Source organism: Aegilops tauschii, chromosome 5 (assembly GCF_002575655.3).
Source record: "Aegilops tauschii subsp. strangulata cultivar AL8/78 chromosome 5, Aet v6.0, whole genome shotgun sequence".
In the NCBI taxonomy this organism is placed as follows: Eukaryota; Viridiplantae; Streptophyta; class Magnoliopsida; order Poales; family Poaceae; genus Aegilops; species Aegilops tauschii.
The window spans coordinates 312,136,661-312,208,749 of NC_053039.3; the positions used below are offsets into that span (position 1 = coordinate 312,136,661).

Below are 72,089 nucleotides of genomic sequence, written 5' to 3' on the forward strand. Positions count from 1 at the left end.
TGAGTTCATTACAGTAACTTGAAGTGGTTTTTTGTTTTCTTTCGCTAACGGAGCTCACGAGATTTTCTGTTAAGTTTTGTGTTGTGAAGTTTTCAAGTTTTGGGTAAAGATTCGATGGACTACGGAATAAGGAGTGGCAAGAGCCTAATCTTGGGGATGCCCAAGGCACCCCAAGGTAATATTCAAGGACAACCAAGAGCCTAAGCTTGGGGATGCCCCGGATGGCATCCCCTCTTTCGTCTTCATTCATCGGTAACTTTACTTGGAGCTATATTTTTATTCACCACATGATATGTGTTTTGCTTGGAGCGTCATTTTATTTTCTTTAGCTTTTCTTGCTGTTTGAATAAAATACCAAGATCTGAAATTCTTAAATGAGAGAGAGAGTCTTCACTTAGCTACATAATTATTTAACTACTCATTGATCTTCACTTATATCTTTTTGGAGTAGTTTGTCATTTACTCGTGTGCTTCACTTATATCCTATGAGTAAATGGTTGAATGATTTGAATGTCATAAATCTGAAATTATATATGTTTCATATGCTTATCCCATGGGGAGTAATGCCTTCACATATAAGAAGTACAGGTGGTAAATTTATTGAAGGTTAGCAAACATTGTATTGGTCACTTGAACAATTCATGAAAGAATATTGAAGGAAGAGAGATTTCACATATAAATATACTATCTTGGACATCTTCTATGATTGTGAGCCCCATAAATTATTTTCAAACCTGAGCAAATTAGTTGAAGTTGGACAAGGAAGACAACATAATGAGTTATGCTTCGGTATATTTGTATAGAAGTTATATTGTTATGGATCCTCTAACATGTGGTGCTTGCTATTTAGAATCCTTTGCTAGCCAAAATATCTATACTAAGCGGGAATACTGCTTGTGCATCCAAAATCCTTGAACCAAGTTCCTTCCATGAGTGTGCACCATATCTACCTATATGCGGTATTTACCTGCCATTCCAAGTAAATTTGCATGTGCCAAACTCTAAACTTTCAAATAATAATCTGTTTTGTATGCCTGAATCGCTCATGTAGTGACTAGGGGTTAGCAGTATCTTCCATGCTAGGTGGGTTATTCTCACGATGAGTGGACTCCGCTCATCATTCACGAGAAAATGGCTGGTAACTGGGATGCCCAGTCCTATGATCAAAAGATCAAAAACAAATTCGCAAATAATTTAAACAAAACTCCCCTAGGATTGTTGGAAGTTGGACGGCACCCGTTGTTTCGGACAAGCGTGGAGTGTGATTGTTGGTGGAGGGGGGGGGGTTAAAATCTTTACCTTTCTGCGTGGGAACCTCCTATGATGTGTCTAGTATGGAAGATATTGGAAACTCTTGGTTGTTATGTTGACAATGAAAGCATACCTCTCAAAATTATTTTCATGTCTGTTTTTGCTCGAGCTCTGGCACCTCTGCAAATCCCTGCTTCCCTCTGCGAAGGGCATATCCTTTACTTTTATGCAAGAGTCAGTAGTATTCCTCCTCATTCCAACCTACTCTTTAGTTGGCAAGCATCATGTGATGGAAAGATCTGAGCATATATGGCCATTCAAATATATTTGATCATGAATTATTATTGTTGACAATTATCTATATGATAAATAAGTTGGGAGGCGAAACATTAAGCCCCTATCTTTCTCTGTGTTCGATGGATGCTATTTGTTCTAAAAATATGCTTTGAGTGGTAGCAATCATGGAAGACTATATGATAGTTGAGTATGTGAAGTTTGCTGAATCAAAGCTCTGACATAGACTCTTCCTGAAAATAAGATGAATTGTAATTGTTTAATGACTAGTAACACGGTTTGTTAGTTTCCAAGAAAGTTATTGATCTATACTTTAACATGTGAATAACTTGTTACTTGATCATGAAAAGCTTTATGATTTGAGCTACTGTTATGACATATAATGCTGCTAGAAAAGGTGATTGAAATTATCATTGATCAAACTTGTGCACCTGCTAGCATTCACACTTCATAAATTATTTCTTTTATCATTTACCTACTCGAGGATGAGCAGGAATTAAGCTTGGGGATGCTGATACGTCTCCCAGGTATCTATAATTTATGAAGTATTCATGCTATTATATATCCATCTTGGATGTTTAATGGGCTTTACTATGCAATTTTATATTACTTTTGGGACTAACCTATTGACCCAGAGCCCAGTGCCAGTTTCTGTTTTTTCCTTGTTTCAGTGTTTCGCAAAAAAGGAATACCAAACGGAGTCCAATTGACGTGCCAAGTTTTGACGATTTTTTATGGACCAAAAGAAGCCCCCGGAGTAAAAGAGTTGGGCCAGAAGAGTCCCAAGCCATCCACGAGGGTGGGGGCACGCCCACCCCCCTGGGCGTGGGCCCCTACCTCGTGGACGGCTCGGAGACCCCCCTGACGTGAAACCTACGCCAAAAATTCCTATAAATACATAAACCTCCAGAAAATAACCTAGATCGGGAGTTCCGCCGCCGCAAGCCTCTGTAGCCACCAAAAACCAATCGGGACCCTTTTCCGGCACCTTGCCGGAGGGGGATCCCTCACCGGTGGCCATCTTCATCATCCCGGCGCTCTCCATGACGAGGAGGGAGTAGTTCACCCTCGGGGCTGAGGGTATGTACCAGTAGCTATGTGTTTGATCTCTCTCTCTCTCTCTCTCTCTCTCTCTCTCTCTCTCTCTCTCGTGTTCTTGATTTGGCACGATCTTGATATATCGCGAGCTTTGCTATTATAGTTGGATCTTATGATGTTTCTCCCCCCTCTACTCTCTTGTAATGGATTGAGTTTTCCCTTTGAAGTTATCTTATCGGATTGAGTCTTTAAGGATTTGAGAACACTTGATGTATGTCTTGCGTGGGATACGCATGGTGACAATGGGGTATTCTATTGATTCACTTGATGTATGTTTTGGTGATCAACTTGTGGGTTCCGTGACCTTGGCAATCTATGCATAGGGGTTGGCACACGTTTTCGTCTTGACTCTCCGGTAGAAACTTTGGGGCACTCTTTGAAGTTCTTTGTGTTGGTTGAATAGATGAATCTGAGATTGTGTGATGCATATCATATAATCATACCCACGGATACTTGAGGTGACATTGGAGTATCTAGGTGACATTAGGGTTTTGGTTGATTTGTGTCTTAAGGTGTTATTCTAGTATGAACTCTTGAATAGATCGATCCGAAATAATAACTTTGAGGTGGTTTCGTACCCTACAATAATCTCTTCATTTTTTCTCCGCTATTATTGACTTTGGAGTGACTCTTTGTTGCATGTTGAGGGATAGTTATATGATCCAATTATGTTATTATTGTTGAGAGAACTTGCGCTAGTGAAAGTATGATCCCTAGGCCTTGTTTCCTAGCATTGCAATACCGTTTACGCTCACTTTTATCATTAGTTACCTTGCTGTTTTTATATTTTCAGATTACAAAAACCTATATCTACCATCCATATTGCACTTGTATCACCATATCTTCGCCGAACTAGTGCGCCTATACAATTTACCATTGTATTGGGTGTGTTGGGGACAAAAGAGACTCTTTGTTATTTGGTTGCAGGGTTGTTTGAGAGAGACCATCTTCATCCTACACCTCCCACGGATTGATAAACCTTAGGTCATCCACTTGAGGGAAATTTGCTACTGTCCTACAAACCTCTGCACTTGGAGGCCCAACACCGTCTACAAGAAGAAGGTTGTGTAGTAGACATCAAACAGCGACGAGTGCTCTTGCGCCGCGAATTGCGACCAGAATAGCTTCTCCGTTGTGTGCCCCTCCTGGGCCCGGAAGAACTGCGAGGCGTCAGCAGCACTCTTCAGAAGATCCGCGAATGCATCTGGAGAACTCCATAGTTGAGTGAGCAGGGCATACTTCTGGCTGCCGAATTTACTCTGTAAAAGAAAGTGCTTACCAGCCGCTATTTGCTTGGCCTGTGTGATCTCCTCGCATGCCGCACGGGACTCGTTCCGCGCCTCCCCGGCTCCCTCGAGAGCCTTGGCTAGTTCGGCCGCTTGGGCTTCATTTTTCTTTTCCAAGGACTCGCACTTACTGGCGGCGTCCTTGATTGCTTGCTCTACTTTGGTCACCCGCTCCTCGTATCGACGGCGGGCAGCCTGTTCGGCCTTCAAATCCGCGCCGCTTTGTCAGAGCTGCTTGGCTTATCCGCGCCTGCTCTTTAGCCCGGGCAAGGTCACCCTTCAGGGTTTCGACTGCGGCCGCGCTTCCTGCAAACGAACAACGGACTTATCATTTCGGGTGTGTAATTTTTTTTCATTTTTTCGCAAACATACCCTGTGCCTCGTCAAACCTCTTGTTGATGTGGACGAGATCCTCATCAGCCATCCCTAGCTTCCGCTTGAGCTCGGATACTTCGGCGGCCTGGGTGGCTGCCACTAACAGCGATGCCTACTTTTTCAAAATAGACAAGTATATTATGTCCTGCGAATACTATTGATCCTCTGTTCGGCCGCTTTTCCACGAACCGAACAGAGTCTCAGGGGCTACTATCTATACACAGGCATATTTTTTTTCATATGAACAGTGGCTAAAAGTTCTTACATCGCATACCTCGAAACCCGTTAACAGGTTAGTGAAAGCTTCATTCAGCCCACTCTTAGCGGCTTGAACCTTTTCAACCACCGCACCCATTAGGGTATGGTGCTCCTCCACGATGGAAGCGCGTTGAAGCATCTCCATGTGTTCGGCGCCTCCGGATTCTCGGAGGTCGCTGCTGGAGTTGACGCAACCCCCTCCTTCGAAGGGGGTCGCTTATTCGGCTCCGGAGCCACTTGGGTGTCCAAAGCGGTGTCCGGCTAGGGGCCCGACTGGTCAGGTCCCCGACCGTAAGTATCCAGGGGGATTGCATCCCTCATGTTCTCGGCAACCGAGGCATTACCCTCCGATACCGTCTTGGTGTTCCCCCGCGCCTCTCCACAGACCGAGGAGGTCCTTTGAGATAATACCTCGGCGTAGTCCGTAGTAGGTGGCGGGGAGGTTCGCGGAGGCGATTCACCCTCCATCATCTCCGACACCACAGAATTCCCCGACGATGAAGATAGTGGGGGAAGATCGCGGGTCGGACTACAACACATGATTTAATATGATTCCCACGATTCGAAAAAGACTGGATGTGTGTAGAGCATCTTTAGATACTTACGATTCGGCTAGCGGCTTGACCCTAGGGAGATGCTTGGGGACGGCTTCAGTGTCTGAATCCAAGTCATCGGACAGGGATATTTTCCCCTCTTGGGCGTGATTGCTCTCTGACTATAGCGCCAGAAAAGCTCCTGACTGCTAGGACTACGTCGGTATTTCCCCAAAGAGGAAGGGATGATGCAGCACAACGATGGTAGGTATTTCCCTCAGTGAAGAAACCAAGGTTATCGAACCAGTAGGAGAACCAAGCAACACAACGTAAACATCACCTGCACAGAAATAACAACACCTCGCAACCTCACGTGTTAAAGGGGTTGTCAATCCCTTTCGGGTAACGATGCCAGAAATTTGTAGTAGATTGAAATAATAGACCGCAAATAAAATAAAGTGCAGCAAAGTATTTTTGTATTTTTGGTTTAATAGATTTGAATAAAAATGCAAAGGAAAAGTAGATCGCAAGCAAATAGATGAGAAAGAAGACCCCGGGGCCGTAGGTCTCACTAGTGGCTTCTCTCGAGAAAAATAGCAAACGGTGGGTAAACAAATTACTGTTGGGCAATTGATAGAACTTCAAATAATTATGATGATATCCGGGCAATGATCATTACATAGGCATCACGTCCAAGATTAGTAGACCGACTCCTGCCTGCATCTACTACTATTACTCCACACATCGACCGCTATCCAGCATGCATCTAGTGTATTAAGTTCATGGAAAAACTAAGTAATGCAATAAGAACGATGACATGATGTAGACAAGATCCGTTTATCTATGCGTAGATATAGATCCCATCTTTTTATCCTTAGTAGCAACGATACATACGTGTCGTTTCCCTTTCTATCACTGGGATCAAGCACCATAAGATCAAACCCACTACCGGGCACCTCTTCCCATTGCAAGATAAATAGATCAAGTTGGCCAAACAAAACCAAAATATCGGAGAAGAAATACGAAGCTATAAGAGATCATGCATATAAGAGATCAAAGAAACTCAGATAACTTTCATGGATATAAAAAGATATAACTGATCATAAACTCGAAGTTCATCAGATCCCAACAAACACACCGCAAAAAGAGTTACATCATATGGATCTCCAAGAGGCCATTGTATTGAGAATTCAGCGAGAGAGAGAGAGAAAGCCATCTAGCTACTAACTACGGACCCGAAGGTCTACAAAGAACTACTCACACATCATCGGAGAGGCACCAATGGAGGTGGTGAACCCCATCCAAGATGGTGTCTAGATTGGATCTGGTGCTTCTAGACTCTCCGGCGGCTAGATGAATATTTCATCGACTCCCCTAGGGTTTCTGAATTTTTGGGGTATTTATGGAGCAAAGAGGCGGTCTGGGGGCACCCGAGGTGGGCACAACCCACCAGGGCGCCCCTGGGCCTCCTGGCACGCCCTGGTGGGTTGTCACCTCCTCGGAACTCCCCCCAGGTGCATCCAGGGCCCGTTGTGTTCCTTCTGGCCCATTAAAAATCATCGTGGAGTTTCGTGGCATTTGGACTCCGTCTGATATTGATTTCCTGCGATGTAAAAAACATGGAAAAAACATCAACTGGCACTTGGCACTATGTCAATAGGTTATTACCAAAATATGATATAAAATGACTATAAAATGATTATAAAACATCCAAGATTGATAATAAAACAACATGGAACAATCAAAAATTATAGATACGTTGGAGACGTATCAGCATCCCCAAGCTTAACTCCTGCTCGTCCTCGAGTAGGTAAGTGATAAAAAAACAGAATTTTTGATGTGGAGTGCTGTTTATCAAGTCATATCATATTCTTTTCTTTATAGCATGGACATTTGGACTTTTATGTGATTCAAAGCAGTAGTCTAGTTTTGACATAATAATTTAGATACTCAAGCATATCAACAAGCAACCATGTCTTTCAAAATATCAATGCTAAAATAAGTTATCCCTAGCCCATCATGCTCAAACATTGATCCATTCATGAAACACACTCGAAAATTAGCTACACTCAATACTTAAGTACGATCATATTGCCTGCTAGTTGGTGCTTTTTATGAGAGAAGATGGAGACTCAAATTCAAAATAAAAATTGCATAAAGTAAAAGAAAGGCCCTTCGTAGAGGGAAGTAGGGATTTGTAGAGGTGCCAGAGCTCAAAGCGAAAAAATAGAGATAAAAACATTTTGGGAGGTGTATCCATCCCACCAACGAAAACGACGTAGAGCTACGAACACTTTCCATGCTAGATATGCCATAGGCGGTTCCCAAACAGAAAATAAAGTTCATTCCTTTTCCACCATACTTTCACTTTCCATGGCTAGCCGTATCTACGGGTGCCTTCCATACCAGCACTTTCCAAGGAATTTATTATTTGACAACATAAAGTAAATTCATTTTTGCATTTCGGGACTGGGAATCCCTAAAACCTTTGCCTTACTCTCGTGCAATGACAAGTGAATAAACACTCATCGTGAGAATAACACATCCAGCATGGAAAATATTAGCCACTGTCGGTGTCAAAACCGGCGAATCTCGGGTAGGGGTGTAACGCCCACAATGTGGCTATATCTCCCACGTGTCGAGGCACGACTTAGAGGCATAACCGCATTGTGGTTTGTCGCAAGAAGGGTCATCTTCACACAATCCCATGTAATGAACAAGAATGGGATAAAGAGTTGGCTTACAATCGCCACTTCACACAATACATAAATAAAACATACATCATTCAGAGTACACACATAGACCGACTACGGTCAAAACCAAAAGAAAAGAAGATAACCCAACTGCTAGATTCCTGATCGTCCCAACTGGGCACCACTACTGATCAAAATGAAAAGAAACAACACAACGAACAAGATCTTCATCGAGCTCCCACTTGAGCTCGGTTGCGTCACCTGCACTGGTATCATCGGCACCTGCAACTGTTTTGGAAGTATCTGTGAGTCACGAGGACTCAGCAATCTCACACCCGCGAGATCAAGACTATTTAAGCTTAAAGGAAAGGATGGGGTAATGAGGTGGAGCTGCAGCAAGCACTAAGCTTATATGGTGGCTAACATACGCAAAAGAGAGCGAGAAGAGAAGCAACGGAACGGTCGTGAACTAGCAATGATCAAGAAGTGATCCTGAACTCCTACTTACGTCAAACATAACCCAGAAACCGTGTTCACTTCCCGGACTCCGCCGAGAAGAGACCATCACGGCTACACGCGCGGTTGATGCGTTTTAATTAGGGTCAAGTGTCAAGTTCTCTACAACCGGATATTAACAAATTCCCATCTGCCACATAACCGCGGGCACAGCTTTCGAAAGATAATACCCTGCAGGGGTGTCCCAACTTAGCCCATCATAAGCTCTCATGGTCAACGAAGGATAAACCTTCTCCCGGAAAGACCCGATCAGTCTCGAATCCCGGTTTACAAGACATTTCGACAATGGTAAAACAAGACCAGCAAAGCCGCCCGATGCGCCGACAAATCCCGATAGGAGCTGCACATATCTCGTTCTCAGGGCACACCGGATGAGACATCCTACGAGTAAAACCAGACCTCGAGTTTCCATGAGGGGGCCCCGCAGTCTACTCAGTTCGGACCAACACTCGAAGGAGCACTGGCCCGGGGGGGGGGGGTTAAAATAAGATGACCCTCGGGCTCGCGAAAACCCGGGGGAAAGGCTTACGTGGCAAATGGTAAAACAAGGTTGGGCCTTGCTGGAGGAGTTTTATTCAAGGCGAACTGTCTAGGGGGTCCCATAAATCACCCAACCGCATAAGGAACGCAAACTCAAGGAACATAATACCGGTATGACAAAAAACTAGGGCGGCAAGAGTGGAACAAAACACCAGGCATAAGGCCGAGCCTTCCACCCTTTACCGAATATATAGATGCATTAATTAAATAAGAGATATTGTGATATCCCAACATATCCATGTTCCAACATGGAACAAACTTCAACTTCACCTGCAACTAGCAACGCTATAAGAAGGGCTGAGCAAAAGCGGTAACTTAGCCAAACAACGGTTTGCTAGGAAAGGATGGTTAGAGGCTGACATGGCAATATGGGAGGCATGATATAGCAAGTGGTAGGTAGCGCAGCATGGCAATAGAGTGAACACTAGCAAAGCAAAGATAGAAGTGATTTCGAGGGGTGGTCATCTTGCCTGAGATCCCGCTAGGAGGAAGAGCGAGTCCATGAAGAAGACAAACGGATGTAGTCGAACGAATCCTCACAACTCCGGAATGAAACCGAAGCTAACGAGAGAAGCAACCCGGAAAGAAACAAACAACATAGTAAACAACCATCACATACACATGGCATGATGCAAAAACAAACATGATGCATGTCCGGTTTAAAAAGGCATGGCATGGCAAAGTGCACAAACGAAACTACAAGTTAAATGGAGCTCAATATGCAACGAGTTGCATATTGACGAAACACCACATTCCAAACATTTAGTTCGCTCTTGTTTATGCACCCAGCAATATTAAATGTTAATAAACATGGCAAGGGGCGAAGCATATGGAAACTACCTATTTAGGCAAGTTTACATGAGGCCGGAACAACAAACAACAATTCCGGAAAATCCTCATATGCATATTTCGAATTTGCTACTGTTCTGCCCTAAACACAATTTTAATGTTGTTAAACAGCAAAATAAAGTGCACCATGTTAAACTAGGCATTTTTCTACCCCATTTACATATAACGTTTATTAAAATCCGAGTTACGGTTATTTAGCTATGAAATAAATCATTTTAACATGGCATTCGAGCAAATTAAATAAACATCACTTTAAACATATTAAACATGGGTGCAAGCAGCATATTATTAAACTACACAAATTTCTGAGCATTTTACATATTTAGATTATTTTAATCCGATGCACGGTTGTGAAGTTATTAAATGCATGAAGTGCAAGGGTTTTCCTGTAAAACTGTAATTCCTGGAATAATCCTAAAATCGCAGATCTGGGGAAAAAAACTACTCGGGCCGAAACTGCACTTGGGCCAAAAGGAACAGGAGCTGGGGGGCAGCTCACCTTGTGGGCCTTGGCCCAGGTCGGTGAAGCAGCAGGCTAGCGGGAAGCTGGACTTGGCGCGGCGCTGGGCCTCGCGGGCAGATCAAAGCGAGGCAGGGCGTGGTCAACACGCAGCCGACGCGCGGTCGAGCAGAGGAGGCTTCGCGTGGCCGACGTGGCTGGCGACGTGGTCAACGCGCAGGCAGAGGAGGCGCATGGGGCAGCAGCGACGGGGTAGAGCGCTCGAACTCGAGCTCCCGAACGAAGACGAACGCGGCGGCGGGCGCATGCAAGATCCGGCGACGCGGATCCTGTCCAAGACAGGCGCGGGAGATGAGATCCGATGCGAGGAAGTGGATTCGGCCAGGGACGACACCTTGGCGAAGCAGGGGAGGTCCGGGACAAGCTGTACGCGGCCTCCGGCAGCGGGGATGGGGCCCTGCCGGGAACGGGCAAGGGCGACGAAGGTCGGCAGGGTCTGGTGGTGGAGATGAGGCCCCGACACTAGCGCGATGCAGCAGCGGGGTTCGGACGGCCATGGCAGGACTCCTGCTGCTGTTGGACCATGAGAGGGAAAACGAGGTCAGGAGGGGGAGAGAGAGCGGAGGTGCGGCAAGAAGGGAAGGAGGGCGACGTAGCTTAGCTGCTGCTGGTGGTGGTAGACGGTGGGGATGGCACGAGGAGGGGAACGGCGGGGAGCTTGATGCAGCGGCCATGGTGGTCTTCTGTGAGCGAAAACAGAGAGAGGGAGGGGGAGATCGTGAGAAAGAGAGGTAGAGAAGCAGGAGGGGAAAATAGCGGGGTTGTCGGGGCACTCATCTGCTGGTGGTACTCTTCAGCGGAGGGAGCTCCGGAGGTCGGCCGGCGACGGGTGAGACGAGGTGAGGAGGAGGCGCTCGGGACAGGAGCTGGCTGCGGGAGGAGCGGGAGAGGAGGAGCTCCTCTGGTTGGCCGGGTGGATCGAGGGGAGGCCTCGGGTGCCAGTTGGTTAGGAGAGAGGATCGGGAGGGATCCCGATGTGGAGTGGCGGCGGCCGAAAGGGAATGATGGGACAAGCCCCTAGGATCTAGGGTTAGACTGATATTTATATCAGATGAATTTAGGTTAGGGGATACCTCATCCCTACGATCATAATCGAACGGCTGAGAAAAATAGGTAGGGAGTCCAAATAACAAAACGGAGATATTTTATAGATGTTAGGGGATGATCCGGACCCAACGGTAACAACAAACCGGGTCGGGTACGGGACAACTTTCGGACGCGCGCGAGGGGGTGGGTGGTTGACGAGAGAGGTTAGTTGGTTTGACAAGAGGGAACCGAAAACACGGTTGGTCTCGGAACGGTCAACGAAGACAAGGGGGAACGCGGCAACTACGAACGAATGCAAATTTTTAAAACATGACGGCAACGAAGTGCCGATGCAATGCAAATGATGCGATGATGAATGCAACACACAAATAAAACTCAACTGACTCGCAAAAACAAGGAAGGCAATCGGAGCGTCGGTCTCGGGGCGTTACAACACTCCACCACTACAAGAGGATCTCATCCCGAGATCTAGGATGGCACCGGAGAAAAACGGAAGAGGAAGAGAAAAGGTAAAGCTAAGTTGCTTCTTTGACAAACGAGTGAAACCAAAGAACCTTGAGAGGTCGCAAAGCTTGAAGAAATGACACGACAGAGGTGAACAAAATTGAGAAGACTCCGGTAGAAAAGAGAGACAAGGAACACCATGAGAACCTTGAGGTTAAGTGACACAATAGATATTTAAACCACTCCGGTTAAAACAAGATAGAGAAGGAATAAGAATGATATAATTTGGGCAGCACTCCGACTGTAAATGGAAGGAATTGAACATGATCTTGACAAGATGAGAGGATACTCGATGAAATTACCAACACATTCCCTCCGGAACTAATGAAAGAATGACACAAGGGGTAAGAAAGATTTCAGACAGCACTCCGGTTGAGGAAGGAGACAAAACTTGATAAGATGAGAGAACTCGAATGAAAACACGACACTCCGGCTAAACGGATAAGAAAGGAAAAATTACATGATCTTGACAAAACAAGATGATTGGTCGAAGAGAGCAACATCACAATGCCTCCGGGACGAACGAATAGAAGATAGATCGTCGGAATAAGATAACGGAGAAGAAAATGACAACTTCTGCCACAAATGAGCTTGGAAAGCATCCTTCCAAGAAGGTTATAACGGAGTTGTTGGAAAAAACCAACAACAAAAGGATATGATCCTCGTGGGCTTATGGAGACATCTCAAAACATGAGGTGAAAATTTTGCCACTAACGAAAACAATTGCTTGCTTGAGATCAACGAAGAGATGAAATCTTCTCTCGCCGAGAGGATAGGAGAAAACTTGGATCATTGATAAGCACCATAATAGCAACATTCCTTAGGGAAGGCTTTAGGTGAAACATGACACAAGATAGATCCAACGAAGAGATTGGTGGATTTAAAATATCTCATTCTTGACAACATATGAATCATGAAACGCGAACTCAAATTGTCAAGAATGACATAACACCACCTCAAAAGATAAGAGAAAGAATTGCACTTCGGAATGCAAGATGAAGAATACTTGAACTCCTCAAAACAAGACATGTGTTGAACACCATGTTAATTTTTTGAGTATAGCCTGGCGGATCATAACTTCAAGAGAAATCTTGAAGAACAATCGAAAAATGAAAGGAATCCTTGACGAACCACCATGTAGAGCCTCCATGAAGAACTCCGGTAATAAAAGAATGATCAAACGAAATGGAAAGTTGAAAAGAACTCCGGGAGAAGCCTTGCAATGATTTAGATGGAGCTTTGAAATGATATAATTGAAATAACTTGGAGCTCCGGAAAGAAAGATGAACAATTAAATCAAGAATTTGATATCATGAACGAACTCCGGAAGAAGGAATTAATCACTTGGAGGAAACAAGAATAAGAATTACATTATGCTTAGCCTTCACCAATTTAGATTGATGACAAGCAACGGTTGCAGGTGCTGACGATGCCAGTGCAGATGATGGGATCGATCTCAAGTGGGAGTTCGATGAGGAACGTTGTCGATACTATGTGTCTTTTCCGGATGATCAGTAGTGGAGCCCAGTTGGGACGATCGGGGATCTAGCATTTGGGGTTATCTTATTTTCATTTGGATCTTGACCGTAGTCGGTCTATGTGTGTATTTTGGATGATGTATGGATTATATTTATGTATTGTGTGAAGTGGCGATTGTAAGCCAACTCTTTATCCCATTCTTGTTCATTACATGGGATTGTGTGAAGATGACCCTTCTTGCGACAAAACCACAATGCAGTTATGCCTCTAAGTCATGCCTCGACACGTGGGAGATATAGCCGCATCGTGGGCGTTACAAGGGGGTCCCGAACTATGCGTCTAGGGTCGATGGTTACAGGAGATAGGGGACACGATGTTTACCCAGGTTCGGACCCTCTCTATGGAGGTAATACCCTACTTCCTGCTTGATTGATCTTGATGAATATGAGTGTTACAAGAGTTGATCTACCACGAGATCGTAATGGCTAAACCCTAGAAGTCTAGCCTATATGACTATGGTAATGAGTATATGCTTTCCGGACTACACCCTCCGGTTTATATAGACACCGGGGGGATCTAGGGTTACATAGAGTCGGTTACATAAGAAGGAATCTTCATAGTTGATCGTCAAGCTTGCCTTCCACGCCAAGGAGAGTCCAATCCGAACACGGGTACAGTCTTCGGCCTTCATGTCTTCACAACCCATCAGTCCGGCCCATGGATAGCAGGCCGGATGCCCGAGGACCCCTTAGTCCAGGACTCCCTCAGTAGCCCCTGAACCTGGCTTCAATGACAAGGAGTCCGGCGCGCAGATTGTCTTCGGCATTGCAAGGCGGGTTCCCTTCTATCCGAACTCGAAGATAATCTTCGGATGTGATGATAGTATCCGGACCTGCCACATCATATACAAACGCAGAGATAATATAACTTTTTGTAGCACGACATTACGTCTGACCGGTCATAACTTCGAACCGTTTTCGCGTTCACCGCCCCACGTTCCAAGACGCGGTTGCCATTGGCACGTCTTGTCAAAGCAAAGATCGTGTCCCCTTATCGCGGGATTCTCATCAATGCGGGCATGGGTAACCCAACCGTGCCATTTACATAGGCCTTGGGAATAGGCGAGCTTTCAGGGCGAGTGGGGAGGCGCTTGATATTCGCGGCCTTTATAAGGGGATAAGGATTCCCTTCCTTCACCCACACCCTTTCTCTCCTTCTGTCCTTCCGTCCTTGAGCTCCAGCGCCCAAGCTTTAGCTTTTCCTCGCTCAAGAAAGCACTCCAAACATGTCCGGATCCGGAGCTGGAGGCAAGTGGATGGCCTCCTCTGTTAAGAAGAAGGACATCACGGAGCTCCAGGAGGCCGGATATCTGGCCAAGGAGATCGCTCACCGACTCCCAGCCAAAGGGCAAATAGTCCCCACTCCAGAGCCCCGTGAGAGGGTTGTGTTTTTCACACACTTCGTCCGCGGGCTGGGATTCCCTCTCCACCCGTTCGTCCGCGGACTGATGTTTTACTACGGGCTGGACTTTCACGACCTAGCCCCCAATTTCATTCTCAACATCACGTCATTCATTGTCGTGTGCGAGGCCTTCCTCCGCATCCCACCTCATTTCGGCCTATGGCTGAAAACCTTTAATGTGAAGCCGAAAGCGGTGAGTGGCCAACAAGCATAGTGCGGAGGCGCCATGGTGGGTAAGATGCCCAATGTTACCTGGCCCGAAGGCTCCTTTGCGGAAACGGGGAAGGGGTGGCAATCGGGGTGGTTCTACATCACCGAGCCTCGCGACACTGACTGGGCGGCGGCCCCTGAATTCCGATCCGGAATTCCGATGCGGCTCACCTCTTGGCAAGAGAGGGGCCTAACCTGGGGTCCCTCGAGCGAGCTGACTGGGCTCCAGACGTGCATCCAGAACATGATAGACAGGAAAATCAAGCTCGTCAACGTGATCCAGGTCATGCTCATTCGTCGGGTTCTTCCGTGCCAACGCCGGACTTGCTATCTGTGGGAGTATGATCCGGCCAAGCACCAGACGCTACTGGAGCTCTTCGGCACGAGGCACGAAGACATCTGGAAAGTGCTCTTCAAGGCCGGCGAGACACCACCGCCCACGACTGAGGATCGCGGGCTCAACTTAAAACGCCAGGCTAATTTGGTAAGTTGTTTCATGTCTTCAAGGCATACCTTTTACTAGCATATTTTGAGGAAAAAGCCTAAGCCTTCCTATCCATGTTTTCAGGCCTGGATCGAGGTAGCAGGGGGGATTAACTGCCCAACTCCGCTGCTCGAAGACCCCGAATTTCCATTACTGATGAAAAGCTGTTTCCAGCACCTTATGAGGTGCCGGAGAAGACAACCAAGAAAGCGGCCAAAGGGGACCCAAAGGGGCCCTCGCCGAAAAGGCGCTCCGAACATGATGTCCAAAGACGAGACTCGCTCTTTGTCGGCCGAGGACGATGACGAGGAGGAGGAAGAGGGAGACAACTCCCCACCCGAGGCGGGGAGGAAGAAGAGAACGGCCCCCACAAATCTGGAGGCGAAGGTGCCCAAGAGGGAGAAAGGCTTCCCCGCGGATAACTCCGCGTGGGATGTCGATAGCAGTCCGGAGCGGCCTTCCCGGGCCAAGCCTCGGGCCGCATCGTAAGTATCAAAAATCTTTATGCACGCCCGAACGTCCGTCCTTTCTGCCTTGCAATGTTTGAATCGTGTTATTGCAGTCTGGCTCGGGACAACTCTCCGCTATCTTCATCAGAAGGTTCACTGGACCCAAAGGAGAGGGCCAGCATGTCACCGCCGCCCGCTTACTCCCCTTCGGCCAAGGGTGATGACAAGGAGGCATCTCAAAGGGCCTCCTCGGACCGGGGGAAGGCTCCGGAGATCATCAGGGTGGTGCCCTAGGATGACTCCCGGGCCGCCGGATACATGGGGGAAAAAGCCCCTACGGAGACGGACGGTGCGGGCCGAGTTCTACTCGACCCTCAGCCGGATTCTATTCTGGAGACCTATACGGCTCCGGAGTCCGGCAAATGGCCCTTCCCAAAAGGAGGGGGTGTGCTACCTATGTCCTCTGTCCAACCGGAGGCGCCAGATCATCTACTGGAAGCGCTGCAAGGCGCCTCCATTGTGGATGAGCACCGTGCCCATATGGGTATGGTGATTAAAAGGGTTCAGTCCGCCAAAAACGGACTGACCGAAGCCTGCGCTAGCCTTCTAGCAAGCTTTGAGGTGAGTAATGTAATTGTAAGAAGAATATCACAGTGTAGACAGTAGCCCCTGATGCTCTGTTCGGTGTCCGGAAAGAAAAGCCGAACAGAGGATCAAAATTAATTTTCGCAGGAGTCTAACATAAGGTGTCTATGTGAATAAGCAGGCCTCGTTGCGGGCTGCTACCGCTCAAACCGCGGAGGTCTCCGAACTAAAGCAGAAACTGGAGCGGGCCGAGGAAGAGCTCGGCCTCGTGAAGAAGCAGCTGGAAGATAGCCAAGGTATGCAGTAACCTGCGTGTATTATTGAAGAATAAATGGTTCAAGCTAACTAAAGTGTCATGAACTTTACTAGGGGCCACGACCGAGGTGGCGGCCCTCAAAAAGGCGTTAGCCGAGGCCGAAGAAAAAGCGGCCAAGGAACATGCCGCACGCGAGAAGCACGAGGCTAGGGTCAGCAAGATTCAGCACGAGCTCCAGGACGCCGTCAAGAAGTACGAGTCCTTGGAGCGTGCTTCTAAGACACAAGAATCCGAACTTGCTAAGTCCCACAAGAGCGCGCAAGATGCCCGAGCCGAAGCCCAGAGCACCCTCTGGGAAATCTAGGCGGCCAAGAAGATTGCGGCGGGTAAGGCTGTCACTATGCAAGGCAAGTATGCAAAGGGAACGGTCCTTATACTTACCCGAACTTTGTGTTTTCTAGGGGCATTTACAGATCTGCCGCGCAGCGTATCGGATGTTGTCGAGTTCTATCGGGCCGAAGAAGGGATGTCTACGGAGAAGTTGTTCTGGTCCCAATACCTTGGACCAGAACATCCGGTGCCCTTTAGCGACCAATTGAAACAGATGGTCGAGCTGCACAAGTTAGCTGAGCTAGCCATGAAGGACCTGATAGTCCGGCTGTGGCATGTCGAGCCCGTGCCCGACAGCTACTTTGGACTTGTGCGTCGGCTTGTGAGTGCCTGTCCACGGCTTGAAGTCGTGAAGCGGTCGGCCTACATTGAGGGTGCACGGATGGCATTCGCGCGCGTCAAGACGCACTGGGCGAAGATGGATGCCAAGAAGTTGATGACCGAAGGACCACCTGAGGGCAAGGAGCATCGGCGACCCGAGCTGTATTTTGACGGTGTCCTGGAGGGATCCCACCTTGTGGCGGAGCAATGTGCGAAGGACGTGATATTCCCATGAAAACATTCGGGTTGTCCTGTAATATGAAACAAGATTGGCATGTAATATGATGCTTGTGATTAAATTTCACCTCCTATGCGGCCGTTTATTAAAATCTGAGGGTTGACCAATCGTCGGCTTCTGACCCACGTAGATAGTACGGGGGTGTTCGGGATAAATCTAAACACTCTTTACTCCACCTTCTGGTCCTTAAAGGAGGTGTTTAGCGCAACGAACAAGGCAATCAGACTATAGGGCCTTTATTACCCTCACTTAGCCATAGGAGTTTGACCATGAAAATTTCGGCGAAGCCCCTGGTGTTCGAAAGGCCGAACTAGGGGCGTTATATACGCCTAATCGGAGAAAACTGATTCCTCGCATAAAGCGGAAAAAATCTCTAGGGATTTGAGACCTCTCGAACAGCTGACCGGCTCTCGCCACATCATGACAGTCAGTTTTCAGCTTTCTCTACTGAGGTGCTCGTCCGGACGAACCGGGACACAATCGCAGTAGTTCTCCCTTTACTACCTTAGCCGATATAGTGGAACATAAGGTAGCAAACACAGGAGCCGGGTAACCCAACTATTGACCAAAGACATGATTCAGAGCCGATGCATATAACGCTATAAGTTCGGGGTGTCGAACAGTACTGTAAAAGTGTTCGGACTTTTGTCACAGTAATGCGGGGCGTGATGAAGCCCCTGGCGCAGTAATACGTACCAGAATGTACGCGTGCAACGAGTGATAAATAAAAAGGAAAAAGGGGGGAGAGTAAGTAATAAACTAACGCTGCCCTTTATAATGTGATTAATACGTGGAGGCGTATTTGTGCATGTAATATGGTAAGCAAAAGAGGCTTTTTAACATGCGAAAACCAAGTGCGAGCTGCGTGCGGGTATGTAAAACAGGTATAGCAATCGTTAACGAGGGCCACCTGAGGGTTCCCTTGTGCGCCAAAGCTCCTTGCCTCCTTGGTGTGCCCAACAAACGGGTTGTTAGAAGAAACCTCGAAAACAGAGAAGGGATCTGAAAGGGAAAAGAAAAGGTACGCGAATCCTGGGGTCGGTCGAGCCGCACTGTGGATCGCGAGCTAGCTATGCCTCCGTCCATGTCCATGGGTTTTTAGGCGCGTAGTTATGTACGCGTGGTACGAGTGCCACTCCTTTATCGGGGCTGGGACGGAGGCCGAATTGCCAATCAAGCTCTTGATGAGCCGAGCTGTCCTGTTGCAGTGTAGTCCGGACCCTCTTAACGATGTCCAGGGGCTCGACAGCCGGATTATAGTTCTACTTGAGAAGGCCATTCTGTACCTCTACTGCTAGGGCGGCTGTGTGCTCCTCAGTACGGAGGGAGCGTTCCGTGTTTCCATTAACTGTTATGACGCCGTGCGGACCGGGCATCTTGAGCTTGAGATAAGCATAGTGTGACACCACGTTGAATATTGCAAACGCGGTTCGTCCGAGCAGTGCGTGGTAGCCACTGCAGAAGGGGACGATATCGAAGATTAGCTCTTCGCTTCGGAAGTTATCCGGGGAACCGAATACCACCACCGGCGTAATTGAGCCCGTACAACGGGCCTCTACACCTGGTATGACTCCTTTAAAGGTAGTCTTTGTGGGATTAATGCCCATTTTGCGCACTGTATCCTGATAGAGCAGGTTGAGGCTGCTACCACCGTCCATTAGGACTCCTGTTAGGTGAAATCCGTCTATGATTGGGTCAAGGAATAGTGCGGCCGAACCGCCATGACGGACACTAGTTGGATGATCTCGACGATCAAAGGTGATCGGAAATGACGACCACGGATTGAATTTTGGGGCGACTGGCCCACCCGCATAGACGTCTCTGAGTGCGCGCTTGTGCTCTCTTTTGGGTATGTGTGTAGCATATATCATGTTCACCGTTTTGACTGGAGGGGGAAATTTCTTCTGTTGTCCAGTGTTCGGCTGCCGGGGCTCTTCGTCGTCGTCCTCGCTTTGCGATCCCATTTCCTTGCTCTCGGTGTTTGACTTGCTGGCTTGCTTAAAAACCCAGCAATCTCTGTTGGTATGATTGGCTTGTTTGTCTGGGGTGCCATGTATCTGCCACGGACGATCGAGTATGCGGTCCAAGCTGGATTGTCCCTCGCTGTTCCTTTTATAAGGCTTCTTCCGCTGGCCGGACTTGGAGCCACGGAATCCGGCGTGAACTGCAGTGTCGTCGGTGTTATCGCCATTACTTGCCGGTGTTGTTCCTGGCCTCGAAGGGGCCTGCCTCGCTGGCTGTGTTTTTGCTATGAGCCAGCCAGCTGTCCTCTCCCGCGCAAAAGCGGGTCATGAGTGCTGTGAGGGCTGCCATGGATTTCGGCTTTTCTTGGCCGAGGTGGCGGGCGAGCCATTCGTCACGGCTGCTGTGTTTGAAGGCTGCTAGGGCTTTGGCATCCGGACAGTCAAGGATCTGGTTCTTTTTGGTTAGGAACCTAGTCCAGAATTTTCTGGCTGATTCTCCAGGTTGTTGGACTATATGACTTAAGTCATCGGCATCTGGTGGCCGGACATAAGTACCTTGGAAGTTGTCAAGGAAAGCTTCTTCCAAGTCCTCTTAGCTGCCGATGGAATTTTCAGGCAGGCTATTTAGCCAGTGTCTAGCCGGCCCTTTTAAATTTAGTGGGAGGTACTTGATGGCGTGGAGGTCGTCTCCTCGGGCCATATGGATGTGGAGAATAAAATCCTCGATCCATACTGCGGGATCGGTTGTTCCGTCGTATGATTCAATATTGACGGGCTTGAACCCCTCGGGGAATTCATGATCCAGTACTTCGTCTGTGAAGCAGAGAGGGTGTGCGGCGCCTCTATATCGGGCCGCGTTGCGACGCACCTCCAATGAAGTCCGTCTGCGTTTATCGGTCCGGGCGTCCGAATAGGTAGCCGTCATCCCGAGTCGGGAAGCGTCCTCACGATCCGTAGATTGATCTGGTGTGTCCTGCTCTACTGTCCAGGTCCTGCCGAAGGTCGTATGTATGGTCCCGAGCTGTTTTGTCTCTGTTTTTACGAGGCGGTGGGGCGGGCTGTTGTTCGGCCTGAGTTGCCGTTTTATCCCGACCGCGAGGTGGTCGGTCCGCTGCACTATCCCGACCACGTGGTGGTCGTTCCGCATTGCGCGAGGGAGGTATTGTCTCTGGTACCTTATCGTCGAACTGAGGTAGCAGTCTGCGCTTCGGGTAACTCTTGGCTGGGTGCTTGAGGCCATATTCTTCGGCTGCCAGGACATCAGTCCAGCAGTCAATGAGTAGGTCTTGATCGGCTTGAAGCTACTGCTGCTTTTTCTTCAGGCTTCTTGCAGTAGCTATTAGCTGGCGCTTGAAGCGCTCCTGCTCGAGGGGTGCCTCAGGCATGATGCAATCCTCGCTGCAAAGGTTCTCCTCATCCTCGGAGAGTGGACGACAACTATCGTCATCCGGGTCATTGGGCATGGCCTGTTTATCAGGGTTAACTTGCCCGTTGTCTTGTTCCTCATGTTCGGATGTTGCTCCAATAGGGTCTTCATTGTTTTCGGCGTCCCCGGAGTACTATTTTCTCCGGTGCCAGTGTTGCCATTTTTTGAGCGACATGGCTTAGAACGGTGTTTAGGGCGCCGGCGCTTGGACTGTGTCTCAGAAGGTTTATTCGCAACTGAATCTTCTTTGTCACCGTCGCTAGTGTTTTTAGGTGTGTCAACCATGTACACATCGTATGAAGAGGTGGCCGTCCAACGTCTAGTGAATAGTGGGTCTTGGCCTTGCTCCTTGTCGGCATCGTCATCCATACTGTCGATGTCTTCGGAGCCATAATCAAGCAGGTCGGTTAAGTCCTCGATAGTGGCTATGAAGTGGGTGGCGAGTGGGAAGCGAAATTCCCCCTCATCAGCTTCTAGTTCGAACCGGACATAGTTCAGCTGTGAGTCCCCCGCCAAGGACAGGTTTTTAATGAATTTAGCACATCGCCCAAGGGCGAGTGTTGGAGGACGTCTGCGGCGCTGAACCCGAAGATCGATGACCGATCCAGCTCGGTGTCTGCAGGCGTACGTGGTTCGGAATTCATAGCCGGAAACGAGTCCGGAATTCCGTTGACGCAGATATTCCCAGGTGTTGAGTCTGTGTGCAGCTCCGACGCCACGGACTCTGTGGCTTCAGATGGTGCAATCAGCTCCAGATCTAAGGCCGTAGCAGTTACAGGAACCATCTCCTGAATCTGGTCCGATGACAGATTTAAGTCATGTTCATCGGAGCGAGGGGGAGCGATCGCCGCGGTCTCAAATCCATTGAAGATCAAGTCTCCACGGATATCCGCAACGTAGTTCAAGCTTCCAAATCTGACCTGGTGGCCAGGGGCGTAACCATCGATCTGCTCCAGATGGCCAAGCGAGTTGGCCCGCAGTACGAAACCACCGAATACAAAAATCTGTCCGGGGAGGAAGGTTTCTCCCTGGGCAGCGTCACTATGGACGATCGAAGGGGCCATCGAACCTTTCGTCGACGGCACAGTGGAACTCTCAATAAAAGCATCAATGTCGGTGTCAAAATCGGCGGATCTCGGGTAGGGGGTCCCGAACTGTGCGTCTAGGGTCGATGGCTACATGAGACAGGGGACACGATGTTTACCTTGGTTCGGGCCCTCTCTATGGAGGTAATACCCTACTTCCTGCTTGATTGATCTTGATGAATATGAGTGTTACAAGAGTTGATCTACCACGAGATCGTAATGGCTAAACCCTAGAAGTCTAGCCTATATGACTATGGTAATGAGTTTATGCTTTCCGGACTACACCCTCCGGTTTATATAGACACCGGGGGGATCTAGGGTTACATAGAGTCGGTTACATAAGAAGGAATCTTCATAGTTGATCGCCAAGCTTGCCTTCCACGCCAAGGAGAGTCCAATCCGGACACGGGTACAGTCTTCGGCCTTCATGTCTTCACAGCCCATCAGTTCGACCCATGGATAACAGACCGGACGCCCGAGGACCCCTTAGTCCAGGACTCCCTCAGCCACCCGTTACCGTTCTGCGAGCGAAACAAACACACAAAAGAGAAGTTTATTTTGAAAATTAGAGATGGCACATGCAAATTTTCTTAGAACGGCAAAAGAATACCGCATATAGGTAGATATAGTGGACTCATGTGGCAAAACTGGCTTAAAGGATTTTTGGATGCACAAGTAGAAGTCATACTTAGTGCAAAATGAAGGCTAGCAAAAAGATTGAGAAGCGACCAACAAGAAACGAATAATCTCATAAGCAAGCATTAGCATAATTAACACCGAATAATGCACCACAAGTAGGATATAATTTTCATTGCATGATTATTGACTTTCGTGCATGCATAGGGAATCACAAACCTTAACACCAATATTCTTACTAGAGCACAATTACTTATCAACATAACTCACATATCACATCATCATATCTCAAAACTATTACTAAGAATCAAGTTTATTTTGTCCAATGATCTTCATGACATTTTTTCCTTTTTCTTTATCCTTCTTGGATATCTATCACTTTGGGACTAATTTTCATGTGTTGCTTTTCATAAGCTCAAACAAGTATAAGTGAAGATCATGAGCATAACAAATTTTCTTTCTCTCAAAATAATTTAAGTGAAGCAAGAGAATTTCTTCAAAATTTTACTAACTCTCAAATAAATCTAAGTGAAGAAAGAGAGCATTTCTTCAAAAATACTAAGCACACCGTGCTCAAAAAGATATAAGTGAAGCACTAGAGCAAGTCCTAGCTCATAAAAGATTTAAGTGAAGCACGGAGAGCAATTCTAACAAGTCATGAAATAATTTTGGCTCTCTCAAATAGGTGTGTCCAGCAAGGATTGATGACCTAAAACACAAAATAAAACAAGCAAAGACATATATCATACAAGACGCTCCAAGCAAAACACATATCATGTGACGAATAAAAATATAGTCTCGAGTAAAATACCGATAGTTGTTAGAAGAAAGAGGGGATGCCACTCGGGGGCATCCCCAAGATTAGTTGGTGCCCATTATTGGATAATATCTTGGGATGCCGGGGCATCCCCAAGCTTAGGCTCTTCTATCCGTCTTTCATCCATCGTAAGATAACCCAAAACTTGAAAACTTCAATCACACAAAACTCAACAAAACCTTTGTGAGATCCGTTAGTAAAAGAAAGCAAACCACTACTATAAGTGTTGTATCAAACCAATTCATATTTTGTTTTTGTATTATATCTACTGTATTCCAAATTTTCTATGGCAAAAACTCATCAAAGAAAACCATAGATCTGTCAAAATAAGCACACAACACAAAGAAAACAGAATCTGTCAAAACAGAACAGTCTGTAGTAATCTGACTTTTGCGAATATTTCTGGAACTCCAAAAATTCTACCAAATTAGGTAACCAGGGTAATTTGTATATTAATCTTCTTCAAAAAGAATCAGGGCAAAATATCTTTTCTGTGATTTATGAAAATTATTTTCGTAAGCACAAAGTTTCTGTCTTTTTCAGCAAGATCAAACAACTATCACCCAAGAAGATCCTAAAGGCTTTAGTTGGCACAAACACTGATTAAAACACAAAAAACACAATCATACCAGTAGAATAATTGTGCAAACACACAAAAACCAAAAGTAAAAAAGAAAAAATAAATTTTATTCATTGGGTTGCCTCCCAACAAGCGCTATAGTTTTACGCCCTTAGCTAGGCGTAAGGCAAGGATCTAAGTTTTGTCATCTTTGATTCGAGATCCATAAGATACCCTCATGATTGATTCATAAGGTGGCCTAATTTTTGTTCTAGGAAAGTGTTCCATACCCTTCCTCAAAGGAAATTGGAACTTGATATTGCCTTCTTTCATATCAATTACGGCACTGATAGTGCGTAAAAACGGTCTACCAAGAAAAATTGGACAAGACGGATTGCAATCAATATCAAGAACAATAAAATCTATGGGCACATAGTTCCTATTTGCAAGAATAAGAACATCATTAATTCTTCCCATAGGCTTTTTAATAGTAGAATCCTCCAAGTGCAAATTCAAGGAACATTCTTCAAGATTGGTAAGACCAAGCACATCACATAAAGATTTCGGAATTGTAGAAACACTAGCACCCAAGTCACACAAAGCAAAACACTCATAATTTTTAATCTTGACTTTGATAGTAGGTTCCCATTCATCATGCAATTTTCTAGGAACTGAAACTTCTAATTCCAATTTTTCTTCCAAAGCTTTCATCATAGCATCAACAATATGTTTAGTAAAAGCTTTGTTTTGTTCATAAGCATGGGGTGAATTTAGCATGGATTGCAACAAAGAAATACAATCAATCAAAGATCAACTATCATAATTAAAGTATTTGTAATCCAAATGAGTGGGTGCATCACTAACTAAAGTTTTGACCTCTCCAAACCCACTTTTATCAATTTTCTCAACAAGATTTTCACCCTCCGAAATATTGGGACGCCTTCTACCTAAAGTTGACTCTTCTCCAGTCCCTTTTTCATCAATCTTATCTTTACTAAACAGAGAATAAATAGAGGAAACACCAATCATTTTAAGATCTTCATAATTTTTGCAAGAATAATCACTAGAAAAAGCTTTCTCTAAAAATTCTCTTTTAGCTCTAAGCATAGCAGTTCTTTTCTTACTTTCATCCATAGAAACATAAAGAGCTTTAATGTATTCATCAACTTTAGGCACAAAAATTTTCATTTTGAGATTTTCCACATCATGAGCAATTCTATCAACACTTCTAGACAAATCATTAATCTTATTCAACTTTTCTTCTATGGAAGTGTTGAAAACTTTTTGCGTGTTGATAAATTATTTAATATTATTCTCAAGATCAGAGGTATTCCTATTATTATTGTAAGATTGATTTCCATAGGAATTACCATAATTATTAGAGGAATTACTAGGAAAATGCCTAGGATTAAAATTTCCTCTATAAGCATTGTTGTTGAAATTATTGCAAGAAATAAAATTCACATCAATGGCATCACTATTTTGCTCAATCAAAGTAGACGAAGGCATATCATTAAAATAAATAGGAGCACTTTTACTAGCAACCAATTTCATAAGAGCATCAACTTTATCACTCAAAGAAGAAATTTCTTCAGCCGAGTTAACCTTTTTTACTAGTAGGAGCTCTTTCGGTATGCCATTGTGAATATTTTGCCATGATATTATCAAGCAATTTGGTGGCTTCACCCAAAGTAATTTCCATAAAAGTACCACCCGCGGCGGAATCTAAAAGATTATGAGAAACGAAATTCAACCCCGCATAAAAATTTTGTTTGATCATCCAAAGATATAACCCATGAGTTGGGCAATTCCTTAGCATCATTTTCATCCTTTCCCAAGATTGTGCAACATCAAGTTGATTGAAATTCATGATCTGGGTTCTAAGGGAAATAATTTTTGCGGGAGAAATACTTAGTGATAAAAGCATCTTTGCACTTATTCCAAGAATCGATACTATTACGAGGCAAAGAAGAGAACCGAACTTTTGCAGAATCACGCAAAGAAAATAGAAATAATTTCATCTTGACCACATCATGGTCCACATATTTTTTCTTTTGCATATTGCATAATTCCACGAAGGTATTAAGATGGGATGCGGATCCTCATTAGGAGTACCGGAAAATTGGTCTTTCATAACAAGATTCAGCAAAGCAGTATTAATATCACAAGTCTCCGCACTAGTAGCGGGAGAAGCAAGCGGAGTGCCAATAAAATCATTGTTGTTGGTATTTGAGAAATCACATAACTTGGTGTTCTCTTGAGTCATGATGACTACACAACAAGATTGCACTCAAAAACAGATCCTGCAAGAAAACGGCGAACGGAAAAAGAGAGGCGAATAAAACAGCAAATTTTTGTGAAGTGGGGGAGAGGAAAATGGAAAATAATGTAAATTGCGAGGAGATGATATTTGTGATTAGGAACCTGGTTATGTTGAAGATCCTCCCCGGCAACGGCGCCAGAAATTCCTTTTGATTGCTCTCTGACTATAGCGCCAGAAAAGCTCCTGTCTGCTAGGAATACGTCGGTATTTCCCCAAAGAGGAAGGGATGATGCAGCACAACGATGGTAGGTATTTCCCTCAGTGAAGAAACCAAGGTTATCGAACCAGTAGGAGAACCAAGCAACACAACGTAAACATCACCTGCACAGAAATAACAACACCTCGCAACCTCACGTGTTAAAGGGGTTGTCAATCCCTTTCGGGTAACGATGCCAGAAATTTGTAGTAGATTGAAATAATAGACCGCAAATAAAATAAAGTGCAGCAAAGTATTTTTGTATTTTTGGTTTAATAGATTTGAATAAAAATGCAAAGGAAAAGTAGATCGCAAGCAAATAGATGAGAAAGAAGACCCCGGGGCCGTAGGTCTCACTAGTGGCTTCTCTCGAGAAAAATAGCAAACGGTGGGTAAACAAATTACTGTTGGGAAATTGATAGAACTTCAAATAATTATGATGATATCCGGGCAATGATCATTACATAGGCATCACATCCAAGATTAGTAGACCGACTCCTGCCTGCATCTACTACTATTACTCCACACATCGACCGCTATCCAGCATGCATCTAGTGTATTAAGTTCATGGAAAAACGAAGTGATGCAATAAGAACGATGACATGATGTAGACAAGATCCGTTTATCTATGCATAGATATAGATCCCATCTTTTTATCCTTAGTAGCAACGATACATACGTGTCGTTTCCCTTTCTATCACTGGGATCAAGCACCGTAACATCAAACCCACTACCGGGCACCTCTTCCCATTGCAAGATAAATAGATCAAGTTGGCCAAACAAAACCAAAATATCGGAGAAGAAATACGAAGCTATAAGAGATCATGCATATAAGAGATCAAAGAAACTCAAATAACTTTCATGGATATAAAAAGATATAACTGATCATAAACTCGAAGTTCATCAGATCCCAACAAACACACCGCAAAAAGAGTTACATCATATGGATCTCCAAGAGGCCATTGTATTGAGAATTCAGCGAGAGAGAGAGAGAGAAAGCCATCTAGCTACTAACTACGGACCCGAAGGTCTACAAAGAACTACTCACGCATCATCAGAGAGGCACCAATGGAGGTGGTGAACCCCATCCAAGATGGTGTCTAGATTGGATCTGGTGCTTCTGGACTCTGCGGCGGCTGGATGTATATTTCGTCGACTCCCCTAGGGTTTCTGGATTTTTGGGGTATTTATAGAGCAAAGAGGCGGTCCGGGGGGCACCTGAGGTGGGCACAACCCACCAGGGCGCGCCTGGGCCTCCTGGCGCGCCCTGGGGGGTTGTCCCCTCCTCGGGACTCCCCCCAGGTGCAACCAGGGCCCGTTGTGTTCCTTCTGGCCCGTAAAAAATCATCGTGGAGTTTCATGGCATTTGGACTCCATCTGATATTGATTTCCTGCGATGTAAAAAACATGGAAAAAACAACAACTGGCACTTGGCACTATGTCAATAGGTTAGTACCAAAAAATGATATAAAATGATTATAAAGCATCCAAGATTGATAATAAAACAATATGGAACAATCAAAATTTATAGATACGTTGGAGACGTATCAGGGCGCCTCCGCCTCCGGGTCTGCGGAGGCCGCCCTGTTCTTCCCCTTGGGAGGAGGGTTATCTTCTTCCTCCTCGTCTTCGTCCCCCTCATGGGAGGAGAGAGCCTCTGTCCCTCCGGACACTGCATCTGAAGTACCTTTATTGCGAGGGCCACTTTCGGCCCCCTTGCCTTTCTTCTTCTCGTCCTTCTTCGCCGGCGCCTGGTATGGCGTCGGAACCAGCATCTTCATTAGCAGAGGATTGGCTGGGTCCTCAGGGAGTGGGGCCGGACACCTGATTCGCTCCACCTTTTTCGTCCAACCCTGTTTGAAGGAGGAATTTCTCAATATCTGCCCCATTTTTGTTCTTGAACCAAGCTACTTATCGGGGTGGCCGGGTGGTTGCAGTCGAGGCCAATGTCCTCGGACATCTCCGGACACAATTTCTGAGTCTTGAAGAGCAATTTCCAGATCTCTTTGTGTGTCGTGCCGAAGAAATGCTGCAGGGTCCGCGGCCCTTCGGGATTAAACTCCCACATTCTGAGAGGTCGTCGCTGGCATGGAAGGGTTCGACGGACTAGCATCACCTGGATTACATCCGTAATGCTGGTGTTCTTTTCTATGATACTCTTGATGCACTTTTGCAGCATCGGCACCTCGTCAGGCGACCCCCAGTCCAGACCTTTGTTCATCCACGACGCGAGCCGCAGCGGGGGTCCGGATCTGAATGTGGGAGCGGCCGCCCGATGTAGAACCACTCCTGCTGCCATGTCTTGACGGTCTCCACGAAGGCCCCTTTGGGCCAGGTGACCTTGGGGAGCTTGCTCACCATGGCGCCGCCACAATCTGTGTGCTGCCCCTCGACCACCTTCGGCTTCACATTAAAGACCTTGAGCTACAGGCCGAAGTGTGGGGGGATGCGGAGGAATGCCTCACACACGACGATAAACGCCGAGATGTGAAGGAAGGAGTTTGGGGCTAGATCATGAAAATCTATCCCGTAATAAAACATAAGGCCGCGAACAAAGGGATGGAGGCTAAACCCTAACCCGCGGAGAAAGTGAGGTATGAACATGGCCCTCTCACCGAGCTTTGGTGTGGGGATGACTTGCTCTTTTGCAGGGAGCCTGTGTTTGATTTCCGTGGTCAGGTACCTCGCTTCCCGAAGCTCTTTGATGTTCTCCTCCATCACGGAGAAGGCCATCCACTTGCCTTGAGCACCGGATCCAGACATTGCTGGAAGGATTGGTGGCGGTGGGAAAGGTTGAAGCTTGGGCGCTAGAGCTCGAGGATGGGAAGGCAGAGGAGGGAAGAGGGCTTGGGGTGAGAGGTTGGATCTTTATCCGTTTATATAGGCCGTGAATATCAAGGGCCCCCCTCAAGTATTAAAACTCGCCTGTTCCCAAAGGGTCGTGCGAATGGCACAATTGGATTACCCAAGCTCGTGTTGATGAGAATCCTGCAATAAGGGGACACGATCTCTGCTTTGACAAGACGTGTCAGAAGAGGCGGTGCCTCGAAACCCGGGACGGGAGGCCAAAAAACGGTTCGATATAATGATAAGGCCGGATGCAACGTCTCGCCGAAAAAGCTGTCAGTGGACATGGATTATTTTGTTCAAGTTTTTTTCCCTTATGGTCTAGGGTTGTAACTATTTTACGGAGCCGGATATAGTTCTCTTGTTCAACTGCTTTAATGTATTCGGAGGAGGAATCCGCCTTGCAATGCCGAAGGCAATCTGCGCGCCGGATACATCGCCATTGAAGCCTAGTTCAGGGGCTATTGAGGGAGTCCTGGATTATGGGGTCCTCGGGGAGCCGGCTTGTACTACATGGGCCGGACTGATGGGTCATAAAGATACGAGACAGAAGACCTTCTCCCGTGTCCGGATGGGACTCTCCTTTGCGTGGACGGCAAGCTTGGCATCAGGATGTATAGTTTCCTTTCTCTGTAAACCGACTCTGTACAACCCTAGGCCCCTCCGATATCTATATAAACCGGAGGGGTTTAGTCCGTAGAGACTAAGACAAATCATACATGCTAGAAATCTAGGGTTTAGCCATTACGATCTCGAGGTAGATCGACTCTTGTAACCCCTATACTCATAAAAGTCAATCAAGCAGGAAGTAGGGTATTACCTCCATCAAGAGGGCCCGAACCTGGGTAAACATCATGTCCCTTGCCTCCTGTTACCTTGCGATCCTCAGACGCACAGTTCGGGACCCCCTACCCGAGATCGGCCGGTTTTGACACCGACACCCGCTGCTGCCAAGGTGTAGTTAGACGTTGTTCTTCGAGGTGGATCAAGCTCTTCTGGTCTGTGTGGATGATGAACTCGCTGTGCTGTAGACCGCCATTTGTCGACTGCAACCACAATAGCCAGGTATTCTTTCTCATAGGTGGAGAGTCCTTAGTAACGGGGACTTAAGCTCTTGCTCATGTAGGCAATAGGGTGACTATCTTGCTGAAGTACTGCTCCAATCCCTCTATCGCACACATCTGTTTCAATGGTAAATGGGCGGTTGAAGTTTGGTAGGGCGAGAACCGGCGCCGAAGTGAGTTGCTGCTTCAACAAGGTGAATGCTTGCGCAGTGTTGTCGGTTCAGACAAATGGAGTCCCCTTCTTCAACAGGTTGAACAGGGGACGGGTGATGACACCGAAACCACGGACAAATCCGCGGTAATAACCCGCAAGGCCCAGGAAACAACGCACCTCCTTGGCATCCTGGGGCACGGGCCATGCTTGAACTGCTTGTATCTTGGTCGGGTCGGTGGCTACCCCCTTGTCGTTGATCACATGCCTGAGGTATGAGAGTTGCCTCTATCCAAACTCGCACTTTGCTAGCTTCACCTTCCATTGGTCACGACGCAGCAAAGCCAACACTTTTCGGAGATGATCTAGATGCTCTTTCCACGTTTTGCTGAAGACAAGGATGTCATCGAAGAATAGGAGCACACAGTAACGCAACAGAGGATGAAATGTGTCTGTCATGGCCCCCAAGAAGGTGGGCGCCCCCCACCCCCCGCGAGTCCGAAGGACAAAACCTTGAACTCATAGTGCCCTGTGTGCGTCTGGAAGGCTGTCTTGTACTCTTTACCTTCTACAAGATGAATCCGCTGATAACCAGCCCGGAGATCGAGCTTGGAGAACCAGGCTGCCCCATGCAGCTCATCCAACAACTCTTCGAGGATAGGCACTGGGAATTTGCTAACACAAGTCATGGCGTTGAGATGCCTATAATCGATGCAGAGACGCCAGGTTCCGTCCTTCTTTTTGACCAAAATGACAGGGGAGGAGAAACTGCTGTGGTTGCGCTGTATCACTCCAGAATTCAACAGCTCCTCGACCTGCCACTCTATCTCCGACTTGAGTTCTGGTTTGTGCCTGTACGGTCGTATGTTCACCGGTTGAGCGCCTGGCATGAGAGGAATCTTATGGTCGCAGACACGACGCGGTGGCAGCCCCGTAGGTTCACCAAACACATCCTTGAACTCGTCCAATACGCACTGCAAGTCTGGTGGAGTGGTGGGGGTGGTGGGGCAGTCCTCCGATATTGGGTACAGCAGAACCATATGCAGCAGAGAACCTTGACGACACATGTTCTGGAGCTGGAGGCTGCTGATCAGATGACAATTAGTAGTGTTGGCCTCGTGGCCGAACAGGCGAGCCGGACCTAGCGGAGTTGGAATTTGGATGACCTTTTTCTTCCAATCAACAGTCATCGGGCTATGCAGCTCTAGCCAATCCATGCCGAGAATTGCATCATAAGCACCCAGCGGGAGGATCTTCATGTCTGTGATGAATTCTTGCCCTTGAGATGCCCATTTGCAGGCCGGCAGTACTGCTGAACAGGTGAGTTCGCCGCCGTCCGCCACATGGACGCGGCAGGGTTGCTGCAGAGGCACGACCCCCGACAGTTGCTGGGCCAGCTCTTGGTTGATGAACGAGGTGGAGCTCCCGCTATCCACCAGCAACATGACCTCTTGCCTTTGAATGGATGCCAGCAGCTGGAAAGCCTGTGGTGAAACGGTGCCGTCGAGAGCCGGCCGGGATATGGCCATCACCATGTCGCTCGGCGCCGTGCCATCGCTCGGTGGGGATGAAGAGTCGATGCCGAAGAGCTCGAGCATCTCCTCGACGACGTGCAGCTTGATACGTCTCCAACGTATCTATAATTTATGAAGTCTTCATGCTATTATATTATCAATCTCAGATGTTATATGCATTTATATGCTATTTTACATGATTTTTGGGACTAACCTATTAACCTAGAGCCCAGTGCCAGTTTCTGTTTTCTCCTTGTTTTTGAGTTTTACAGAAAAGGAATATCAAACGGAGTCCAATTGACGTGCCAATTTTTGATGATTTTTTATGGACCAAAAGAAGACCCCGGAGTAAAAGAGTTGGGCCAGGAGAGTCCCGGGGCGTCCACGAGGGTGGGGGGCACGCCCACCCCCCAGGCAAGTGGGCCTGCCTCGTGGACACCTCGGGCACCTCCTTGACGTGAGACCGACGCCAAAAATTCCTATAAATACAGAAACCTCGGAAAATCAACCTAGATCGGAAGTTCCGCCGCCGTAAGCCTCTATAGCCACGAGAAATCAATCTAGGCCCTCTCCGGCACCCTGCCGGAGGGGGCCATCATCACCGGTGGCCATGGAGGAGGATCCCGGAGGGGCCATCATCACCATGAAGGCCAAGGACCAGAGGGGGAGGCCATGGAGGAGGAAGCACAAGGGGGAGAACCTCTCCTCCTCTCTCTTGGTGGCACCGGAGTGCCATCGAGAGGGGAATCATCGCCGCGGTGATCGTCTTCATCAACATCACCACCATCATCACCATCCTCATCTCTTTTACGCGGTCCACTCTCCCGCACCCCGCTGTAATCCCTACTTGAACATGGTTCTTTATGCCACATATTATGATCCAATGATGTGTTGCCATCCTATGATGTTTTGAGTAGATATCTTTTGTCCTTGGGTTGATTGATGATCTAGATTGGTACGAGTTGTATGTTTTACTTTGGTGCTGTCCTATGGTGCCCTCCATGTCGCGCAAGCGTGAGGGATTCCCGCTGCAGGGTGTTGCAATACGTTCATGATTCGCTTATAGTGGGTTGGTGAGTGACTGAAACACAAACCCGAGTAAGGGGGTTGTTGCGTATGGGAATAAAGAGGACTTGATGCTTTAATGCTATGGTTGGGTTTTACCTTAATGATCTTTAGTAGTTGCGGATGCTTGCTAGAGTTCCAATCATAAGTGCATATGATCCAAGTAGAGAAAGTATGTTAGCTTATGCCTCTCCCTCATATGAAACTGCAATGGCGAGTATCGGTCTTGTTAACAATTGCCTAGGACAATTCCGCACACCGACCCATCATTATTCCACACTAGCTATTTATAATATTTAGTAATATATTCCAAGCTTATGATAACAGCACCTACTTTTACATTTTAGCTCTCCGATACCATGCAAAGTTATCCTCTTCATACCCACAACGTAGTTTTATTTCTCGTTTCTAGTTGGAAGCAAACGTTTGGTGTACGTAGAGTCGTATCAGTGGCAGATAGGACTTGAGAGAATATTGATCTTACCTTTAGCTCCTTGTGGGTTCGACACTCCATACTTATCACTTCCACCTTTGGGAATTGCTACGATGATTCCCTGCACTTGGGGATTATCAAGCTCTTTTCTGGCGCCGTTGCCGGGGAGCAATAGCGTGGGGTTGATATTCTCGTGTGTGCTTGTTTGCTTTCTTCACTAAGTAGATTTTGTTTTTTTTCCTTTTTGTTTCTGTTTAGTTGTGGGTGAAACATACAATTTTTTTTAAAAGAATGAAAATACAAACATGTTTTACTTGCCTTTCATGCCTAAAAAGTTTTTCAAAAAGAGAAGTGATTGAAAAGTTATGCATTGAAGAAGTGAGGGTCGACCTTGAGCACTTGTGTTCATGCTCATGAAAACACTGTAGAATTTTTCATGGAAGTTTCTCTGTAAATAATTATCCCCTTGTATATATCCATTATATTATAAAAATATTGTGCCGAGCTTTGGTTTTAGGACGATTAGATTGCTTGTTTAATATGTGCAGAACAAAAACAGAAACTTTGGCTGTAGTGCATGAATTTACATTTTTTACTGGAAGGTCAAATGGGTCTGAAACTTTTTGCACATTACTTCTGTACAAATTATTAAAATTGTCAAATTTATTTCATAATTTTAGGAGTTACAGAAGTTTGCTAAACTTCCAGATTACTACAGACTGTCCTGTTTAAGACAGATTCTGGTTTTTATGCATTGCTTGCTTGTTTTGATGAAACTATCAATTTCTATCAGTGGATTAAGCCATGGAAAAGTTATATTACAGCAGCTATAATGCAAAAACAAAATATGAATTGGTTTGCAACAGTACTTATAGTAGTGATTTGCTTTGTTATACTAACGGATCTCACAAGTTTTTGTTAAAGTTCTGTGTGGATGAAGTGTTCGAAGATCGAGGAGCTATCAATATGAGAATAATAAAGAGAGCCAAGAGTTCAAGCTTAGGGATGCTCAATGCACCCCAAGTAAATATTTAAGAGGATGCTCAAGCATCTAAGCTTGGGGATGCCCCGTTTGGCATCCCATCTTTCTTCTTCAACAAATATCGGTATACCTCGGTTTTGTTTTGTTCACATGATTTGTGTCCTTTGTGTTTTTTTCTTTTTCTTCAAGAACCATGCTAGTGTGAGATTTCCCTTCATCAATTTATAGAATACTTCATGTGCTTCACTTATATCTTTTAAGTATGATCTTATAGAATTGCTCTTTGTGCTTCACTTAAATCTTTTGAGTATGGTTTTATAGAATGCTTCATGTGCTTCACTTATATATTTTGAGATTGGATATTGGTTAGTCTATATTAATTGTAGAATGCTCCATGAACTTCACTTATATCTTTGGAGTATGAATGATACTATAATCTAAAGTGGGTTTGGAAGAGTGTCAACTTTAGGAATTAGTGATCCCACTATTTTGGAGGGTGTTGAATCTTAGTATGATATTTATGAAACTGGATTTGGAAGAGTGTCAACTTTAGTTAGTAATGATTCCACTATTTTGGAAGAGGTTCCAATTGATTATGAGAACAAAGTTGCTATCTATGATGATTATTGTGATGACATGTAAGCTATAAATAATAATGTTAACCATGAAACTTGTCATCATGATTTTAGTTTTCAATTGGATTATGCCTCACATGACAGTTATTTTGTTGAGTTTGCTCCCACTATTCCGAATGAGAAGAATTTTGCTTATGTGGAGAGTAGTACAATCTCTATGCTTGTAGATCATGAAAAGAATTCTTTATGTGATGGTTATATTGTTGAACTCATTCATGATGCTACTGAAAATTATATGAGGGAGGAATACATGCTTGTAGGAGTTGAATATTATCAAGTTTCCACTCTAAGTGCTTAAAGTTTTGAAGTTATACTTGTTTTGCCTTCCTATGCTATTTGATTGTTGTTCTTATAAATGGTGTGCTCACAAAATCCCTAGGCATAGGAAGTGGGTTATGTTTAAATGTGCTAGTCATATTCTTCATGATGCTCTCTTTATGTTTCAATTCTTTTCTTTTATGTCAGCATCATTGAAATCATCATGCCTAGCTAAAAGGCACTAAAGAAAAGCGCTTGTTGGGAGGAAACCCAATATTTACCCTTACTGTTTTTGTGTGTTTACGTGATTAAGCTACTGTATTAATCATGTTTTATAGCTTTTGTTTCAATAAAGTGCCAAGTAAGACCTTTGGGAAGACTTGGGTGAAAGTTAATGTGATCTTGCTGTAAAAAACAGAAACTTTGCGCTCACGAGATTAGCTGTCATTTTTTTTACAGAAGAGTGCTTTTGAGTCGATTCTTTTTGCAGAAGATTAATAGACAAATTCCTCACGTCCACCAATTTATTTCATAATTTTTGGAGTAGCAGAAGTATGGTTTATGTTCAGATCATTACAAACTGTTCTGTTTCTGACAGATTCTGTTTTCATTGCATAGTTTGCTTGTTTTCTAGTTTCTATGGCTTATATGTCTCAATATAAATTGTATAAATGATATGGTATAGTAGACATTGTGTGGGAACAATTATGAACCTTGTCTTAGACAGTACCAAAGTGGATGGTTTACTCTTTATCATACTAACCTATCTCACGAAGTTTTGTTAAGTTTTGTGTGATTGAAGTTTTCAAGCTTTGGGTGAGATATCGATATGAGGAGAATAAGGAGTGGAAAGACCCTAAGCTTGGGGATGCCCAAGGCACCCCGAGGTAATATTCAAGGAAGACTCAAGTACCTAAGCTTGGGGATGCCCCGGAAGGCATCCCCTCTTTCGTCTTCAAAACTATCGGTACCTTACTCGGAGCTATATTTTTATTCGTCACATGATATGTGTTTTGCTTGGAGCGTATTTTCAATTATACTTGCTGTTTGAATAAAATCATTGGATCTGAAATATTGAAGAAGAATCCTCCCATGGCTAGTTAATTATTTGACTACTCAGTGTTCTTCACTCATATCTTTTGGAGTAGTTTGTCATTTACTCATGTGCTTCACGTATATCCTATGAGTAAATGGTTGAATGAATTGAATGTCATAAATCTGAATTTATATATGTTTCATATGCTTATAACATGGGGAGTAATGACTTCACACATAATAAGTATAGGTAGTAAACTTATTGAAAGTGAGCAAACGTAGAATTGGTCACTTGAACAATTCATGAAAGAATATTGAAGGAAGAGGGATTTCACATATAAATATACTATCTTGGACATCTTTTGTAATTGTGAGCACTCATTAAAATATGACATGATAAAAGGTTGATGTTGGACAAGGAAGACAACGTAATGGGTTATGTTTTCTTATATCCGAAATAAAGTATATTGTCTTGGATCATCCAACATGTTGAGCTTGCCTTTCCCCCTCATGCTAGCCAAATGCTTTGCACCAAGTAGAGATACTACTTGTGCTTCCAAATATCCCTTTAACTAGTTTTGCCATGAGAGTCCACCATACCTACCTATGGATTGAGTAAGATCCTTCAAGTAAGTTCTCATCGGTGCATGCAATAAAAATTGCTCTCTAAATATGTATGATCTATTAGTGCGAAGAAAATAAGCTTTATACGAACTTGTGATAGGGAAGAAATAAAAGCGACGGATTGCATAATAAAGGTCTCTATCACAAGAGGCAATATAAAGTGACGTTCTTTTGCATTAAGATTTTGTGCATCCAACCATAAAAGCGCATGACAACCTCTGCTTCCCTCTGCGAAGGGCCTATCTTTTACTTTTATTCTTCTACCTTATGCAAGAGTCATGGTGATCTTCACCTTTCCTTTTTACATTTTATCCCTTGGCAAGCACATTGTGTTAGAAAGATCCCGATATATATATCCAATTGGATGTAAGTTATCATGAACTATTATTGTTGACATTACCCTTGAGGTAAAAGGTTGGGAGGCAACACTATAAGCCCCTATCTTTCTCTGTGTCTGATTAAAACTTTGAACCCATAAATATCACCTGAGTGTTAGCAATTGTGAAAGATTAAATGATAGTTGAGTATGTGGAGTTTGCTGAATCAAAGCTCTGACATAGACCCTTCCTGAAAATAAGATGAATTGCAATTGTTTGATGACTGAGAATATAGTTTGTTAGTTTCAAGAAAGTTTATGATCTATACTTTAATATGTGAATAGCTTGTTACTTGATCATGAAAAGTTTTATGAGATGAGCTACTGTTATGACATATAATGATGCTAGAAAAAGTGATAAAACTATCATTGATCAAACTTAAGCACTTGCTAGCATTCACACTTCATAAATTATTTCTTTTATCATTTACCTACTCGAGGACGAGCAGGAATTAAGCTTGGGGATGCTGATACGTCTCCAACGTATCTATAATTTATGAAGTCTTCATGCTATTATATTATCAATCTTAGATGTTTTATATGCATTTATATGCTATTTTATATGATTTTTGGGACTAACCTATTAACCTAGAGCCCAGTGCCAGTTTCTGTTTTCTCCTTGTTTTTGAGTTTTACAGAAAAGGAATATCAAACAGAGTCCAATTGACGTGCCAATTTTTGAAGATTTTTTATGGACCAAAAGAAGACCCCGAAGTAAAAGAGTTGGGCTAGGAGAGTCCCGGGGCGTCCCCGAGGGTGGGGGGGCGCGCACCCCCCCCCCCCCAGGCGCGTGGGCCTGCCTCGTGGACACCTCGGGCACCTCCTTGACGTGAGACCGACGCCAAAAATTCCTATAAATACAGAAACCTCGGAAAATCAACCTAGATCGGAAGTTCCGCCGCCGTAAGCCTCTATAGCCACGAGAAATCAATCTAGGCCCTCTCCGGCACCCTGCCGGAGGGGGCCATCATCACCGGTGGCCATGGAGGAGGATCCCGGAGGGGCCATCATCACCATGAAGGCCAAGGACCAGAGGGGGAGGCCATGGAGGAGGAAGCACAAGGGGGAGAACCTCTCCTCCTCTCTCTTGGTGGCACCGGAGTGCCATCGAGAGGGGAATCATCGTCGCGGTGATCGTCTTCATCAACATCACCACCATCATCACCATCCTCATCTCTTTTACGCGGTCCACTCTCCCGCACCCCGCTGTAATCCCTACTTGAACATGGTTCTTTATGCCACATATTATGATCCAATGATGTGTTGCCATCCTATGATGTTTTGAGTAGATATCTTTTGTCCTTGGGTTGATTGATGATCTAGATTGGTACGAGTTGTATGTTTTACTTTGGTGCTGTCCTATGGTGCCCTCCATGTCGCGCAAGCGTGAGGGATTCCCGCTGCAGGGTGTTGCAATACGTTCATGATTCGCTTATAGTGGGTTGGTGAGTGACTGAAACACAAACCCGAGTAAGGGAGTTGTTGCGTATGGGAATAAAGAGGACTTGATGCTTTAATGCTATGGTTGGGTTTTACCTTAATGATCTTTAGTAATTGCGGATGCTTGCTAGAGTTCCAATCATAAGTGCATATGATCCAAGTAGAGAAAGTATGTTAGCTTATGCCTCTCCCTCATATGAAACTGCAATGACGACTATCGGTCTTGTTAACAATTGCCTAGGACAATTCCGCACACCGACCCATCATTATTCCACACTAGCTATTTATAATATTTAGTAATATATTCCAAGCTTATGATAACAGCACCTACTTTTACATTTTAGCTCTCCGATACCATGCAAAGTTATCCTCTTCATACCCACAACGTAGTTTTATTTCTCGTTTCTAGTTGGAAGCAAACGTTCGGTGTACGTAGAGTCGTATCAGTGGCAGATAGGACTTGAGAGAATATTGATCTTACCTTTAGCTCCTTGTGGGTTCGACACTCCATACTTATCACTTCCACCTTTGGGAATTGCTACGATGATTCCCTGCACTTGGGGATTATCAAGCTCTTTTCTGGCGCCGTTGCCGGGGAGCAATAGCGTGGGGTTGATATTCTCGTGTGTGCTTGTTTGCTTTCTTCACTAAGTAGATTTTGTTTTTTTCCTTTTTGTTTCTGTTTAGTTGTGGGTGAAACATACAATTTTTTTTAAAAGAATGAAAATACAAACATGTTTTACTTGCCTTTCATGCCTAAAAAGTTTTTCAAAAAGAGAAGTGATTGAAAAGTTATGCATTGAAGAAGTGAGGGTCGACCTTGAGCACTTGTGTTCATGCTCATGAAAACACTGTAGAATTTTTCATGGAAGTTTCTCTGTAAATAATTATCCCCTTGTATATATCCATTATATTATAAAAATAATGTGCCGAGCTTTGGTTTTAGGACGATTAGATTGCTTGTTTAATATGTGCAGAACAAAAACAGAAACTTTGGCTGTAGTGCATGAATTTACATTTTTTACTGGAAGGTCAAATGGGTCTGAAACTTTTTGCACATTACTTCTGTACAAATTATTAAAATTTTCAAATTTATTTCATAATTTTAGGAGTTACAGAAGTTTGCTAAATTCCAGATTACTACAGACTGTCCTGTTTAAGACAGATTCTGGTTTTTATGCATTGCTTGCTTGTTTTGATGAAACTATCAATTTCTATCAGTGGATTAAGCCATGGAAAAGTTATATTACAGCAGCTATAATGCAAAAACAAAATATGAATTGGTTTGCAACAGTACTTATAGTAGTGATTTGCTTTGTTATACTAACGGATCTCACAAGTTTTTGTTAAAGTTCTGTGTGGATGAAGTGTTCGAAGATCGAGGAGCTATCAATATGAGAATAATAAAGAGAGACAAGAGTTCAAGCTTAGGGATGCTCAATGCACCCCAAGTAAATATTTAAGAGGATGCTCAAGCATCTAAGCTTGGGATGCCCCGTTTGGCATCCCATCTTTCTCCTTCAACAAATATCGGTATACCTCGGTTTTGTTTTGTTCACATGATTTGTGTCCTTTGTGTTTTTTTCTTTTTCTTCAAGAACCATGCTAGTGTGAGATGTCCCTTCATCAATTTATAGAATACTTCGTGTGCTTCACTTATATCTTTTAAGTATGATCTTATATAATTACTCTTTGTGCTTCACTTAAATCTTTTGAGTATGGTTTTATAGAATGCTTCATGTGCTTCACTTATATATTTTGAGCTTGGATATTGGTTAGTCTATATTAATTGTAGAATGCTCCATGAACTTCACTTATATCTTTGGAGTATGTACTATAATCTAAAGTGGGTCTGGAAGAGTGTCAAGTTTAGGAATTAGTGATCCCACTATTTTGGAGGGTGTTGAATCTTAGTATGATACTAGATCATCGATGGCGCGCGTTGCTGCGCCTGTCTATTTGTATAATAAGATGGTAGTCTTGATAAATATAGAGGCACATAACATATAACTTTAATTTGCATGAATTGAACAAAATTTGAAGGAAATCCGCGTGATTGAACTGCAATGTCTCAATATAACTGAATTCTGCCATTGGATGGTCAAATGTTTAAGATTAAATAGCAAGATAATATCCAAGCAAAGAAAAAGTGCAAGTAATAGAGTATATGCAAAGAGGGAGAAAAACTGGCTAACAAACATGGTCTCTTTCTTATAGTCTATAAATTAAATGTGAAGAACAAAACAATGGTTTAAGTGTAAGATACAATATTATGTTATACTCACATCTACAATTGTCTAAATTTTGTACAACTATGTTCATCTTTCTCAAGCAACTGCAACAGGGCGATTGAAAAAGGATTTCTATTTTGTGTCACCAATCAGGCGAGGCTCCAAGCATACATAATTGTTTAAATGTGGTACCACCATACTGATCTTTCAAGCCGCGGACCTGCCAAAATGATATTTAGAGCACGGAACAAGGAAATAGAAAAATCAACCACCAAGGCCTGAGATGACACTGAAGCAGAATATCATTTCGATAGATAAAGACATCAGGAAAATTCATTCCATGATAAATGTAAAGTTTTCATGCCTCATTGGCATGCAAGATATACCTTGTGTAGCCTCGCGACGCAAAATCACAAATGTTGCACTGATACATAGACAACTTCCCCTTGAACTAAATAAAAGAATACAATATACCAGACCATTAAATCCATGACAAACACTTATCAGTATGATTATTTATTACTCTGTTTACTAAAATGACTTCATTACTTGTGAGATAATATGCAAAAAACGATCCATAGTCAAACGTAATGTTTGCGTACGTGTCAAACTTGTTCTCACCCTAATAATACCAGGCTGCTAGCAAAACAAAACAATGAAACCCACAATTTCACCAACATATTTACTGACCTTTTGCGTATTTTTTTCATTACAGAAAATAACATGCATAAAGATCAACTACTTGGTTCTTCTCAGTTTTTATTATGAAATCACTAAGGTAGTACATTGTTACATGGAACCAGGACCGAGAAGTTTCAAACTTCATGCTCTGCTTGATCTATTCTCACCTATCCATGTGGAGGCACAATTCAATGCAAGAATTAATAAATTCAACAAGCTGAACGAGAAAAAGGAAAAATTCCATAGACAATAATGTAACCACTCTGCAAGGTTTCACTAATACCTTCGCTCTCCCTACCTGGACATGGAAAGAGTCCTTGGGCGGCTAACCCCATCAGCTTGGCACTCTTCTGCTTGCCCTTCTTGTACAAACCATCCTCCATGGAGCGGTCACCCTTCTTGCACCTATTGGGATTCTATTCATTTTGCTCCTCTGCCCGAAAGACATAATTCATGCAGCCTAGTCGTTAATGGCATGCAACAAGGGATCGTCCCAATTAGTCAAAAAGATGAGGCTCGTCTGTCTTCATTGTGTCTTGCTGGTCTTCCAAACCTGAGTCCTGGAACAAGAGGAAGGTGTAAAGTGTCAGCTTGAATGAAAATCACTACAAAAGTTCAAACAAATCATTTCTTCTTTCTGCAGGGACACAGGTAAAACATTTCCATGGTGCAAGGAATTAGCTAAGAGTAGCAATAGTCCACCAAGACAAAAATGGTGCATCTAACCATGAAGCAACATCTATCGCAGAAGATGCTCAAGTCTCTTACGAATTTTGATAACCTCTTCTATCTTGCTTAATAGGAAGAATTGTGGCAGTAGCAGCCTCATTATGCTATATCAGTATCACTGATCTATGGAACTGTGTATAGATTAGCATTTTATTAAACTTAAAAAAATAAGTATTCTACAGGATATGATAAATAATACAATTAGTTCAGTTCTATAAGACCAATGTACTGTAGCTCCATGTCATAAGCAAGCATAAATTAACGCTAAATCTTGGTTGGACACGGCTGCATTGAGGAAAAGGAATGTAGCATGTTAACCTCCAACTCTAATAGTGAATATGGGTGAAGAGAAGAAATAACAGATAAAGTATAATCAGTAGAAAACCATTTCCTGTTTGAACCACTTTAGCTACACACGGAAAAATATCCTTGAAGCAAAATTACTACATGTTCTTTCAGTCAAAGTAGACTTACTCGCCCCCTCTGCCACCAACCTCTCCAGCAAAATGGAATCTCAATAACGCATCGGCCTCAAGTTTCAGGTGCACTGTGCAAACATCTTGCTTGCAAATGCAGGTTCTTGTTAGAAATGCCAAGGATAAGATTCAGTTGAAGAACAAAACTCACAAGTCAAATAGTAGCAGAATTATAAGTAAACATGCATCCACCTTCCTTGACAACCATGGTACCAGATTGTTTATTTCCCTTCAGGTTCCAACCTAACCATGGTCATGTTATTTGATTATAGAAATTATACAAATAAAGTTGGACGCTCACAGCCATACCCATATAAATGCTACCAAGAATGAAAACATATCAATCATCCGGCAGATGCCTAGTGACTTGTCAACTGAAACAGAAATAAGTCGCATACATGACAGATTGAAACCGAGAAGCAGGCACAAAAATCTGTAACACCAGGAGAAAATCCAGGAAGGGAAAAGGTAAATCACGATTGAAACCTATCCATGATTATTTTTCTCTCCTTGGTTGTCCACAATCATCAAAGGAATTGGTATGTACTCGTACCTTGTCTACTTGAGCCGTCATGTGAGCACTCTATTCCCAGATCGAGTGCCATCTCGCGTGCTCGCCATTGTGAATTCTGGTCAAAACCCGCCACTGCGATGAATCAACCCCGCTCCTCTCTCTCTCTCTTTCTCCCTCTCTGACCAGGGCGAGACTGGGAGGATGCATGCACGGGAGTAGGGAGTGGGGAGTACGTCGAGCGCGCGACGGCGTACCTGTCTTCGCGCGCAGATGCGGGTGGAGACGGCAGCCAGCGCGCGGCACGCCGGGAACCTTCTTCCGCTGTCATTAGGGATCCCTTCTTCGGTCGCTCTTCTATGCAACATCGCGGCCACAAGGGCTAAACGGATCCTGGCGCCAGCTCGCCGCCGCCGCTGGCGTCACCGCTCGCCTTGGTTAGGGTTAGCGAGCACACCAATCGCTCCTTCGCTTCAGTGGGCTGTATGGCCCAATTAACCACGTTACTTCAAAAATGTTACGGGAATATCCGCCCTCACGAAGCTGTGGGAACGGAACCATTGAGAAAAATTCAGTGCGCATCCGACAGCCAGGGACGATCATTGCGTGAAATCGAACGGCTCGGAAGGCTGATGGCCTGAGGGAGCTCCTAGGGTGCCCAGTTATAATGTTTAAAATTTATGAAAGTGGATTTGGAAGAGTGTCAACTTTAGTTAGTAATGATTCCGCTATTTTGGAAGAGGTTCCAATTGATTATGAAAACAAAGTTGCTATCTATGATGATTATTGTGATGACATGTATGCTACAAATAATAATGTTAACCATGAAACTTGTCATCATGATTTTAGTTTTCAATTGGATTATGCCTCACATGACAGTTATTTTGTTGAGTTTTCTCCCACTATTTCGAATGAGAAGAATTTTGCTGATGTGGAGAGTAGTAAAATTTCTATGCTTGTAGATCATGAGAAGAATTCTTTATGTGATGGTTATATTGTTGAACTCATTCATGATGCTACTGAAAATTATTATGAGAGAGGAATACATGCTTGTAGGAGTAGAATATTATCAAGTTTCCTCTCTAAGTGCTTAAAGTTTTGAAGTTATACTTGTTTTGCCTTCCTATACTAGTTGATTGTTGTTCTTATAAATGGTGTGCCCACAAAATCCCTAGGCATAGGAAGTGGGTTATGTTTAAATGTACTAGTCATATTCTTCATGATGCTCTCTTTATGTTTCAGTTATTTTCTTTTATGTGAGCATCATTAAAATCATCATGCCTAGCTAAAAGGCACTGAAGAAAAGCGCTTGTTGGGAGGAAACCCAATATTTACCCTTACTGTTTTTGTGTGTTTACATGATTAAGCTACTGTAGTAATCATGTTTTATAGCTTTTGTTTCAATAAAGTGCCAAGTAAGACCTTTGGGAAGACTTGTGTGAAAATTAATATGATCTTGCTGTAAAAAACAAAAACTTTACTCAGAACGAAGGAAGAATTCCAAACATGGTAAAGTACTGCTCGCAGAGAGTTTTCCACAGCTTGGGGTTGTCGCCCGTGAACTGCGGAAATTGGATGGATGGGTGCGCCTGACCCAGGCCACTGAGCAGTTGGCTCGCGTGGGCGAACGGAGAGAGAGCGGGGGTGACAAGGAGGGTGTCGGACTGACCGTTTGCCGGGAGCGGCGGCGGTGTCTGGAACGACGCCGCAGGCGGCCCCCGTGGGATGTTGAAGACGCCGTGGCCAACGGGCCCTTGGAGAGGTGATGCCACGCTAGACGCGGTCCCGATGTGGGCATCGGTCGTCGCATGCAGGGAGGTGCTCGGAGGGAGCGCCTGGTTCGTCGCGGCCTCCGTCCGTGGTGGTGGTGGAGCGATCTGCAGAGCCGCCACCACATCGGACAGATCGGCGATGCGCCGCTCGAGATCGGGGCGCCACGCCACGAGGTCGTCGATCTTGGAGTTGGAGGAGTGGATTGCGGCGGTGTGCTCCTTGAGGGTCATCTCCAGCCGCTCCAGGAAGGACTGGACGGATGGATCCATGGCCGTTAGTTGAGCTCGTCCTTGGCGCAGGGATCGGGTGACGCTATGGAAGGAGGTAGGGGTGGTCTTTGATACCAGATGTAAGGAGCTTGATATGGATTGCTCACAATCGAGGTGGCTACAAGTGTTGATCGATGTGGAATTATCTCTGGTACATGAACTAGAGTTACAAGAATGGGGAATCGGGAGTGGGTAGCCGCCAGTGCCGTTTCTGCGTGATCCACTGGATGCTTCTCTTGCTTGTGAGACTGCCTCAAGTAGTTGGTGGGACGGGCTGGAGTCAACGCGTCCACGCCGGCCCGGTGACACGTTGGTTGGGCCGCCTATTCCTCGTGGGCCGCTGGCCTGGTGGCGAACTGGTCGAGCCACCCGTGTCTGGGCCCTCCTTACAGCGCGCCCGCTGGACGCTGCTGGTGTAGGGGCGCTGACATCCTTCATATATAGAGAGGAGTACATAGGTCCGTGTGAGAGAGCATGGTCTCAGATTGAACAATTTCGAGAGACGGTGGATATGTGTGGCCTCTCGAATATCGGTTATGTCTAGGTGGAGTAGAGTCCGGCTTGATAGAGCTCTAGCTTCAAACGAGCCGGGCAATATGTTTCCCCTTGCCTCTCTCCCCGTCACCTTAGGGCGGGCAAGTCTGACCACTCTCCAATCCTTCTAATGAATGAGATGGAGGCAATCAGTAGAAAGATTATAATTGCCCGACCATTTACATATGAGGTCATGTGGAAACGACATTAGGATTTTGCAGCTGTCCTGGAGCAAGCTTGGAAGAAGGGGCCGAAGTGTTAAACTGTAGGCGGGTTGAGAGAAAAGCTAGAACTGTTGACCGTTTATTTGAAAAGGTGGAGTTCTTACTCCTTTGGTTCGGTCAGGAAAGAGTTGCATGGACTCAAGAAGCGATTGGGCCAAACCTGGGAGGGTGAAGTACTGATCCATACGAAATTAGATGCAATTGGACAGGAGAAAAGAACATGATGATTATTATTCCCTTCTCCTCATCACAAGTTCACCACAATCAAATGCTGATTCTTCTTATTCTTCTTCACTACAGATCAAACTCTCAAGTTTCACAACATACCGGCACTCTCAAGTCTCAGAGTTCAGGCAATCAGACTCGCTCTTATTCTACTACAGTACGTAGTACGTGCTCCGGCCTACATGGCATCAGTTGTCCCATTTGAAGGCGACGGGGCTCCTGACCCGGTGCTTCCTGTTCTCCCAAGAGATGTGGCCGAACTCCCACGTGCCGGCCGGCCTCACCTTCGCTCCCGCCTCGCTGCTGAACTGCACGCTGTAGCTCCTCTTCTCCTTCGGCCACCTGAACTCCAGCGTCGCCGGCGTCACGGTCACCTTCACCCCGTCGGGCGCGGCGACCGTCACGTTGTACCTCTCGGGGCGCGCCGACACCAAGGTCACCGTCCGCGTCAGCGTGCGGACGCGGGTGCGGCCGTCGAACACCACGACGAACGACGGGTAGTTGAGGTTGGCCACGCCGCCGGGGATCGTCGTCGCGCACTTGGTCAGCTCCGGCACGAACATCCGCATCTGCTCCACCGTGTAGTTGAGGGTGCAGAGGAAGTCGACGTAGTCCTGCGTGCCGGCGTCGTACACCAGACCCGGGTCCATGGCGAGCCGCGGGAGCACGAACCCGGCCCCGGCCGCCAGCGGCGTCGCGCCCGTGAGGGCGGCGCCGACGGCACTGCCGCTGTCCACGATGTCCCTGCCGTCCTTGTCGAGCGGGCCCGCGGTCGTCACCAGCGCCGAACGGATCATGGCCGGCGTCCAGTGGCCGTGCCGCTTCTTGATCAGGGCGGCCACGCCGGCCACGTGCGGGCACGCCATCGACGTCCCCGAGAGGATGTTGTACTCCACTCTCCGCGGGTCCATCTCGGAGTGAGATGGCGAGGCGGCACCTGACCAGGCAGCGAGGATGTTCACTCCCGGCGCGATGACGTCCGGTTTCAGGATCTCGGGGACAATCGGGTTGGGGCCCCGAGACGAGAACCCCGCCACCATCGGCGCCCGGTTCTCGCCGGTGACCGTGACGCAGGTGAAGGTCGAGGACGCCACCGGGTACGCTACGGACGACATGTAATCGTCCAGCTTCTTGCCACCGGTGGAGCTGAGCAGGAGACCGGGAAGGGCGAAGGGATCGGCCAGTACCGCATCCCTGAACCGGTCCGTACTTTGGGCGGAAACTATCCCGGCTCCGCCGGCTCTCTCCACGTAAAAGCCGGCCCCGGCTCGTGTACCCTCGGGGCACACCACGAACTTGCCCATGACCCTGTCGGGCGTCAGGTCGTACTCGCCGCAGTCGCTGCGCACTAGCGGGATCATGCCCGCGCCCTGGGAGAACGGGATGTTGTACAGGGACTGCCCGGTGAGCACCGCCCCGTTGCCAAGCCTGAGTGTCGCCGGGAACACCCGGTCCGTGGTGGCTGCGCCGACGGTGGTCATCCACGGGGCCACGTTGGATATGGTTGACGCTGCCGGGCCGTCGTTGCCGCCTGCCAGGACGACGAAGACACCTCTGCGCTCAGCGCCGAACGTGGCGACGGCGAGGAGGTCGTCGTGGAAGGGTTTCGCGTAGCTTCCGAGGGAGATGGAGATGAGGTCCACGCCGTCGCTCACCGCGGCGTCGATGGCCGCGGTAACGTCCGAGGAACGGCATCCCCTGGGAATGCACGCCTTGTACATGGCGATCCTTGCCCTGCGCGCCACGCCGCTCGCTCTCCCGCCCGCGAACTTGAAGAGATCGGCCGAGGGAACCTCGGAGCCTGCAGCCGTTGACGCCACGTGCGTTCCGTGCCCCTCGATGTCCCTCGGACTCGAATCAGCGAGGCCATCGGCTGTGATGAAGAACTTGGCGCCGACGAGCTTGTTGTTGCACAGGCTGGCGTTGAATCCCGGGGCGTCCACGCACTTGCCCCTCCAGGTGGACCTGACGGGGCTGAGCCCGGTGTCGCTGAAGCTGGCGCGCTCCGGCCAGATGCCGCCGTCGATGAAGCCGATGACGATGCCGTCGCCGAACTCGGCGCCCGGCCACGCGCCGAAGTCGTCGTGGAGGCCCATGAACCACGGCGACCTCGTGGTCTGGGTGTGGTACAGCCTGTCCTTGTACACGCGGGACACGCCGGGGACGGTCGCCATGCGCTGGGCCTCGCCGTCGGTGAGACGAGCCGCAAAACCGTGCATGACGGTGCCGTAGGTGTACTGGATGCGGTTGGAGTTCTTGCCCACCATGGACGCGTACCAGCGCTCGAGGGTGTCGAACTTGGACGGCTTGGCGAGGTGGTTGGTGAGGACGATGTAGGTGCTCGAGGTCGAAGGGTGAGCCGGCTTGTGCTCCTCGGCAATGGCGTTCTTGGGCTTCGGGGTGACGGAGGAGTGTGTGGACTGGACAAGGAGGAGAAGTAGCAGTGAGCAGCGCAAGAGGATGGAGGTCATGGAAGCCATTGTGGAATTGTGTAGTGTGTGAGTGAGGTTGTGGTTGCATGCGAGTGGAGGGTTTTAGAGCTTGAGCAGCCGAGCGTGACGCTACCGGACAAGGCATGCATGCGTGTTCAGATCAGCAAGAAAATGCATCGCCAAGAGACAATATTTGCATCATCAAATTTTTATCTTAATTTTGAAGCTTGCATTACCATCTTTAGCCAAAATATATCATCATGCATGCATGGTGGCTCAGCTACAGCTATTGGATGGTCCTAGATGTGGATTTCTTCCCGACTAAACCTTAGCTAGTGGAAGCTGAATGCAGCCTCGATACCAAATTATTGAGCTTTGTTTTGCCAGGCAACAATTGTTGATTGATTTTTTATAACAAGCATTCGTGATGAAACGGCCTTCCAAGCCAAACAAGGAAAGATTGAAACGGCCTCCACTCTGCCCTTTTGTCTTTTCCTGAAACCTCAACTTGCCTTGTCTCCATGGAGTTACACTAATTAAATACACAGAGCATGCAAGAGCACAGGCTTTCAGTTAACATTCTAGCTTTGTACACCGAGGGGTGAAACCAACTGCCTAATCTGTCACGCAATCGCGTATGCTGGCAGGCAAGGCTGTTCCACTACAAATCAAAACAAAGCAAAAATGTAAATAAGATGTTCGGATGGGTAATTCTAGAACTATAAATATAAGTACAAGCTAGGCGTGGAGGTCAATTTACCCAGTTATGTACGACCATTAGCAAGTTTCTACTTTCGATTTGTACTTCCGATTCGTCATCTAAGTTTTATCCAGGCTCTACAGTAAAAGTGAATAGATTACATCTCTGAATTTGTTTCCACACAACATGTACAGTACAAGTGCTGACAGCAAGAGTTACGCAACAAGACGCTGCAGTGCAGCAGAGATCTTCAAAAACTCAAAGGTCCTTTGGTTCACAGGGGTAGGAATATCATAGGAATAGGAAACTTGCAGAAAATGAGATGTCATGCAACTCAAATTCTATGAATAGAAATACGAAGAGAGATGTCCTTTGGTTTACATCATAGGAATTTTTTCATTGGGTCTAGGCTAATGGTTATTTTCCTATGAAATGTGAAGGATAGGAAGAATTCCTTCATATGAATAGGATCCTAATCATACAAACCAAAGAACAGTAAAGGAATTTTTCCTATAAAAATCCTATGAAATGAGATGTCATGCATCTCAAATTCTATGAATAGAAATACGAAGAGAGATGTCCTTTGGTTTACATCATAGGAATTTTTTCATTGGGTCTAGGTTAATGTTTATTTTCCTATGAAATGTGAAGAATAGGGAGAATTCCTTCATACAAATAGGATCCTAATCATACAAACCAAAGAACAGTAAAGGAATTTTTCCTATAAAAATCCTATCTCGCAGAATTCCTATAAAATTCCTCCAAACCAATGGAGGCCTCAGGAGGTTCATGACTCCATGCTATAAACTATCGCGGCCGAAAGCAGCAGGCAGACGACTGGACCTAGCCCCAAACCGAGTCTCCCGTAACTAAATAGCCAGATGCAAATTCATGATTCTCGCTAATCTTGCTACTTTCTGAGTTTCTGTCACACAAAAATAAAGCTCTCATTGTACTGCAAGGGTATCAAATTCCATTTGTCATGATGATGCATCAGCGCCAAGTAACATACATTACCTTCACAGCTAAAACATATTCCATGGTGATTACTTGTGACCTGTGAGCAAGGGAAAGTGCAAAAAGATAGAACATGTAGAAAAGTTCAGTTGCATATCTACACGAGGGCTATGAAATACTTGCAGCAAGGCATATAGTTATCAACAGCTAAATTTTACCATGATGTTGTACTAAATTTACCCTTTCAAAAGAACAAACTATCATATGTGCATTGCTAGATCCAATTGTGATTGACAAGGCATTAGGCATGCATAAAGTTGTGCACTATCCTTGATAAATAAGAGTTCCAGCACCAAACAATATTCAATGCATTGCCCCCTCAAGAAGTAAAAAAAAAGAGTTAACAGAAACTCGGCCATCTTGTCTCATAGAATTCCTAAGTTGAGGAAGAAAAGAGATACATTAAAATGCAAGTAGATAACATGACAGATATCATCAAGCTGCAGACATAGACAATAGCATTAGCAGGTGCCTGAAAAACAAAATTCGTGATGAAATGGTCTTCCAAACGAAACCAGAAAAGAATGAAACGACTCCACTCTACCTTTTTGTCTTTTCCTAAAACCTCAACTTGCCTTGTCTCCACCGACTTGCACTAACTAAACACACATCACATGCAAGCCGCTGGCTTTCAGTTAACATTCTAGCTTTGTGCTATGAGGGATGAAACCAACTGCCTAATCTGCCAAAAATAGCACATGATAGCAGACAAGGCTTTGTTCCTGTTTTCAGTCCCTAATCTGGAAACCAGATGGTGAAATCAATCATGCAAAACAAAGCCCTAAGTAAACACCACACTGTATTTGTAACAATGTGATTAAGCTACATTAACAGTTACAAGGTTATGAATTTATACAGCTACATATGAGGTATGACTATTAGTAGGTTTCAACTTCTGTGCTACTTCTAATTTATACTCAAAATCTTGCTGAGTGCCCTTCTATGTTGGCCCTCTAACATTTATCCAGACTATATATAGTATAAGGGAACCAATCGATCATGTGTGTCTGAATTTGTTTTCCCACGTGGCAGGTTGTTAATAGCTCCATGGAACATGTACATGAGTGATGATCTGCAGTGCAAGCGCTACCAGCAAGAATTAGTACTCAAGAAGACGCTCTGCCTCCACTAGAGGTCTTCGCAGGATTCTCCCTCATCTTTGGTGCTTCCTGCCATGCAAAAATAGAACTCTCATTATACTGTAATAAGAGTACTAAATTCTCTTATGATGATGATGATGAGCTCTAAGATGGGACTTCAGAATATACAAAGGCATTAAGGCATGCCACATGATTATTATTGAGCCACACATAAAAGCACGACCATTTGGATCTTCTCCTACTAAATCGCCTTCCATCGCCGATACCACTGACCTGTGATCAAGGGAAAAACTGGACATAAGAATGATGAAAAGTGAACGTCCAGCTTCTAGCTTCTGACATGATTACGCATCATATGCAAATGTAGACAAATTCGATTGTAAATCTTCAAGAGGGCTTTGAAATGCTTATAATAACAACAAGGCATATAAGGAATGGATATATATGTCAAAGAGCTGTACAAACCTACACAGTTGGCAAGTACATATTACATATACTTCTACGCAAGTATATAGAGGTGATATACTCTATGAATAACTCTTTAAAATCGAATCAAAGTTAAGAGCATACCGTCATAAATGCACTGGCAGCTCCTATTGCGACTGACGGGGCATAAATTATGAAGTTGTAAAAAAAACAATCCTAACACCGGACAATATCCAAAGCATTGCTCCAGCGGAGACATAATGGTCAACTCAACCATCTAGTCTCCCATAAACAGTGTAGAATTCCATTGAGTTGGTTCCTCCAAAGAAAAAAACCCTCATTGACATAGTCAAAAAAAAATTCATTGAGTTGAGGAAGAAAATAGTAATTTAAACTTAGATACTCAGACGTGTAACAGGAGATACTATCAAGCTGCAGAGATAGACAATGGCAGATGCCTGAAAAATAAAATGAGCATTCATGAAAATTCAGTTTTATGAAATGTAGCAAGAAATTATCTAATTTGATCAACTGTGTCAATGGACCATAGATGTCAATTACAAACAGAAAATATCACTTACTAGTAACCCTTTCAGCATTCAGATTATATAGAGACTGAACATTTAAGTGCCTGATTAGACTCCAAGTATAGTGGGCACAAAGAACATAAAGAAAATCTCTTAATGTTTCAGTAATCTCACTGCAAATGCAACTCGCTGAGCCTACATTACAAACTTCAATTGTTTCTCACCCGAGGAGAAATGACAAGTTGTCCTATGTATGACACATACACCATTGGAAGATTCTGAAATCTTGAACTTTTTTAGGTGCATAATTTTATAACTATTTTGAACTGAAACTGTAGGGGAGGCCTCAACAGTAAATTTTATTAAGGTCGACAAGATCCTGAAATCATGAAGTTTTTAGGTGCACAATTTGGTAACTTCTTTTTAACTGAAACAGCAGTAGAGGGCCCTGACAGTAAAGTTAATAATTTGGCAACTCTGCTAAAAACTCATCAATTCCATGCGAGAGTGAGACAGATTCAGAATGCATCTTGACAGCATGCTTAGTGTCATCTTCTAAACGGCCATAGTATAGTAGCCCAAATGCTCCTTCTCCAATGAAACTTTAGAACTTATTCATAAACTTCTCCAGGTCAAAGTGGTGTGAACCGGAAATTCGTATTATTTTGCAGGTGGTTCGCATGAAAATTTTCTGACCTTTTCCACTCTGGGAGGATCTTGTGTAGAAACTGGTGGCACAAATGTCAGATATTTAGCATAAATTATTCTAAAAAAAGATATATAGCATAAATAGCAAGACAGTAAACCCTTAATAATCAATAATACATGTTATAGCAATATAAGAGCACACACGTTATTAAGTTTTATTTTCTGTCCAGATCGAATATGAAAGCACAAGTAGAGTCACCACCAGCACAGAAACCACAACTGAAATAAATACGACAGACCGACTAATGGTTTCATTGCACATGTATTGATCAGATTCATACCTGAAATTACGTAATACAACCAGTTCAGAGTATTTGGTGCAGAAAATAATCATGAACATGTACATGCGTAAAGATCACAGAAAAGAAACATTCCACATGTTTTACCTTTTAGAAAACATTCCACATTTCAGTGTGTATCAATAGAAAAAAAAAGAAATGCCAACAAGAAAATACAAACCTGGAAATGAGATATCCTAGTACAGAGGGGGTCTGCAGATGAAACATGGGGACGATCGCCTGGGAAACTTCTGTTGAAAGTAACATGCATCTTAGCATTTAGTAAGTTTTCTGGTTTGGTAACAATTACAAACTAATCTATCCACTTGGAAGAGAACAAGGTACCCTCACACTTTAGTTGTTGCAAAAAAAAACCTGAAATGTTTTCGCAACCAGCGGGACACCTAGACACTAATCTCCCCTACATTAAGTAGCTTGCACCGTAATTCATGGCATCACGTGGCGCAGTCACAATGCTGAGTCGTAGAGAGGTAAACATGGATCAAGAAGGATCCTACCCTTGATTTTGATGAATGCAAGTTTGAAATGCACTCGTCAAATGAAGTCTTCTTGTGCGGGTATAGATGCAGTTGATGGTTTTCACTCATAAATAAATACAGGTGAAGGGGGGGGGGGGGGGTCATCATTCATATCACATTGAAATTTTATATATAGCAAATAAAATTATAGAAGGCAGAGGAGATCAATTGATTATGTTCCCCATAAAAACAGTCTTTCAGTCGCTGAATGCAACTATGCAGGTTGTGGTTCCTCAGGGCAATCCATAATATTACTAAAACAATGTTGAAAGGAGCCTCAACAATCCAGATTATGCATTGCAATTTAATCTGATCAAGTTCATACCCAAACGTGCCAGAACGTTGGCTAGTTGCATCCATAATAATATCTCAAAGCTCAAGCACAGTCATCAGAACATGACATGTTAAATAGAGAGTATTCAAATTCACATATGGTACTTCAGCTGATTTCCAGGAATTCGGCATACCTGGTGTGATGGAACCTGCTCTTCAGTTAGATAACCTCAAGCGGCATTTCATCAAACACCCTGAGCGCAGGGGGTGATCCGTCAGTTCGGCGCCTGCTGCTCAAGGCGCACTAAGCCGCCGGCCAAAATGGTTCTCCGCCAGTTTGCTACCTGGGCAGTGCTTTCGTCACTTTGGTGAGCCGAGAGTCCTCCCGGCGACGTGGTGAGGGTACAGGTCCAGCGCCCACCCGATTGCCAGCCTGTCAATCCGTAGAGCGTCGGGGTTGCGCCCGACACTCGGCTTCTGGATGCACCCGACATGGATCAAGAAGGATCCTACCCTTGATTTTGATGAATGCAAGTTCGAGGTGCACACGCTCAAATTCAAATGAAGTTTTCTGGTGAGTGAATTGCAGAAAACCACCGAATTAAAATCTAGGGTTGCAGCGGTTTACTTTGGACCAGAAACTATTGATTCTTGGCCTCATCTTTTGCATAAAACATTGATTGATGGCTTAGACCATTTTAATGACGATTATGACATGTTGGCCCCACATTTAATGACTGGTCTTAAAAAAACCTTCCTCCAAAAGACAACTCTCCCTCCCTTACCCCAACCGAGAGAGAACCGGAGGAGATGTCGAAGTGCGCCAGAGAGAGGAAGAGGTGCGCCCTCGATGCCGACGAGGTCCAATCGCCGCAGGTCCTCGCCGTCGTGGTCATCGGGATCCAGGGCCCGCACCACAGCAAGCAGCAACGGCGCCACGCAAGTAACATCACTGAACGCATGACCCAACCCCCACTGTCATAGTCCCTCGTCACCGGCGACCTCGACCCCTCGGCCCCTAGTGACTGGCGTTGCCGCCCCGACCCTCGTCGACGGCAACCCCATCAATCTGCGGTCACGATACATACATGATGCCGTCGATTGTTGATGCTACCGAAGGCGAATCCGTTAAGGGGTTGAGCACTAAGTTATTTACTAGAATGGTTGATTATGTTCAGTATTGTTCAACAGAGGCTCAGAAAGAAGAAAAAAAGGATCAGAGTTTATTTCGTGAGTTATGAAAATTGTCAGAAAACGTCCAGGTTTTGGACGACTGAATCATGAATAGTTTTTATGATTTTCCATCGAGGAAATCTAGTGTTGGAGGGTTGATCATCACATCGACGCCTACGTGCTAATCCAATAGGATATTTATCTTTATTCGTGCATCGTCGTGAACGGCTGAAGAATTATTATTGGAGGTTGCGAGGAGGAACTCGAGGGATGAACTGTTGATCAAGAGTCGCCGTGAAAGATCGGGCCGCCTACACGCACGAGTTAGCTTCTCACTAGTTTGTGTGGCATCAAGTGGTATTCACAGCTAAGGTTTGTCAAGGCGATCAAGTGGAAATGTCGTCTGAGAGCCGGGCATCAGGGTATTGAGCAGGAATATATTGAGGTGCTAAGCACATTAAAAAGTTTAGCAACTAAAACCATTAATGCATAGATGCTTGACTTGTTGTAGCTAAGCTCGCTTCACTTAATGATATAGAACCTAAACTATTGCATGCATTGATGAACTTCCTTTATTTAAGTGTTTTTCCTAGATTCACACGCTTAAGCCTCATCTAATGCATTGATGCTTAGGTGAGGTGCTAACCACATTAAAAATCTTATCAAGTAATCCTCAAATGCATAGATGCTTAGATTTTGTAGCTAAACTTCTCTCATTTAATTGTTTAACACTTAAACTTTTTCATGCATTGGTAGCCATTTTGCATAGGTTCACGCGTTTAACGTCATTTCCTCCTAGGGTCATCATAATGCTCTCTCTCCTTTTTAATTGCTCTGCCACATTATTTTTTTTGCCTATGTAGAACCCTACCACCAGTACACCTTGGAGCACAGGGAAAGGCCCTATCATTGTTTCTTTCTGGGGTCACTAAATTATCTCTCTCCTCTTAATTACCATGCCACACCAGATTTTTTTGCCTACCTGGCAGGTTTAATGCTCCATCTCCTCTTTAATTGCTCTGCCATATCATTTTTTGTCTATGTGGCACCCTTACCACCAGTACACCTTGGAGCACAGGGAAGGGCCTTACCATTGTTTCTTTCTGGGGTCACCAAACTATATCTCTCCTCTTAATTACCTTACCACATCGAATTTTTTGCCTACCTGACAGGCTTAACACCTATACAAGGTGGAACATTGGCACATCCAATAATAAGTTTTAAATATGTACTACTTTATTAATGACTGGTTCACCTTACAATTTCATAAAGTGTCTTGGGCTCGTGTTAAAGTTGGCCCTTATTTTACATCTCGCTTTCATTCTCTCTCCTCTTCTCTCTTCTTCAACTAAACAAAGATATACTATTTAAGTTCATATAGCCTGTTTATGTCACCTTATTGTCCTTGATCTTAGGTTGGTCATACCGGGTAACTTAGTTATCAACATAACGCATACCAAGGCAAGTTTGCTTATGTGGCAAGTAGTTAATGAGGAGAGAGGTGTTTGTGTGGTACCGCACATATGTTGCTACTACCTCCATCTTGGTTTATATTGGTCCACTTCATATTTAATGTCAAATTTGACCATAGATTTAACTAACAAAATATTAATGCATGTCGCACAAAATCAAAACGTTGGATTCGTATTTACACATAGTTTCCGATAATATTATTTTTGCGATGTATAATTTATATTTTATTAAAACCATGATCAAAATATGACCCTAAATACAAGGGGGCTAATAAACTACGACAGAGGTACACAGTAACATATAGACTAGTAACATAGAGTAGTAACACATGCATCATATTAGTCTAAGTTACTTCCCACTATGAGCAGCCTAACATACAACCCTTGCACGTGGTCATAGGCAAAAAAGTTGTTGGACCAATCACATGTATGCATGAGCCACATGATGGAGAACGTTGCATGAAAATCAAAAAACTTCCTACGGAACACCCAAGATCTAATCTAGGAGATGAATAACAACGAGAGGGTAGTGTGTCTACGTACCCTTGTAGACAGAAAGCGTTAGCGTATGTAACACGGTTGATGTAGTCATACTCTTCGCGATTCAATCGTGATCCAATCCGATCTAGTGCCGAACAAACGACACCTCCGAGTTTAGCACAAGTCTGGATCGGTGGCATCCTCTCCTTCTTGATACAACAAGCGAGGGAGAGGAGGTAGATGAGATCGTGACGAGCACGATGACTTGGTGGTGGTGGCAGCAGCGGAACTGCAGCAGGGCTTTGCTAAGCGTCTGCGCGAGGTGGAGGAGGTGTAATAGGAGGGAGATGGGTAGGGGTGGAAGGGTGCAGCAACCCATGCGCCTCCCCACTATATATAGGGGTGGAGGGAGCTGGTGGCTTGCCCTCCAAGGATCATTGGCCAAGGGGGAGGAAGGAAATCCCTCTTTTCCTTCCCCATCGATTGTTATCTCCTATTTTAGGAATCCTGGTCTTATCCGTTCGAGAATGATCTTATTCCTTTTAAGGGGCGCCTAGATTAGGGGTGTGGGGCCTTGCCCCACTACCCACGTCCATGTGGGTCCTCCCATGTGCTACTTCTTGAGCTTGCATTGATTTTTCCCTTGAAGAGGAAAGGGTGATGCAGCAAAGTAGAGATAAGTATTTCCCTCAGTTGAGAACCAAGGTATCAATCCAGTAGGAGATACAAGCAAATCTCCAATCTATGCACCTACACAAACAATCAAACACTTGCACCCAACGCGATAAAGGGGTTGTCAATCCCTTCACGGTAACTTGCAAAGGTGAGATCTGATAGAGATAGATATAAAAGATTACTAAAACCTAAAACAAATTAAAAGTAAATAAATTGTAGCGAGATATTTTTGTTTTTTTGGTTTATAGATCTGAAAATATATGATGGAAAATAGACCCGGGGCCATAGGTTTCACTAGAGGCTTCTCTCTTGAAGGCAAATAATACGTGGGTGAACAAATTACTGTCGGGCAATTGATAGAAAAGCGCAAAATTATGACGATTTCCAAGGCAATGATTATGAATATAGGCTCATGTCCATGTCAAGTAGACCGACTCCTGCTTGCATCTACTACTGTTACTCCACACATCGACCGCTATCCAAAATGCATCTAGAGTACTAAGTTCATAAGAATGGAGTAACGCCTTAAGCAAGATGACATGATGTAGAGGGATAAACTCAAGCAATATGATGAAAACCCCATATTTTTACCCTTGATGGCAACAATACAAATACGTGCCTCGCTACCCCTACTTTGTCACTGGGTGAGGACACTGCAAGATTGAACCCAAAACTAATCACCTCTCCCATTGCAAAAAAAACCAATCTAGTTGGCCAAACCAAACCGATAATTCGAAGAGAAATACAAAGATATCAAATCATGCATATAAGAATTCAAAGAAGATTCAAATAATATTCATAGATAAACTGATCATAAATCCACAATTCATGGGATCTCGACAAACACACCGCAAAAGAATATTACATCATATAGATCTCCAAGAACATCAAGGAGAACATGGTATTGAGGATCAAAGAGAGAGAAGAAGCCATCTAGCTACTAGCTATGGACCCGTAGGTCTGTGGTAAACTACTCACGCTTCATCGAAAGTGCAATAGAGTTGATGTAGAAGCCCTCCGTGACCGAATCCCCTCTGGTAGGGTGCCGGAAAAGGTCCCTAGATGGGATCTCACGGGTATAGAAGATTACGACGACGGAAAAGTATTTTGGTGGACGCCTCTGGTCATTTGGGAATATTTCTGAATTTATAGGCCAAGAATTAGGTTTGGAGGAGTCCCGTGGGGCCCACAAGCCAGGGGCGCGCCCTGAGGGCTTGTGGAGCCCTCGGGACCCTTCTGCCTTCCTTTTCAAGTCCCACGTGTGTCTTCTGGTCCAAGAAAAATCATCACAAATGTTTTATTCCGTTTGGACTCTGTTTGATATTCCTTTTCTGTAAACTCAAAAACAAGGAAAAACAGGAACTAGGTTTGGTGGACGCCTCTGGTCATTTGGGAATATTTCTGAATTTATAGGCCAAGAATTAGGTTTGGAGGAGTCCCGTGGGGCCCACAAGCCAGGGGCGCGCCCTGAGGGCTTGTGGAGCCCTCGGGACCCTTCTGCCTTCCTTTTCAAGTCCCACGTGTGTCTTCTGGTCCAATAAAAATCATCACGAATGTTTTATTCCGTTTGGACTCCGTTTGATATTCCTTTTCTGTAAAACTCAAAAACAAGGAAAAACAGGAACTGACACTGGACTCTGGGTTAATAAGTTAGTCCCAAAAATAATATAAAACAACATATTATTGCATATAAAACATCTAAAATAGATAATATAATAGCATGGAACAATAAAAAATTATAGATATGTTGGAGACGTATCAAGCATCCCCAAGCTTAATTCTTGCTCGTCCTCGAGTAGGTAAAGGATAAAAACAAAAAAATTTGATGTGGAATTCTACCTAACATATTTATCCATGTAATTTTCTTTATTGTGGCATGAATATTCAGATCCATAAGATTCAAAACAAAAGGTTAATATTGACATAAAAACAATAATACTTCAAGCATACTAATAAAGCAAACGTGTCTTCTCAATATAACATGGCCAAAGAAAGTTATCCCTACAAAATCATATAGTCTGGCTCTGCTCCATCTTCATCACACAAAGTATTAAATCATGCACAACCCTGATGACAAGCCAAGCAATTGGTCCATACTTTTGATGTTCTCAATGTTGGGATCGTTGCATGGAAAACAAAAAAATTTATACGCACACGCAATGATCTATCCATAGAGATGCATAGCAACGAGGGGGAGAGTGTGTCTACGTACCCTCGTAGACCGTAAGCGGAAGCGTTTAACAACTCGGTTGATGTAGTCGAACTTCTTCTAGCTCCGACCGATCAAGTACCGAACGTACGGCACCTCCGAGTTCTGCACACTTTCAGCTTGGTGATGTCCCTCGCCTTCTTGATCCAGCAAGACGTCGAGGTAGTAGATGAGTTCCGTCAGCACGACGGCTTGGTGACAGTGATGGTGAAGTGATCTTCGCAGGGCTTCGCCTAAGCACTACGGAAATATGACCGAGGGTGTAAACGGTGGAGGGGGACGCCACACACGGCTAGGCCATTGTCTGGTTGTGCTAGGCGCCCCCTCCCACATATATATAGGTGGGGGGAGGAGGGAGCAGCCAGGAGGGTGCCCCAAGTAGGCCGAATCCTACTTGGGGTCCTCCCAAGTGGCGCGCCCCCTTCCTTATTTGCCGGAGGGGGGAGGAAAGAGGAGGGGGAGAAAGGGAAGGGGGAGGCCAAATCCCCCCTTTCCTTTCTCTTCCCCTCTTTCCTTCTTCCCGTAGCAGCTGATGTCTACTATGCAACCTTCTTCTTGTAGACTCGTGTTGGGCCACCAAGCGCAGAGTTTTGTAGGACAGTAGCAAATTTCCCTCAAGTGGATGACCTACGGTTTATCAATCCGTGGGAGGCGTAGGATGAAGATGGTCTCTCTCAAGCAACCCTGCAACCAAATAACAAAGAGTCTCTTGTGTCCCCAACACACCCAATACAATGGTAAATTGTATAGGTGCACTAGTTCGGCGAAGAGATCGTGATACAAGTGCAACATGGATAGTAGATATAGGTTTTTGTAATCTGAAAATATAAAAACAGCAAGGTAACAAGTGGTAAAAGTGAGCGAAAATGGTATTGAAATGCTTCGAAACAAGGCCTAGGGTTCATACTTTCACTAGTGCAAGTTCTCTCAACAATGATAACATAATTAGATCATATAACAATCCCTCAACATGCAACAAAGAGTCACTCCAAAGTCACTAATAGCGGAGAATAAACAAAGAGATTATTGTAGGGTACGAAACCACCTCAAAGTTATTCTTTCTGATCGATCTATTGGGTTATTCCTATAAGTGTCACAAACAGCCCTAGAGTTCGTACTAAAATAACACCTTAAGACACACATCAACCAAAACCCTAATGCCACCTAGATACCCCAATGTCACCACAAGTATCCGCGGGTTTGATCATATAATATGCATCACACAATCTCAGATTCATCTATTCAAACCAACACAAAGAACTTCAAGGAGTGCCCCAAAGTTTCTACCGGAGAGTCAAGACGAAAACGTGTGCCAACCCCTATGCATAAGTTCACAAGGTTACAGAACCCGCAAGTTGATCACCAAAACATACATCAAGTGGATCACGTGAATATCCCATTGTCACCACAGATAAGCACATGCAAGACATACATCAAGTGTTATCAAATCCTTAAAGACTCAATCCGATAAGATAACTTCAAAGGGAAAACTCAATCCATTACAAGAAGGTAGAGTGGGAGAAACATCATAAGATCCAACTATAGTAGCAAAGCTCGCGGTACTTCAAGATCGTGCCAAATCTAGAATACGAGAGAGACAGATGAAACACATAGCTACTGGTACATACCCTCAGCACCGAGGGTGAACTACTCCCTCCTCGTCATGGAGACCGCCGGGATGATCAAGATGGCCACTGGTGATGGCTTCCCCCTCCGGCAGGGTGCCGGAACATGGTCCCGATTGGTTTTTCGTGGCTACAGAGGCTTGCGGCGGCGGAACTCCCGATCTAGGTTTATTTCTGGGGGTTTCTGTATTTATAGGATTTTTTGGCGTCGAGAACAAGTTAGGGGGGGGTCCACAAGGAGCCCACAAGGACGGAGGGTGCGCCCAGGGGGTAGGGCGCGCCCTCCACCCTTGTGGAGGCCTCGTGGCTCTTCTGGCCCAACTCTTTTGCTTCGGGGGCTTCTTTTGGTCCATAAAAAATCACCGTAAATTTTAGCTCAATTGGACTTCGTTTGATATCCTTTTCTGTAAAAATCAAAACCAAGGAAAAAACAGAAACTGGCATTGGGCTCTAGGTTAATAGGTTAGTCCCAAAAATAATATAAAATAGCATATAAATGCATATAAAACATCCAAGATGGGTAATATAATAGCATGGAACAATAGAAAAATTATAGATACGTCGGAGACTTATCAAGCATCCCAAGCTTAATTCCTGCTCTTCCTCAAGGAGGCAAATGATAAAAACCGATTTTTTGATGTGGAATGCTACCTAACATATTTTTCCATGTAATTTTCCTTATTGTGGCATGAATGTTCAGAACCGTAAGATTCAAAACAAAAGTTTAATACGGACATAAAAACAATAATACTTCAAGCATACTAACAAGGCAATTATGTCTTCTCAAAATAACATGGCCAGAGAAAGCTTATCCATACAAAATCATATAGTCTGGCTATGCTCCATGTTCATCACACAAAGTATTCAAATCATGCACAACCCCGATGACAAGCCAAGCAATTGTTTCATACTTTTGATGTTCTCAAACTTTTTCAACTTTCACGCAATACATGAGCGTGAGCCATGGACATAGCACTAAAGGTGGAATAGAATATGGTGGTTGTGGAGAAGACAAAAAGAAGGAGATAGTCTCACATCAACTCGGCGTATCAACGGGCTATGGAGATACCCATCAATAGATATCAATGCGAGTGAGTAGGGATTGCCAGGCAACGGATGCACTAGAGCTATAAGTTTATGGAAGCTCAAGAAAGAAACTAAGTGGGTGTGCATCCAACTCGCTTGCTCACGAAGACCTAGGGCAATTTTGAGGAAGCCCATCATTGGAATATACAAGCCAAGTTCTATAATGAAAATTTCCCACTAGTATATGAAAGTGACAACATAGGAGACTGTTGGGGAACGTAGTAATTTCAAAAAAATTCTACGCACACGCAAGATCATGGTGATGCATAGCAACGAGAGGGAGAGTGTTGTCCACGTACCCTTGTAGACCGAAAGCGGAAGCGTTAGCACAACACGGTTGATGTAGTCGTACGTCTTCATGATCCGACCAATCCAAGTACCGAAGGTACGGCACCTCCGAGTTCAGTACATATTCAGCCCGATGACGTCCCGCGAACTCCGATCCAGTAGAGCTTCACGGGAGAGTTCCGTCAGCACGACGGCGTGATGACGGTGATGATGTTGCTACCGACGCAGGGCTTCGCCTAAGCACCGCTACGATATGACCGAGGTGGATTATGGTGGAGGGGGGCACCGCACACGGCTGGGAGAGATCAACATATCAACTTGTGTGTCCTAGGGTGCCCCTGCCCCCGTATATAAAGGAGCAAGGGGGGAGGCCGGCCAGCCCCTGTAGGGCGCGCCAGGAGGAGGAGTCCTCCTCCTAGTAGGAGTAGGACTCCCCTTTCCTACTCCTACTAGGAGGAGGAAAGGAAGGAGGAGAAGGAGAAGGAAGGAGAGGGAGGAAAAGGAGGAAAGTGGGGCATCTTCTTTCCGATCAACAATATGTCATTCACATATACTTATCAGAAATGATGTAGTGCTCCCACTCACTTTCTTGTAAATACAGGCTTCACCGCGAGTCTGTATAAAACTATATGCTTTGATCAACTTATCAAAGCGTACGTTCCAACTCCAAGATGCTTGCACCAGTCCATAGATGGATTGCTGGAGTTTGCACATTTTGTTAGCACCTTTAGGATCGACAAAACCATCTGGTTGCATCATATACCACTCTTCTTTAAGAAATCCATTAAGGAATGTAGTTTTGACATCCATTTGCCAGATTTCATAAAATGTGGCAATTTGCTAACATGATTCGGACAGACTTAAGCATCGCTACGAGTGAGAAAATCTCATCGTAGTCAACACCTTGAACTTTGTCAAAAACCTTTTTCGACAAGTCTAGCTTTGTAGATAGTAACACTACTATCAGCGTCCGTCTTCCTCTTGAAGATCCATTTATTTTCTATGGCTTGCCGATCATCGAGCAAGTCAACCAAAGTCCACACTTTGTTCTCATACATGGATCCCATCTCAGATTTCATGGCCTCAAGCCATTTCGCGGAATCTGGGCTCATCATCGCTTCCTCATAGTTCATAGGTTCGTCATGGTCAAGTAACATGAACTCTAGAATAGGATTACCATACCACTCTGGTGCGGAACCATACTCTGGTTGACCTACGAGGTTTGGTAGTAACTTGATCCGAAGCTTCATGATCATCATCATTAACTTCCTCACTAATTGGTGTAAGCATCACTGGAACTGATTTCAGTGATGAAATACTTTCCAATTCGGGAGAAGGTACAATTATCTTATCAAGTTCTACTTTCCTCCCACTCACTTCTTTCGAGAGAAACTCCTTCTCTTAGAAAGGATCCATTCTTAGCAACGAATATCTTCCCTTCGGATCTGTGATAGAAGGTGTACCCAATAGTAACTTTTGGGTACCCTATGAAGACGCACTTCTCCGATTTGGGTTTGAGCTTATCGGATGAAACTTTTTCACATAAGCATCGCAACCCCAAACTTTAAGAAACGACAACTTAGGTTTCTTGCCAAACCATAGTTCATACGGTGTCGTCTCAACGGATTTAGACGGTGCCCTATTTAACGTGAATGTAGCTGTCTCTAATGCATAACCCCAAAACGATAGTGGTAAATCGGTAAGAGACATCATAGATTGCACTATATCCAATAAAGTACGGTTATGACGTTCGGACACACCATTACGCTGTGGTGTTCCAGGTGGCATGAGTTTGTGAAACTATTCCACATTGTTTTAATTGAAGACCAAATTCGTAACTCAAATATTCGCCTCTGCGATCAGATCGTAGAAACTTTATTTTCTTGTTACGATGATTTTCCACTTCACTCTGAAATTCTTTGAACTTCTCAAATGTTTCAGACTTATGTTTCTTCAAGTAGATATACCCATATCTGCTCAAATCATCTGTAAAGGTCAGAAAATAACGATACCCGCCGCGAGCGTCAACACTCATCGGACCTCATACATCAGTATGTATTATATCCAATAAGTCGGTTGCTCGCTCCATTGTTCTGGAGAACGGAGTCTTAGTCATCTTTGCCCATGAGGCATGGTTCGCAAGCATCAACTGATTCATAATCAAGTGATTCCAAAAGCCCATCAGCATGGATTTTCTTCATGCGCTTTACACCAATATGACCTAAACGGCAGTGCCACAAATAAGTTGCACTATCATTATTAAATTTGCATCTTTTGGCTTCAATATTATGAATATGTGTATCACTACGATCGAGATCCAACAAACCATTTTCATTGGGTGTATAACCATAGAAGGTTTTATTCATGTAAACAGAATAACAATTATTCTCTAACTTAAATGAATAACTGTATTGCAATAAATATGATCAAATCATATTCTTGCTCAACGCAAACACCAAATAACATTTATTTAGGTTCAACACTAATCCCGAAAGTATAGGGAGTGTGCGATGATGATCATATTATTCTTGGAACTACTTCCAACACACATCGTCACTTCACCCTTAACTAGTCTCTGTTCATTCTGCAACTCCTGTTTCAACTTACTACTCTTAGCAACTGAACTAGTATCAAATACCGAGGGGTTGCTATAAACACTAGTAAAGTACACATCAATAACATGTATATCCAATATACCTTTGTTCACCTTGCCATCCTTCTTATCCGCCAAATACTTGGGGCAGTTCCGCTTCCAGTGACCAGTCCCTTTGCAGTAGAAGCACTTAGTCTCAGGCTTAGGTCCAGACTTGGGCTTCTTCACTTGAGCAGCAACTTGCTTGCCGTTCTTTTTGAAGTTCCCCTTCTTCCCTTTTCCCTTTTCTTGAAACTAGTGGTCTTGTCAACCATCAACACTTGATGCTTTTCTTGATTTCTACCTTCGTCGATTTCAGCATCACGAAGAGCTTGGGAATCGTTTCTGTTATCCCTTGCATATTATAGTTCATCACGAAGTTCTAGTAACTTGGTGATAGTGACTAGAGAACTCTGTCAATCACTGTCTTATCTGGAAGATTAACTCCCACTTGATTCAAGTGATTGTAGTACTCAGACATTCTGAGCACATGCTCACTAGCTGAGCTATTCTCCTCCATCTTATAGGCAAAGTACTTGTCAAAGGTCTCATACCTTTCGACATGGGCATGAGTCTGAAATACTAATTTCAACTCTTGGAACATCTCATATGCTCCGTGGCGTTTCAAAAACGTCTTTGAAGCCCCGATTCTAAGCCGTAAAGCATGGTGCACTAAACTATCAAGTAGTCATCATATAGAGCTTGCCAAACGTTCATAACGTCTGCATCTGCTCCTGCAATCGGTCTGTCACCTAGCAGTGCATCAAGGACATAATTCTTCTGTGCAGCAATGAGGACAATCCTCAGATCACGGACCAAGTCCGCATCTGTAACACCCCGAGAATCATGTTACAGTAACTCTCTGAGATTAAGCTAATCATGTTGCTAAACAGGGCTTGATCACAATTGCATCAAATTTCTTTTCAAACTCCTAGTTCAAACTTCAATTAAAATCAAAGTGGAAAATAAAAGTTTTCAAAAATTTGAACAAAAATGTTCGGTGGGTGCCAGAAATTGCACTGATAATTATTGTGGAGAAAACACATTTTTATAAAATGCCTAAATACTTTTAAATGAAATAAAACAGAAAAGAAAATAAACAAATAAAAAGAAATCAGGAAACAGAACAGACAAAGAAAAAGAAAAAAGGGAGAAGGCCCTTTCCCCCGCTGGACCGCTGGCCCGACTGGGCCGACCCCCCCGGCCCAGCCCACCTCTCCCACTCGCCCCCTCCCCTGTTCCCCCGACCGTTGTCGGAACAGGGGCCGTCCCCGCCGCACCCCCTCGCCGGCGACGGGGAGGATAAGGGCGCCAGCTCCCCCCGCCTCCTCGGGCCTCTCTCCCACTCGCCCCGCTCTCCTCTCGGCCCCTGCGCCGCCTTCCCCCCCAGATCTGCGCCGCTCTCTCCTTCCCCACGCCCGACGCGCTCGCCGCCGTTCCCGTCGTTCACACGGCCACCGTGCCCCAATCGCCACCTCGCCGTGTCATACGCCGTCACCGCCCTCGACTACACCACCTCCGCCTCTCCGTTGAAGCTCGGAGCCACTGCAACGGCCTCCCCGAGCTCATCTTCAACTTCGGACGCCGGCGACCCCCTTCTTCCCCGGCGCCGACCTGCTGCTCCTAAGCTCTCACCGGCCTCCGTGTGCCGCGCGGTGAGCCTCTCCCCCCTCCTCCCCTGTCCTTTCTCTCTCGCGCGCCCCCTAGCTTCTTCCCCATGCGCGCCCGAACGCCGCGCCGCGGAGCTCGCCGCCGGCGGGTCTCCGGTGACCTTATGGTCACAGGCTCAAGCCCGTTGCACTCCCCACCTCGCGTAGATGCCCCCCAGCCCCTCCGCTTGCTCGATAGCCCGCCGTAGCCTCGTTTCCGTCGGGCACCCGTGCGCACCGCCGCCTCCGCCGCTCGCCGGCGCCGATTCCGGCCAAGTCCGGCGAAGCCCCGGCCACCCCTGGATGCGGCGCTGCGAGCCCTTTCGAATGGGTCTAGCCCCGCTCCTCCCCGAGCCCCGTAGCGCGATTCCGGCCAACTCCGGCGAGGGGCCGCCGCTGTTTTGGTCGCCGGAGTTGCTCTGGCGCCGGCCGCCGACGTGGCTGGCCTGGGCCCCCCCCAGTGCCACTGCCAGTGGGCCCGTGGGCCCCGTTGACTGGGTCCACCCAGTCAACGTGCTGACTGGGCAGGCCCAGCCACTGACATGCGGGCCCCGCCGCAAAAAAAAGAATAAAAAAAGAGAAAAGAAAAATGTTTTATAAATAAAAATAATTAATTAATCTAATCACTCACTGACAGGTGGGCCCAGTAGTTAATTAACTAAAAATTAATTAGTTTAATCTTCTGTTAACCCACTGTCTATGACAGGTGGGTCCCCCGTGTTAGTTTTGACCAGTCAACCGGACTGTTGACCGCTGACGTCACTCATACGTCATGCTGACGTCATATCCCTTTTCTGTTAATTAAATAATTCCAGAAATTCAAATAATCTTTGAAAATTCATATCTTTTAAACCGTAACTCGGATGAAAATGTTTTCTATATGAAAGTTGCTCAGAACGACGAGACGAATCCGAATACGCAGTCCGTTCGTCCACCACACCTCCCTAACCTATCGAACTAGCAACTTTCCCCCTCCGGTCCGTCTGTCCGAAAACGCGAAACATCGGGAATACCTCCCGGATGTTTCCCCCCTTCGCCGGTACCACCTACTGTCGCGTTAGGGCACACCTAGCACCGCTCATTGTCATGTCACGCATCGTCATGCTTATGTTTGCATTGTATTTACTGTTTCTTCCCCCTCTTCTCTCCGGTAGACTACGAGACCGACACTGCTGCTGCCCAGTTCGACTACGGAGTCGACGACCCCTCCTACTTGCCAGAGCAACCGGGCAAGCCCCCCCCTTGATCACCAGATATCGCCTATTCTTCTCTATACTGCTTGCATTAGAGTAGTGTAGCATGTTACTGTTTTTCGATATCCTATCCTGATGCATAGCCTATCCTTGCTACTACTGTTGATACCTTTACCTGCAATCCTACATGCTTAGTATAGGATGCTAGATTTCCATCAGTGGCCCTACATTCTTGTCCGTCTGCTGTGCTATACTATCGGGCCGTGATCACCTGGGCGGTGATCACGGGTATATACTTATATACTGCATACATGACACATGTGATGACTAAAGTCGGGTCGGCTCGTAGGAGTACCCGCAAGTGGATCTTTGTGGCGGAGCGACAGGGCAGGTTGAGACCACCCAGGTGAGAGGTGGGCCTGGCCCTGGTCGGCATTCGCGGTTACTTAACATGCTTAACGAGACCTTGGTATTTGATCTGAGTCTGGCCATTTGGTCTATACGCACTAACCATCTACGCGGGAGTAGTTATGGGTATCCCGGCGTCGTGGTATCAGCCGAAGCCTTCTTGACGTCAGCGACTGAGTGGCGCGCGCCGGATTGGACTGGAACGCCACTAGGCTAGGTCTGCTTCCGGCCGCGTACGCAACGTGCAGGTGTGCATAGGGCGATGGGCCCAGACCCCTGCGCGCATAGGGTTAGACCGGCGTGCTGACCGCTCTGTTGTGCTTAGGTGGGGCTGCGACGCGTTGATCTTACGAGGCCGGGCATGACCCAGAAAAGTGTGTCCGGCCAAATGGGATCGAGCGTGTTGGGTTATGTGGTGCACCCCTGCAGGGAAGTTTATCTATTCGAATAGCCGTGTCCCTCGGTAAAAGGACGACCCGGAGTTGTACTTTGACCTTATGACAACTAGAACTGGATACTGAATAAAATACACCCTTCCAAGTGCCAGATACAACCCGGTGATCGCTCTCTAACAGGGCGACGAGGAGGGGATCACCGGGTAGGATTATGCTATGCGATGCTACTTGGAGGACTTCAATCTACTCTCTTCTACATGCTGCAAGATGGAGATGACCAGAAGCGTAGTCTTCGACAGGACTAGCTATCCCCCTTTTATTCTGGCATTCTGCAGTTCAGTCCACTGATATGCCCCTTTACACATATACCCATGCATATGTAGTGTAGCTCCTTGCTTGCGAGTACTTTGGATGAGTACTCACGGTTGCTTCTTTCCCTCTCTTCCCCCTTTTCTTTTCTATCTGGTTGTCACAACCAGATGCTGGAGTCCAGGAGCCAGACGCCACCGTCGACGACGACACCTACGACACTAGAGGTGCCTACTACTACGTGCAGCCCGCTGACGACGACCAGGAGTAGTTAGGAGGATCCCAGGCAGGAGGCCTGCGCCTCGTTCGATCTGTACCCCAGTTTGTGCTAGCCTTCTTAAGGCAAACTTGTTTAACTTATGTCTGTACTCAGATATTGTTGCTTCTGCTGACTCGTCTGTGATCGAGCACTTGTATTCGAGCCCTCGAGGCCCCTGGCTTGTATTATGATGCTTGTATGACTTATTTATGTTTTAGAGTTGTGTTGTGATATCTTCCCGTGAGTCCCTGATCTTGGTCGTACACATTTGCGTGCATGATTAGTGTACGGTCAAATCGGGGGCGTCACAAGTTGGTATCAGAGCCGACTGCCTGTAGGAATCCCCCTTCCACACTCCTTGGCCGAAGTCGAGTCTAGACATTACAAAACTTTTACTAACATGGCTGTGTGTCTTACGGGCCCACGTCGCCATTGGGTGGTACTAGTATCTTTTACTCCTCGACCTTTACTCTGGGACTCTGAACTCTCTTCTACTCGGGTTAAACGAATTTACTAACTCTAACACTAGGATCCCGTGACCGCATTCACCCCAAAGTTGGATAAGCCATAGTTGTTTCTTAGAGTAGTATTTTGAACAATTCACACACTGTCATTTGACTCCTTTGAAACGTCTTTACTTTCAGATGGAACCCTCGAGGCAGGTCGTGCGCCACACGACGACCATTGGTGCCTCGGGATCACCTGCAGTGCTAGCTGAGATGATGACCTATCTGGGTTACCGCTGGCACCCTGAGTACACCGTCTACGAGGAGTACCAGGACTTTAACCAGGAGCAGTACCGTGCCATCGTCCACCTCTACTCTCGGGAGTACGACTCCACTACTGTGCTGCACACCGCACATGGTGTTGGTGTGACCATCGATATGGCTGTCCACGATGCTGCCTATGCTGCTCTGACACGTCTTCGTGGAGAGTATCAGGAGTTGGACACCTCCCCTTTCAGGCACATTGCTATCGCATCTGATGTTGGTGCGGAGGGATACTATACTACTGCCTACTCCACTGTCACCCGAGAGCCCTTCTACCATCAGCACCTGGTTCTGCATGCTGATGGGCTGGATCGAGCTAACCGAGCTCTTCGCCACGAGATGTACACCACCCGTCAGCACCTTTACCGTGCTCTGACGCTGCTGCAGCCCTTTGTCCGATCGGACAGGTACCGCGTACTGCGATCTACCCAGCCAGGACCGTGATGCCCCACGGTGTCGGTTGGCCAGAGGTGGGAGGCTACTCTCCCGCACTTGGCCCTCTTCTGCCACCTGAGCGTCGGGCTCTACACCTGAGTATCCGCGGCCCCTAGTCTGCTGACGTCGAGGGCTATCCGTTGCCTCACTACCAGCTGTCGGGCTACGATTACCTCCACAGTACCTCTTGGGACTGATGTAGGCTTGCTTGTAGTATTAGTTGCAGTCGCCGCGAGCCTGTGTGCCGCCTATGATGTTTTAGTCTATGTACTGAACTCTATGTACTGAACTCTATGCATGACCCCTTTTGT

General features: G+C 45.5%; 2 protein-coding genes and 2 long non-coding RNA genes across 4 annotated transcripts; all 4 read right to left on the minus strand.

Annotated features, from left to right (window-relative positions):
- Positions 1-31,160: 31,160 nt before the first annotated feature.
- LOC141022799 (uncharacterized) lies at positions 31,161-32,303 on the minus strand. The gene has a single exon (XM_073499069.1). It carries the CDS (start codon positions 32,301-32,303, stop codon positions 31,161-31,163), a length of 1,143 nt encoding a protein of 380 aa, XP_073355170.1.
- An 8,980-nt stretch (positions 32,304-41,283) lies between these two features.
- Positions 41,284-44,195, minus strand: LOC109744829 (uncharacterized). Its single transcript, XR_005757248.3, has 2 exons — positions 43,183-44,195; positions 41,284-42,539 (listed from the first exon to the last, which is right to left on the minus strand). It is a non-coding gene; the product is annotated as an uncharacterized lncRNA (long non-coding RNA).
- A 2,510-nt stretch (positions 44,196-46,705) lies between these two features.
- Positions 46,706-49,231, minus strand: LOC109744825 (subtilisin-like protease SBT1.7). Its single transcript, XM_020303963.4, has one exon. It carries the CDS (start codon positions 49,198-49,200, stop codon positions 46,909-46,911), a length of 2,292 nt encoding a protein of 763 aa, XP_020159552.1. The 5' UTR covers positions 49,201-49,231; the 3' UTR covers positions 46,706-46,908.
- A 687-nt stretch (positions 49,232-49,918) lies between these two features.
- Positions 49,919-55,320, minus strand: LOC120965104 (uncharacterized). The gene is made up of 3 exons (XR_005757249.3): positions 54,915-55,320; positions 52,540-54,159; positions 49,919-52,242 (listed from the first exon to the last, which is right to left on the minus strand). It is a non-coding gene; the product is annotated as an uncharacterized lncRNA (long non-coding RNA).
- Positions 55,321-72,089: the final 16,769 nt, after the last annotated feature.

Bases quoted from the DNA above. Each gene is read 5' to 3' on its own strand.
- LOC141022799 (XM_073499069.1), bottom strand. From the start codon at position 32,303: ATGCTCGAGCTCTTCGGCATCGACTCTTCATCCCCACCGAGCGATGGC.
- LOC109744825 (XM_020303963.4), bottom strand. From the start codon at position 49,200: ATGGCTTCCATGACCTCCATCCTCTTGCGCTGCTCACTGCTACTTCTC.